At 42.7% G+C, this 60,948-nt stretch overlaps 1 protein-coding gene across 7 annotated transcripts; it reads left to right on the forward strand.

The window, feature by feature from the left end:
• Positions 1–8,314: 8,314 nt before the first annotated feature.
• On the forward strand, positions 8,315–60,385 carry TAB3 (TGF-beta activated kinase 1 (MAP3K7) binding protein 3). Of its 7 annotated transcripts, none has more exons than XM_087721805.1 (8): positions 8,315–8,610; positions 13,054–13,246; positions 15,343–16,780; positions 29,341–29,501; positions 53,166–53,259; positions 53,660–53,743; positions 55,627–55,765; positions 56,173–60,385. In XM_087721805.1, exons 2-8 carry the CDS (start codon positions 13,145–13,147, stop codon positions 56,303–56,305), a joined length of 2,151 nt encoding a protein of 716 aa, XP_087577931.1. In that variant the 5' UTR covers positions 8,315–8,610; positions 13,054–13,144; the 3' UTR covers positions 56,306–60,385. The 7 variants fall into 7 exon arrangements, with proteins under 7 accessions (XP_087577931.1, XP_087577929.1, XP_087577930.1 ...); XM_087721803.1 differs by having other exon boundaries at positions 8,315–8,531; XM_087721804.1 differs by having other exon boundaries at positions 8,315–8,484.
• Positions 60,386–60,948: the final 563 nt, after the last annotated feature.

Raw genomic sequence — 60,948 nt, forward strand, 5'->3', positions numbered from 1 at the left:
CTCCCTCTTCCTTTCCTCTACTTCTCACTATGGTGCATTTCTCTATTCCTTAATCTATTCAGTTACTAAAAATTACGCTAAAAAGAAAAAAGAAGGGAAAAAAATAAAAAGAAAAAAAAAGAGAAAAATAAAAAGAAAAGATAAGGATCAACAGTATACAAGTGTATTCTTCTTATTCTATATATTGAAACTATATCTCCACCCACCCACCCACCCCCAATGAACCCCCCTCCCTAATCCCCTCCGACTTCCCAGGTCCCACACCCGGCACAGTTCAGTACCATTCACCTTCTAAAATATCTTATTAACAATAATAATGAAAATAAAATAAAAAGAACACTCCGAAAAAGAAAAAAAAACGAAAAAGTAAATTAAAAAAAATTTAAAAATCTTTTGCATTATGCTCAGCCTCCCATCATTCTTAAAATTTAAACAGTATAAATCATTCCATTTATATTTTGTCCTCGTCCCTTACTTCTTTGATATTTACCCCCATCTTCCTGTAGACTCTCCAGATAGCCTTTCTTAACCTTATATTCAAATATTAGTTTATACAAAAATCAATTTATCTTCAAATACAGAGCAGTCTAATCATACTTTCGCTACTCATCTTCCTACCCTTCGTTTCTCATCTCCATTCCTCCCAAGCCCAAATTCCATAAGATTAGGATCTCGCTCTTCACTTTAAAATCCTGAGCTTTTTATGTTATACTTCAAGCATGTAAATCCGTAAAATGTGTGCCCAAAATCCATACCACTTCATTCAATCCCAAGATCCCTTCATCGATATCCCGCTCCACCTTCCCTTCTGCCCCACTCCTCCCGACTCCATTCATCCCAAACCGCAATTCAAATAAATCTTAGTCCCCGCTTTCCTCACAGAAAACAATTCATGCGCAGTTTGGATTGAGATTCAAATAAGTCTTATAAAAGTCCCGTATAATATCTGTCCAAAATAAGCAATGCTTCTTTCCATTCCTCATCGGTACACAGCTTTACCATTTCATACCAAACAGAAATCCTAAAATTTTAATCAGTCCAAGAGCTTAGAAAGTATTTTAAAGACATCGCTGGATCTATATTCTTTACTCTTCTGCCCTTCCGGAAAGAGAAGGCAACCCTCTGCCTTATAACCACGTGTCCCGCTGCTTTAAAAATATGACTAAATCCTCAGTTTCCGCTCTTCTGCCTCTCCAGTAGGGTGAGAACAACTCCCTCCTTCTTGTAACCAAGTGAATTGCTGCTTGTCTTTCCTTCACCTTGTCCTTCCGCATTTCCGAGTGAGTCAAGAAGCCCCGCCTTCAGAGTTTTATAATAAAAGTCCCGAGCTTCCGAAACAGAATTAATACGAAATCTTTGATTTTCGAGTGTAACTGTGATTCCAACTGGAGCTTCCCATTTATACTGTATTTGACGATTTCTAAGTTCTTGGGTTAAAAAAGTATAGCCTCTCCTTGCTTGCAGCATCTGGAGCGGGATTTCTTTAAAGACAAACAAATCATGGCCATCGATTCGGAGCCTGTTGTTGTAAAACTTTTGGATGATCGCATTTCTGGATTCTCTTGTGAAAAAGTATATAATTATGTCTCTTGGAAGCTGTCGTTGTTCTGCTACACACGAATTCTGGCGATAGATTTTTCGAATATTCCAATCAAAATTGAATCCCGGACCTCCCACCGCTTGGCTGAAAGCTTCTACAAACGTCTGTTTCAAGTTCTCTCCTTTCTTTTCGGGCAGTCCTCTGACTCTTATTGCAAACGCCTTTCTGTTATAATTTATCATTATAAGTTGTGTTTGAGTATCTCTAATCTCTTGTTGTAATGCTTGGATGTTGGAAGTCAAATTAGAATTAGCCTCCTCCAAAGTTTCCAGTTTAGTCTCCATTTCTTCGATATAATCTGTCAAAGTAGACGTAACTTCAAACATATCCACCTTTATTTGGGCAATTTTAGTCTGTATTTTATCACATAAATCCAGCACAAATTCTTTGATTTCTTGTTTAAAGTCATTGAGTATTTGAAAAAAAAGCTCCTGTGTCAAGGAATCTCCAGTAGGGGGTGTAGGAGGCAAAGGCAGCGATTTACTAACAAGTTCTTTAAGCACATGCGGGGGGGATTTTTTTGCCTGCTTAGACCTGGGAGGCATTATAGATAAAAGCTGAGAATAAACAGATAAACAGTGTCTTCACCTGGTCAGTTCTCAATAAATTATTTGTAGATTTTGCTTGTTAATGAGTAGCAGTCTCCGGGGAGATAAAGCCGGTTAATTACGTCATCAATCACCAACACAGTAAAAACGCCATTTTGTAGCCCGGTTGAACAAAGAAGTTTCAAAGGAAAAACAAGGCTGGTGTTTAGATAGTTATAAAAAAAAAACATCACAGGAGTAAGACCCGCTCGTGTTAGCCTTAAGTTGCTTTAAGCAATTTATCATTGTCCTGAGGGGGGGGGGGAATCGCCTGTCTAGGGCTGCAAAAAGGCAGCTGCGAGGAACTGGCTGGAGATAAGAGCTCAGTTACGCTGGATCTCTTCTCCGTTCGCAGCCCCCCAAAAAAGAAAGGGGGCTGTGAACTACGAATAAATCCTAGCACCTGAGCTTCTGCCTGCCCCTTTCTGCCAGAAAGGGGTGATATCTATTGATCTTAATTAGATATACAGACCAGAACTCTGAGAGGGGCTCCGTTGAGCTCCTTCGGTGACAGGCTCCTCCCCCAGGAAGTGCATTCATTTCTTTTCTGTAAGCTGCCCGGAGTCCTCTGTGATTGGGCAGCCTATAAATTCATTAAATACAATACAATACAATACAATACCCCGAAAATCAACACCTAATCTCAAAGACACATCTTTTCTCTTTGAAGAGCACCAGGTTTGCAATCTTAGATTTTGCTGATTGGATGAAGCCCCTAGCTACGTTTTTATCCACTAAATTCTTGAGCTCCTCTATCTATCTTGGGGTCATTGAGTACATTTTTGGCTTAGGCAATCTTACCCACAGCAGTAGCTCAATGGCACAGTGAATGGGGCAATGAGGAGTACATCTGATTCCTGCTCACTAAACACTCTGCTAGTTTTTGGTACTCCTTAGAAATGGTCAGCCCCCCTTGGCCACCCTCGGTTAATGAGGTGATGGGCTTTAATTTTCCCCTCACCACCAGCAGGGTGTTTTTTTTTGAGAATTTTTTTTATTGTTTTAGTTAAACAAAAAAAATAAGAAAAAAAATCTTTTGTTACATCTTGTTGAAAGCGTATCAATTGGTTACAAATATATTATATGTGTTTCTTCCACAGTCTTTACACATACTTCATTCAAATCACGTTGTACATTTTAAGTCAATAAAGAAAAGTTATGTATTTTACTATCCCTGAACCATAATTCTCATTTGGTTACCATTGTTTAAACATGTTTTTATCTAGAATCATTTATATTAGAAGACACAACCACCTACTGGCGTTCATTTGCAATTTCAATAGATCTCCAATAACATTGCACCTTTATAACATATACTAAAATTAATTCGGTTAAGTAAGATATCTAAGCATTCCCCCCTCCCGTAACACACCTGTATGTATCATTAAATATTGTCCATTAACATTTCATTGTTATTATTGTTATTTACTGTTTATCTCACCTCTCCTCTCCACAGGCCCACACAATATTATAACTTTATAGCCATCTTAAACAATGATTTATTAATAAGATTTATAGGACTTTTCCCTCAATCCCAAATTAGTTAATTACGTGCTAAGAAAATAAACATTAGACATCTAAGACAATCTAAGAGCTATTAACATTTCTACTTGACAATCACCCAGAATGTACATTAGCATTTCTATGGCCTGGTTATTTATCCTAACTAGAGTTATTATTTCTCTATTAGTTTCATAGTAAATTTATGTTAATGGATAAACAATGGTAATCTAAAACAGTCTATAAGGTACTAAAATCTTTACTTAATAATCATCAAAAATTAACTAGCTTTTTTCCATCAATTGGCATTATTAACCAGTATCTTTCCCGTAACAAAATGGTCTTTCATCTCTCACCAGTTGTTGTGTCAATTCTATATCCAGAACCTTTCCAGAGTTTAAGACTTCTCTCCGCACATTGAAGCTTAAATGATCTCTCATGCGGTTTTGTTGCCCTTGAGTTGTTATTAATGTAAGCTTAACTTTGGTTGTCAGGTTTATTTCTGAATAGATTTGTCTTATTACCTCCATCTTTTTTGCTCTTTCTTTTTCTCCTACATCTTGGAGTTTGGGGTGGAACACCAAATTATCAAAGTCACTTTTCCAGCTTCCCTTCTTTCCACTTTCACTCACATTTACTCCATTTGTAGGTTCATCTGAGTTCTTATCTTTGTTTTCTGTATTTTCATTCACTTCTTTAATTTCTGGGGCTATAACCCCATCATCTTTTTTTGTAACATCCCATAGTCGTCATTTCTTGTCAAATCTCTCAAGTCCTTCTGAGATGTTTTGAAGTCCAGCCAAAATGTTTTGAATTAACAAGTTTTCTTCATCTGAGTATTGCTCCATTTTTTAGAGTAAGAAAAAATATAGAGAAAGAGCAAGAAGAAGAATTTGGTACTATCTGCCACTCTATAGGGACAGTAAGACAGGCTGGTGCGCTTATGACACCCACTTTATGGACTTCTTAAGAATGGGGTGAGGTCCACAGTACACAGTTTGAGATTAAAGCTGTGAGGGTTTGAGCTGTAACAATGGAGTCAGGTAGAGCATTCCATGTGTTGACCACTCTGTTGCTGAAGTCATATTTTCTGCAATCGAGTATGAAGCAGTTTACCTTGAGATTGTATCAATTGTTTGCCCATGCAGAGGTGGGTTCCTACTGGTTCAGCCTGGTTTGGCCAAGTAGATAGTAACTCAGACTGCCATGCCCCCGAATCGGTTCAATTGTTGGCGGCGCCATCTTGAATTTCGGTTCTGCGCATGTGCAGAAGAATCTTTATTGCTAAAATGTATTTTTTTTCTTTTCTGACATTGTGCACATGCACAGACCTTTTTAGGTGCAAATGCGCACACACATGAAGAACAGGCAGTAATGCCAGCAGCAACCCATCCCTGTGCCCATGTATTATTGTGAATAATTATTCTCTCCTCATGGACCGGTGGCTGCTCTATCTTCCCGCTCTCACTTTGGATTGGATTACTTTAAAGAACAACGTTAAGTTGGTTGAAGAAAACATCATTTTCTTCTCCTTGGTCCTTAATGAATTTACCAAAATTTCTAATAATTTTTTTTTTGTTTATTGATTTATCTAGTTTTGAGGCCACTTTACTCAAAAGTGTGAGTAGTTTCAGATCAAAACAGATCACATATAAAAAGAAAATAATGACTGATTGGAAGAATAATACAACCTGCTATAAACCAAACCTAACTAAAGGAGGCTTCATGAGAACTCTGGGAGATCAGCTTTTAGTAATTTCCTGAACACCATAATGGTGAAAATTCCATATGCTTAAACTAACAGGAACAGGAATTTCATTAATCAAGATTTTTGCTAATCAGTGTCCTGGATTTAGGGAGAATATTTTCAACTTCCACAATTGCAGAACATGTATTGCTTTCGTATGAGCAAAATATTTCTGAATAAGATAATTGGCACAATTGGAGATTTTGATTTAAGAAAAGAATTTTGTATTAAAACACAATGTGCAGAATTTATTAACTGTGAACAGTGGGCTATATGGATGGTTATAAATTTTCTATATTTTATGAAACTGATTGTTCTGAGGGGAAAATAGTAACAGAAAATGCAATTAGCTCTTATTTAACTTGGTATCCAGATTTTAGACTCATGTCTTTTCATTTTCTCTAAAACATTTCATAGGTGATGCAGTACATCATAGAACATATATGATTAAAAGTACCCTTAGATTAGCAATGTTGAAACATAGGTGCATAGCTGATGTGATAAAGCAGTGATAATGAACCTTTTAGGCACCAAATGCCCAAACTGGAACATGTGTGCATGCATGCACCCCAGAACGCCGGAAACCCGAAAGACCAGCTGGCCAGTGCACATGCCAGTTGCTTTTCTGGTTTTGGCCCCCCAAACAGCCATAAACCGCCAAAAAACAGGCATGCATTCGATCTGGTCCTCGGGTTTCTGGCATGTGCATGCATGCTGGCCAGTTGGTTTTCACATGCGCCAGAGCACTGGAAACCTGAAGACCAGCCTGCCAGCGTGTACATGCCTTTGGGGGGGGGGGTATGGCTGTTTTGGGGGGCAAAACCAGAAGAGCAGCTGGCAATGGCACGCATACCATAGGTTTGCCATCATGGTGATAAAGTGACATCATTTGAAGGAAATACGGGAATTTAATCTCATTATATGACAGTTATAAAATCAGCTTAATTAAATCTTTGCAGCAAAATTAACATTGATCAAGTATGACCCATGACAGATTGGATACAGGATTTGAACTGTGACAGTAGTAGAAAAATTAATATGTAGGATACAAATTAATAGTTTTAATCAGTAAATAGATTAATACAAGTTAGTAAAGAAAATATATTAACACATTTTTCATACATTTTCCATGAGGATATTAAATATATTTTAGATAATTACTTTATTCATTTATTAGGTTTCTAATTATTGACAAGATTAACCAAAGGGGATATTAAATACGCTGTTGCTTGTCATATTTTGCAAATTTTATCTAAAAATAAAAGATGAATTTGCTAATACAAAAAGTTATAATATAAAAGGATCTTCTAGTAAGCAACATTTTCTTCAATTGGATAAATGCATGTTTAATTTTATATAGAAAAAATGTTAAAAATAAATCCAACAAAGACAGCTGATCAATTAAATTTCATTAGACCCAAATGACTCCTAAATGTCTAGTACAAGAGTTTGTCTTATACCAGACATGTCTTGAGAAGAGAAGCATTATTATAGATACAATTTGGAACATTAAGTAGAAGAAACCCTCTTATCAAATGCAGTACAAAACATCATAAACTGCATAAGACAAAATATTAATTTACAACAAATTTGATAATAATCCAGGCTGCAATATTCCAGGTGGCTATTATATTCTTGCCCTGAAGTGGTAGCCTTTCAGATAACTTATCAACTTCTCCCCTTTCCTGACTGTTCCTATTCGATCAGTACCATAGACCAGTGTGTGCTTTGACAGCAGCGCTTTTCAAGCTTGGTAACTTTAAAATGTGTGAACTTCCAAGTCCCAGAATTCCCGAGAATTGAAATTCACACATCTTAAAGATGCCAGGCTGAAAGATCTCGTTATATATTCGAAACTGCGACTACGATTCCCCCAGAAGCTACGTTTTTTTCCTTCCATACTGAATGTTTCGGAAAAAGAGACAGACTAAAATTAGGATTGAAAACAGTCATCCACCCTCCATCACACCAGTCTCACTGAACTATTTTGAACTGTAGTCACTCCCGCCTCGAATTTCATTCTCGCGATACTTTTTCATTGCGATTGTGAGAAATATAAGAGTCTACGTCGCATTGACTTTCGAGTTTCTTAGTGAATTTGTTTTAAGAATACTTGTTACAGCGCTGATCACGAACTCTTAAATACACGAAGAAACATGAATATTAGAGCAAAGCAGTTTAAACTACATCAAAATTAAAAAGGAAAACTTGCTTTGCTTGCTTCTTCCCCTGCAGAATTCGTACTTTGGGAGATGGAGTGACTTCTTACAGCTGTATGGAAAAAGAAAATTTTGCTATGTAGTTTTTAAATGCACAGGAACCTAGACAAAGATACATGTCTGCTTCGCAATGAGGGAGGATTTTATATTTTTAAAAGTATGAGCAATACTTTTAAAAATATTTTTTCTTGTCAGTCAGAATGCTGGATATTCAATACAAATGTCTAGAAATTCCAAAAAATTATCTTGTATTTGTTTAACCTGCAAAACATGTTTCAATTTGATGCTGCAGATTAACTTGCCTATCTATCCAAATTGCGCTTACAATTATTTAAAACACACACATACACAAGGAGGTTTTGCCAGAAAGGAAACAGAATTTTGGTAGAAGACTGGCTTCTTTTCTCGACCACCGTTAATTACAAGCAGGGACAAAGCCTGAACACAACCCTTCGTCTAGCATCGCTGAGTTCCACCACTCCTTCCCCACATACCGGCAACCGCTGACTACGGTGTCAGAAATGACGGCTGCGGGGAGTTCTTGAAGATTTTATTTTAAGTCTCTGAAAAGGAGGCCGAGAAATTCGGCTAGGCTCCTCCTTCTGATTCCTCTGCCTCGCGCGGACCGGGCTGGGCGGGGCAAAACTGGATCCCAGAAACGCTTCCCGACCGTGCCCAGCGCTCTGGCCCACCCCTTCCCTCCGCCCCCGCCGTTACCCCCCGGAGACGCCCCCTCGCCGCACGCAGACGGGAAAGGGGGGGGCCGTCCCACCCAAGCGAAGCCAGGGGGCTTGGCCGCCTCAGCTGCCCCCGCGCAAGGGGGCCGATTAGGTGGGAATCGTGAGATGTTTGTGCTGGAAGCGGGGCCCCCGCGAGCGGTGAGAGAGCGAAAGGCCCGGGGAGACCTCGGCGTAGGTCTCTCTGCTTGTGCGGCGCGCGAGCGCACGTAACGAGCGGGTAAAGCTGACAAGCGGAGGCGAAGGAAGAAGTGGGTGGGGTGGGACTGGCTTGCTTGGCGTCTATTAAGTGGGAAGTGTCCAGAAGAGGTCAAAGCAGCAAAGGGCTTGGGCTTGGGGTGGGGTCGTTGGGGTAAGAGTGAGGGCGGGGTTATATTATAAAGGGGGAAGTTGCACACCCCTATGCACAAAAGCGTAGGCGCAAGAAAAGGCAGCTGTAGCCCAAAAGTAACTACCCTGCATTAAAATCTTTCACGGAGAGGATATTAAAGGTAGCAGGAGGCTTGGAAGCAAATAGAATAAACGAAATGAAACGATCAATTTCATCTACTAGTTTTACAAATGATTCCAATGCTGGTATTTCTAGAGAGGCACTGGTTGTATAAGAAGGATCACCTTTAACCAAGCCAGATGATTGATAGATAATTACTCCTTGAGGCCTATAATTAAGAGTCATATGATTTAACCTGCTTTCTACCCTCACTTTAGATGATTTTCTTGGATTGGATCTTTTGGAATCTAGTTCTCAACCCATTACAGTATTTCAGTTGGATAGAAAGGCAAAACTTCTTTCTATATCTGTACACATTTCCAAACTTTTGGTCTATTTTGGAGTTTGTGATTGGGTTGCTTAGAATAGGGCACACCTATTCATGCATTTGTAAAATAGAGATGTGATAATGCCACTACTAAAGCCTTGAAACTGTTGTATTTGAAAGTTTAATTGTTGCTGCTTCCTTTGGAATATGCTCTCAGCATAGTCACTGCAGTATGATTTGGCAGCTTTGGAAATAGAGATCTCAAGTGAAAGAAAGGTTTGCTGTATAGATTTTTGCTGAATTCTAAATAATTTTGATTATTCCTTTATTGTTTGCTAGAGCAAGCCAATTCAGAGTAGATTAGACTGAAAACTAAACAATGCTTTTTGTAATGCCTTTATATTTGTGGTATTCTGGATCCTATTCCTAATTATGTATTCTGTTATCTCATAATTAAAACAGCAGAGTAACCTTATTGCATGAGGAACTGAGTGTATAGAGAATCTGTTCCATCATAGAGGGCAGTCTGTATAGTTTTGTGGGTCATTTTTCATCTTAAGCTTTGCAATATATAGATATGTAAACTTTATCTACCCCCTACATTTTTATGTTCTTTATATATGGTAAAAGTAGAAATTAAACATGTAATGCTAATTTGTTACTGCAGTAATGCACTGCTTTTTACGTAAAATGTTTAAATCGGAAAACAAGCAGTATTTTCAGTGTTTTCTTAATTGACTAGTTCTTGTCTTGAAAAATACTTATTTTTTCTTCTTTCCTTAAATAGTATTTTATAAAACAAGACAGTATTTTATATAACAAGACTATATTTTATATAACATCCTGTGTTTGCTTATTTGCTTATTATCATAAGATTAAAATGTGCACATTTTACATTTGAGAATTAGGTAGTGTATCAGTTAAGATATCTGGTTTTAAAACCAGGGAAATATGAGTTGCTTTAGGCATGAAGCTTGGTAACTTGGGGACAGTTACCCTTTTTCAGCTCCAATAAAACAACCGTGAACCATTTCCAAAATATTGCCAAGAAAACTGCATTTAGCCAACATTAGCAGGAATTATAACTGTATTTTATAGTGGAAATCTATTCATTGACAATAATGTTATTCCTTCAGCAGATGTAATGACATGGAACAATAGGCAGTTTTTAAAAAGAACTTTCAGTAAATACCATATGGTTATTATGTAAACTCAATAGATTTATCAATGACTATTAATATCAAGTCACGGACCCCTTATGTTCAGAAAGAGTATACCTCAAGTATTCAGATGCTGGGACAAACGGAGTGACTGCTATAAACTCAAAGTGCTTCTGTAATAACTTGGAGCTCTTTGTTGATTGAGACTATAGTGCTAGGTTTTATAATTAAACTCAACATTGGCATTAGTATACAGGCTCTCTAGCAAACTTCAGACGGGCCCAGACATGTACTGGCTTAAGCAGGGGGAGACGTTTGTCACTGCAGGATCTGAGTCCCTGGCGGCGTAATGTGTTACTGATGGTAGCCTTTGTTACGTGGTCCCAGCTCTCTGCAGGTCATTCACTACCCCCCCCCCCCCATGTGGTTCTGGGATTTTTGCTCACCGTTCTTGTGATCATTTTGACCCCACGGGGTGAGATCTTGCATGGAGCCCCAGATCAAGGGAGATTATCAGTGGTCTTGTATGTCTTCCATTATTGCTCCCACAGTTGATTTCTTCACACCAAGCTGCTTGCCTATTGCAGATTCAGTCTTTGCAGCCTGGTGCAGGTCTACAATTTTGTTTCTGGTGTCCTTCGACAGCTCTTTGGTCTTCACCATAGCGGAGTTTGGAGTATGACTGTTTGAGGTTGTGGACAGGTGTCTTTTATACTGATAACAAGTTCAAACAGGTGCCATCAATACAGGTAATGAGTGGAGGACAGAGGAGCCTCTTAAAGAAGAAGTTACAGGTCTGTGAGAGCCAGAAATCTTGCTTGTTTGTAGGTGACCAAATACTTATTTTCCACCATAATTTGTAAAAAGATTCTTTCCAAATCAGACAATGTGATTGTCTGGATTTGTTTTTTCATTTTGTCTCTCATAGTTGAGATCTACCTATGATGTCAATTACAGGCCTCTCTCATCTTTTTAAGTGGTAGAACTTGCACAATTGGTGGCTGACTAAATACTTTTTTGCCCCACTGTATGTCCCCAATGAACATTGGTAAAGTGTTACGTGTGCCGATGCAATACTTGCGGAGATATAGTCATTTGTTTGATCCCATACCGCAGCCTTCTACAGTATGATTCTGAGGTTCCAGCAACTTTGAGACATAATATCTCCGGCAATATTTTGTTGAGAGAAACAAAACTTGGCCATCTTGTACAACTTTTTGTGCTCTTAAACAAACTAATAAAAACATTCTCATGAGCGATCTCCATCTAGATAATTTGGAACAAAGTTGGCCGAAAATATTGTGGCTCGGAAAACAAGTTAAAGTTTGGCTTTTTATATCTCTGGATGGAAAGGTACGATAAACATGAAACTTTGTGCGTAATAACTTGGCAACACAAAGTTTTCTAATATAAAATTTCATTCTTCTATTGTTTTCAAAGAGTTTACAAATTTTGGGTAAAATTGACATTTTTTGTAAAAACACCAAAAATAGCATATTTTCACTTTTACACCTTCTGGAAATTCTGTTAAATCATTCTTATTAGAAAGGGCATATTACAAACCCTCTAAAAAAGTAAAGTTGGTTTTTCATTGGTGACTTATAAATCCCCCAAAACAGGGAGAAAGTTGAGGATGTTGCTATGGCAAAGTCACATGCATTCTATTATTTCTGGGAATTGATACTGTCGACCTGACAATGTATCTAAAAGCGCTGGAAGCACGCAAATAAGTTGTAGTTCTGGAACCCAACAAAGCATGTTACCAACGAATCATTTTGTTCAATCAAAATTTCCACGATGTTGCCTACCCACCATTTTTTGTTATAAATGCAGGCACCATAACTGGGAAATATGTCAACCAATTTTAAATTCAGATCAACGGTATTGGACATTTTGGCCACAAAATTAATCGTGTCATTTGAAACTTTGTTGACAAATCAAATTTGAATCAACTGGCACAAACTGGTGATGATCTCTTGTGCCAGCTATTGTGCTGCTAACTTTCTATCTTTCTTCTTGCAGCATCCTGCTTTCTTCGATTTTCTTCTTAATCAATTGAACATAATTTTATAATACTGGACTTGAAAACCAGATATATACTTGCAATAGTTTTCCTATAAGATAATTGTAATGTCATAAAATTCCACATTTGAACATTGATGAATTCAATAATTACCTATTGATGTTTATCTTTTTGATAGTCAAAAAATTGCACATTGATATAAGACATGGATAATGGTCTGGAAAGAATCGACAAACTATTACATAGTTGTGGACAGTGTTAGGCTTCAGGTTTTAGTGACCACGATCTAGAGAACAGATTTCCTAATGTTACACCAATGTTATTGGCATCTTAAAAAAACCAACCCTTTTATCCTTGTTAATTTTGGATCATGGACTTCGTAAAGAGAAGTCTGGTTCAAATGTTCATGCTAAAAGATGTATAATATGAGAAGCTGGTGTCCATCTAGATGTCCCGACTCTATCCTGAATTAAGTGTCATAGAAAGGGAGAGTCAGCCCGTTTTTGAGACGAAAAGGGGAAAAAAACTTTAGATGTAATTTTGCTGTGAGAATTGTAAATACCCACTTTAGATATGTTTTATTTGTGAGGATTCATTGTGGCATTAAAGGTGGATAAAATTTTGTAACCTAGGTTGAAATGCTCATATTAAAGTTTTAGTATGCTGTTCGGTATCATTTTTATTTATTATGTTAATTTTCTCATTTTATTATCTTTTTGTAGAAAATGTGTGAAGCATCCAAAGATCCTAATTGCTGGAAAGTTTGTTGACTGCTATTTCCTGAAAGTCCTGAAACTTAAACATCAATCTGGCATGGCACAGGGAAACCAGAAGTTAGATATGCAGGTACTCCTTGACCTCCGGCAACGTTTTCCTGAGATTCCTGAAAGTGTGGTGTCTCAATGCATGCGCCAGGTAGGTGTTGGTTGCCCCAACAGTAGTTTCTCTTTGAAGTAGTAGATAAGGGTAACCAAGCAAGATGCCAGGATAACTTTTCAGAAACAAAAAAAGAGTATGGAAAAAACTGAGACATTGCATTATATGAGATGAGAATAAAAATCGTAAATGTTGGTTATTTTAGTCAATTTTCATTTATCTTCTTGTACTTTTAGGAAACAGTTTGCTTCCTTCGCCTTTCCTTTCTTTTTTCTTTTATGAAATAAATAATTCTATTAGGCTCCATTTAATTAAAAATAAAAGTATAAATAAAAAGCATGGACATAGCTAGAAATTTATATCCTACTAAAATCAGTGGGGGATAAATTCATTCTTAAATTCTAAATCTTCAAGATTGGTAGAAGCACCTTGATACGTTCAGCTTTTGTTGTTGAAAATACTTCCCATCCTATATTTTCTTCCTATACAATTTATTTTCTTCCATTATTAGTTTCATTTATATTGATGTCACAGAATATTGTACGCAGAATACAAAATTCCTTGTGGGGAAAAAAAGAATTATTCTGTAGAAAACTTGAGCCTTAAAAAATAGGTATTTCAGTTTCTACATGTATCTCCCATATCTGTTTTAATACTTATCTCAAGCTGCAATAGAAGGAGTAGTTAAATATTCTGGTCCATTCATTGAATAACACAAATTAAATATTCTGGTTTGGGAAAACCTTTTCAACTAACAAGATTTGAACACCTGTTTTTACAAATCTTTAGGAAGAATTAATGAGATATTTTGTGACTGCACATATTTCCAAGCTGGTCTAGAAAGTTTGTCTAGACCAGACATGTCTGGTCTAGAAAGTTTGTCTAGACCAGACATGTGAAACTCAAAGCCCATGGGCCAGAGACGGATGGCGAGGCTCCTCTGGTGGACAAAGCTTTGGGACTCACCTTGCTCTCACCTTTGTCCCCTGAAGACCTCTGAGGCCTCCCCCCCATGCATGCATGGCCCCCCCACAGGAGGTGGAGGGCAGTGCTGCTGCATGTGGAAGTGCAGAGAAGAAAGTTTCCAGGAAGCTGTTTCCTTCAAGTCTAACTCCTGACTTAACAAATCTGTGGCGAAGAGGAAAGAGAGGTGAGGGAGCTGTGCGAGGGGAGTCTGCCCCAATAAACTAGCATCCTTACCACGTATGATTGGAAATGGGGATTCCCTTTTGAGAAGGGTCAGCCTCTCTTGTGTAGGACCAGAGAGCCCTGCTCTCTTGCCTCTTCCTCTTGCTCTCCAGAGATCTGTCAAGGCAGAAGTTGGACTCTGAGGAAACTGCTTCCTGCAAACTTTCTCCTCCATGCTTCCACACGTAGCAGTGTTGTCCTCTGCTTTGCTGCATGGGGGCACCAGACAAGGAAACATCAACGATGTCTGGGATTGGGAGAAGAATGTCTCCTTTGGTGTGCTGTGCATACACGCATGTGCGCACACACAGAGCATTCCAAGCTATAAGACTTTTATCCACATCTGAGCATGCCTGTGCTTGGGGAGAAGGCCATCTCCTTCCTCTCTGGATAAAAGTTCCCAAACTTAGAATACAGTTTGTTTTTTTGTGTCCGTGTGTGTGTGTGTGCGTGTGCTTGGCTGTCAGCTGTTTGAGGAGGCGAGGAGCTTATGGGGCACCAAATTGTCCCCATGTTGAGTTAGCCAGTGCAACTTGTTCCATCCCAACCTAGCTGTCCTGAATCAACTGCACCCAGTGAGTGGCATTGAGCCGGCCATGCCCACCTAGCCACGCCCACCTGGCCGCTGTGAGTCATCATAGTTTTACAATTGGCCCTTTGAGGGCAACCATAATGCTGATGCAGTCCTCAATGAAATTGAGATTGACACCCCTGATCTAGATGGTGATTGACAGATAATGCTTGTAATCTTTGTGGAGGGTTTCTTACATCTTTAAAGATTTGTTTATACATATATGACTCTTCATAAGCAAATTTAAGTTAGTTAAAATTATAAGTTTAAGTTATAACCTAACGTAACAATCTTAGCAAATATAATACTGAAGAGTAAAACAGATTGTTATACTATAGTTTCTAAAACTTGCTCCATAGAATGTTATTTCTTCTAGAATAACAACAATCTTGATGCTTGTTGTCGAATTCTTGCACAAGAGAGCAACAAATACCTATATATGGAGTATCACAGCCCAGATGACACCCGAGTAAACAGGAATCGTCTTCTGCATATTAACCTTGGCATCCATCCTCATACTAACTATGGAGGGGATGGACCTCAACTTAATGGTGGTCGTACACTGGTACATAGTTCAAGTGATGGACATATTGATCCACAGTGCACCCCAGGAAAGCAGCTGATCTGTTTAGTTCAAGAACCACATTCTGCTCCTGCTGTTGTAGCAGCTTCTCCAAACTATAATCCTTTTTTTATGAATGATCAGAATAGAAATGCAGCTACTCCTCCTCCACAGACACCTCAGCAGTCTTCTCCTATGCAGCCTGGAATGAATACATCTACTATGCAAAGCCCTCCTCCTCCATATATGCATATACCTCGGTACAGCACAAATCCCATAACTGTTACAGTTTCACAAAATCTCCCTTCTGGGCAGCCTTTACCCAGAGCTTTACAAATTCTTCCTCAAATTCAAAGTACTCCTTATGGAAGTCCTGGATCACTCTATATTAGGCAGACAACTTCAGGACGACAGACTCCTACTCAAAGTACACAGTGGCATTCGTCACCACCAGGTCCAAGTCCACATTATAATCCACATCCATTACCTGTCTATCCACACCAACAGAGCTATCAACCTTCTCAGTATTCTCCCAAGCAGCCTCAAATTCCTCAGTCTCCTTTTCAATCACCACCTGCTTCCCAGTGTCCTTCTCCTTTTGGATCACCTCAGCATCAAGTTCAGCCCAGCCAATTAGGACATCAAAGTTCCCATGTATTTATGCCTCCTAGTCCTTCAACTGTGTTACCCCATCCATATCAACAAACACCACAGACATATCAAAAACCAAGTGGACACTCAGTATCTTATCTCCCATATGGTGGATCTACTTTATCTAAAGGCTCCATGAACAAGATAGAAATTACTGTTGAACCACCACAAAGACCTGGGACTACACTTAATAGGAGCCCTTCACCTATAAGTAATCAGCCATCCCAACGGAATCAGCACCCATTATATACACCTGCAACTCCTTCAAGTTCCCCTTCCAAAAGTATAGCAGGTCAACCTAAACCTCCTTATAGTGTTAATCCTGTATATATAACATATACACAACCAGTTAGACCTTCAGGTGTTCTTACACAGTCCCCTCGTGTAATGGTATCTCAGCCAAATCCAGCAGTTTTTAAAATCACAGTAGGTCGAGTTCCTGCTGAGAATCTTCTAAATTTAGTGGACCAAGAAGAACATTCTGCAGCACCAGAACCTATTCAACCCATTTCAGTTGTACCAGGATCTGGAGGTGAAAGAGGAAGACATAAGTACCAGAGAAGTTCCAGCTCTGGATCAGATGACTATGCTTATACTCAAGGTAAGATTGATAAGTTTTTTTATTAATAATTCTCAAATGTTTCCTAAGAATCAAATCATTTGGACTGTGGCTCATCTTAAATAGCTGTCGCCCCAAATACAAATATCCCTCCAAATGTGTAAGTTAATAAGGATAGGTTAACAAAATAATCTGTAATTTTCTCTCAAGGTGAAAGAAACACGCTTATTCTCAATAGAGGTGGAGATAGCATCTATACATGGGCTGACATTTTCCGCCTTCTGATTGGACTGAGTCTGATAAAAGTTAGTTAAGACACGCCCCTTGTTGCTAGCCTTACCCAGCTTTTCGACTCAGTCCACTTCATGGACGGTTGTATCATCATGTATTTCCTGAGCACATTGCTGATTTAATGATTGGTTGAAGAATTAATTGCTATTGACTTTTTTCCTTATACTTTGAGTGGGACTGGAATAGTATTTTGAGCTGTCAACTTGGGCTGGAGCGTGAGGGCTTAGGTCCATAGCTCGCCCTGTGGGCCACCTGCCTCCCAGGCCCCTGACTAGGCGGGAGAAAGCGTAGCGCTCTTGAAAGGTCACTAATTGTACCTCGAATCCCTGCTTATCTCAGACGTCAAGGAAAGTTCGCAGTGCTATTGCGGATCCCTTCAAAAACATGTTTTGACAGCTCCGGAGGCCTTGGGGCATTTGAAATCGCAAGGAGCTGCTCCCCTCGCAGCGGCCTCACTGGAACTTCCCGATCGGCCTGTACGAGGTGAGACCCTGAATCGGTCCAGGGCTTTCTTCCTGCAGCGTTCTGCCCAGAGACTATAGCTTGTAGCAGGACAGTTAGAGAATGTTAAAAAGGGCGCAAACTGCCATTTTGGTTGCTAATTCTCTTTCAAAATGGTGGATGCTGCAATTGCTGTTCCAAATGCTGAGGGAACCGGGGCCCAAGGGCTTCTAATCATGGTGGAGGCTTCCACTTCCCAGGCTGCAGCAAATCCTAAGGGACAACCTGTCCACTTCAACATTACCCATGCCAAAAGGAATAAGTCCTCCAAGTCAGTCCCACCTGACAAGGGAGATGGTCTAATTCCTGAGGACAAAAGTTCCAAGGCTTCATCTCAAAGGCATTCCTCATCTTCCTCAAAGGGGAATACTGTGTCTCAATCTAGCAGCAATATTTCTGTCCAGCCTTCTCCAGTTACATTGGAACAGGCCCCTGGTCCTTCCAGCCCCTGTTCCCAATAAATACCTCTGGGCTGTGGCACTATGGCTCTGATCTACAGGGACATCTTTAGCAAAATGCCCAGTTTGGGACAGGGGGCACTAGGCGTGCAGAGGTTACGTTCACTCTGACAGCTGCGGGCCTCCGCCCAGAACTACCCGGTTCTTCCCTGACCGTGCCTGACATACAAGAAGCCATAGCTTCAGCCATTGCCCAAGGCATAGCTGCAGGTCTCCTGCAGAAGACTGGGACTGCTAATCAGCGGCTTCTGTGACTAATGCTGCTCCAGTGCCTCCTGTGACCCATTCTACATCACTGCCAGCTCCACCAGTGCAGAGCCCCTGGTCATTGGCTAGATCCCACATAGCAATCCCGTCTATGAAGACGGGAGATTAAGGATGCAGAGTTTTCTGGGAATGAGGAGGCAGCACCAAAAAACCCCACCATTTTCAGATTTGTTCCAATCTGCCCACTTCAAGACCTTGCTGACCAAGGCCAAAGCATCTGCTACCTTCACAGCAGGCCGACTTCATGATGTAACGTGTGCATCAAGTGGCGGCTTGGGCGGTCTGAGCTTCCACGTCCACATCGTTCTTCTCTCGTTCCTGCCTGTTTTGGCTACAGCAGTTTCAACAACGTCTGACTGCAACCGACCTGAGGGCCCATCAAAACCGCAATAAAATAGTGGCTGCCATCCAATTTATGGCTGACGCCACACTTAATTCCACTCACTTTGCCTCAAGGGCGATGGCCGCCTTGGTTGACTCCCGCCATCTGCTTTGGCTCCACCAGTGGCAGGCGTATATGAGACATAAGTGGCGGCTAGCCTCTGCCCCTTATAAAGGGGATCTCTATTTGGAGAGGCTCTAGAGCCGTTTCTTATTGAGGACAAGGACAAGCAGAAAATCTTGCCGTCCACTTCCAAATTCCAAGATGAAGGAGAAAAAGAAAGAGCGAAAAAGATGGAGTTAATAAGACAAATCTATTAAGAAATAAACCTGACAACCAAGTTAAGCTTACACTAATAACAACTCAAGGGCAAAAAAAACCACATGAGAGATCATTTAAGCTTCAAAGTGCGGCGAGAAGTCTTAAACCCTGGTAAGGTCCTGGACAGAGAATTGACACAACAGCTGGTGAGAGAGGAAAGACCATTTTGTTACTGGAAAGATACTGATTAATAATGCTAGTTGATAGAAAAAAGCTAGTTAATTTTTGATGATTATTAAGTAGAGATTTTAGTACCTTATAGACTGTTTTAGATTACCATTGAAAGTTTATCCATTAACATAAATTTACTATGATACTAATAGAGAAATAATAACCCTAGTTAGGATAAATAACCAGGCCATAGAAATGCTAATGTATATTTTGGGTGATTGTCAAGTAGAAATGTTAATATCTCTTAGATTGTCTTAGATGTCTAATGTTTATTTTCTTAGCACATAATTAACTAATTTGGGATTGAGGGAAAAGTCCTATAAATCTTATTAATAAATCATTGTTTAAGATGGCTATAAAGTTATAATATTGTGTGGGCCTGTGGAGAGGAGAGGTGAGATAAACAGTAAATAACAATAATAACAATGAAATGTTAATGGACAATTTTTAATGATACATACAGGTGTGTTACGGGAGGGGGGAATGCTTAGATATCTTACTTAACCGAATTAATTTTAGTATATGTTATAAAGGTGCAATGTTATTGGAGATCTATTGAAATTTCAAATGAATGCCAGTAGGTGGTTGTGTCTTCTAATATAAATGATTCTAGATAAAAACATGTTTAAACAATGGTAACTAAATGAGAATTATGGTACAGCGATAGTAAAATACATAACTTTTCTTTCTTGACTTAAAATGTACAACCTGATTTGAATGAAGCATATGTAAGGATTGTGGAAGAAGCGCACGGAATATATTTGTAACCAATCGATACGCTTTCCACAAGATGTAACGAAAGATGATTTTTTTTATTTAACTAAAACAATAAAAAAAATTCTCAAAAAAAGAGACTGCAATAAAATAGTGGCTGCCATCCAATTTATGGCTGACGCCACACTTAATTCCACTCATTTTGCCTCAAGTGGCGGCTAGCCTCTGCCCCTTATAAAGGAGGTCCCTATTTGGAGAGGCACTAGAGCCCCTTCTTATTGAGGACAAGGACAAGTGGAAAATCTTGCCGTCCACTTCCAGAAAGGGGTCTTCACATGCTACTCCATATTTTAGGAGGCAGCCCTTTCGGGTGCAGGACTATGGTACCTCCTTTCGAGGCCATGATTATGGCTCCTATAGCTTCAGGGCCCAGGGGGTGTACCGCCAGAGGCAGCGCTACCAGAGGGGCAGCCAGTCCAAGAAACCCTTTTGGGGGAGCGGAGGTCATAACTCCTGAAAACCATAGATCCCAAGGGGTCCTTTCTTATTGGGGTGGGCGGTTGCAGTACTTTGCAAACCAATGGGATGCTACTGCCAGGGACAACTGGGTACGAAGGACCATTAGGTTTGGTCTAGCTCTAGAATTCCTCTCCACTCCCCTGAGTTTCTTTATTTGTTGCCCGATGTCTCACAATCTGGACAGGCAAGCCCTCATGAATTCGACAATACAAGATCTTCTGGACATCAGGGTGGTTCAGTCGGTTCTAAACAACCAATTAACCCAGAGCTTTTATTCTATTCCTTTCCTTATCCCTAAGGCCTCAGGGGGCTGGAGAGCAATTCTAGACCTAAAACGCCTCAACCGGCATATAAAATACTGCTGGTTTAAGATGCACTCATTACAATCTATTCTGACAGGGGTGAGGGAAGGTGACCTTGGTGTCAATTGATCTGACGGAGGCCTCCTTCACATCCTGATTTTGCCCGATCTCCAGAAATTCCTAAGATTTTGTTACGGGGGGGGGGGAGGGGTGACATTACCAGTATATGGCCTTGCCATTCGGCCTCTCTTCTGTCCCCGGGCACTTACTAAAGTGCTTGCAGCGTTGGTCAAACATCTCAGACTCTGGTCGGTGTGTATCCAATGCTACCTTGATGACCTTCTATTATTATCCAGGTCCCTATCTGGAACAAGGCGTGACCTTGACCTCACAATAACTTCCTTGGAGGCTCATGGTTTTCCTATCAATACGGCCAAGAGCCATCTAGACCCCACTACCCAGATTTCTAGGGGCATGGATCGATTTAATGTCTGGTCAGGTCTTCCTGTTGGAGGATAGCATTGTTCAACTGGTTGGGGAAGTATTGGGCCAACGTAGGGTCTCCCTGGCCACCTTATCATATTTGCTGGGGAAACTAGTGTTGGCTATTAACATCGTGCCTTGGGCACGCCTCCACACTAGGGATCTTCAGTGGTTTCTCTTACCCTTCCAGAAGGCACACAGGAGTACATCACTGCTGAAGGTCACTGTTCCAGTGGATGTCCTCCAATCTGTACGTTGGTGGAAATTGGCAGCCATCATCAAGGGTTGCCACTTCAGGGTGGTTCACAAGGTGACGGTCACTACGGACGCCAGCCTCTACGGTTGGGGGGCTCATTTACAGACACAGATGCCCCAGGAACAATGGGACCAGGTGGACAGGAGTCACAACATAAACTGGTTAGAGCTCAGAACCATCCACCTGGCCCCCCAGGACTTCCTCACAAGCATTGTGGGTCAGCATGTACTGGTCTTGATGGACAACGTGGCCGCCAAGGCCCACGTCAACCGTCAGGGCGGCATGAAATCCAAGGACCTCATGAAAGAAGCCAGGGAACTGGGCCTCTGGGCAGAGGCATCTGGCTTCATTGACCGAGGAACGTATCTCGGGGGTGGCGAATGTTCAAACCAACTGGCTCAGCCGGGCCAAGGTGGTCAATGCGGAATGGTGCCTCCACCCTTGACTTTAGTCAAATCTCAGCCCATTTTGGACCGCCTTTTGCGGACCTTTTCGCCACCCCGGACAATACACAGCTCCCATGCTTTTATGCGAGGTTCAGGACACAAGGGGCAGAGGGGACAGACACTCTCAGGTGTCGGTGACCCCTTGGACTACTTTATGCATTCCCCCCGCTGCCCTTGATTCCTCAGATGTTGCACAAGGTGATCACCGAACAGGCAGAAGTCATCTGGGTGTCCCTGCATTGGCCACAACGGCCGTGGTTCGCGGACCTACAGACCCTGTCAGTAGCCAGCCTCTGGAGGATTCCTCAGACTGCAGGTGCCCTCAGCTAGGGGTCACTGAAGGATCCAGACCCTCAGTGGCTTCAGTTGAGCGCTTGGCACTTGAGCAGCACTCTCTGAGGGAGAACAGTCTTTCCTCCAGGGTCATTGGCACTATCCAGGCTTCCAGGAGGCCGTCCACGGTTCACGTATATGATGCCACTTGGCGTATATTCTGCAAGTGGTGCAATAACAAGACCATTTATGCCTCCACTGCATCTATTCCTCAGGTGTTGGAGTTTCTCCAAGATGGGCTGGAGAAAGGTGTATCACCCAACACATTGAGAAGACAGGTAGCAGCTCTGGTTATGATTCTGACTTGTGGGGGGGGGACACAACCCTTATGACACCACCCGGCCGTGAAAAGGTTTCTGAAAGGGGCTGTCAATCTGAGACCATCGGTGGTTCACCGCTACCCCACCTGGGACTTGCTCACGGTTTTGTCTGCCCTAACGGACACCCCCTTTGAGCCCATTCGGTCAGTGGAACTATAGTTCCTCTCTTGGAAGGTGGCCTTCCTGGTAGCCATCACCTCCGCCAGGAGGATCTCGGAGCTGTAGGCCCTGTCGGTAAGGGCGGATCTTTGCATCTTCCACACCGACAGGATAGTGCTTCGATCCTTTACGCCGAAGGTCTCATCGTGGTTCCATAGAGCGCAAGAGATAGTTTTGCCCAACTTCAGCCCCTCTCCTGCTCACCTCTTGGAGAGACGTTGGCACAAGCTGGATGTGCGAAGGGCACTACAGATTTATATCTCTCGCACTTCCAAATTTAGGAGATCCGAATCGTTGTTTGTCTCCTTTCAGGCTGAGACCCTAGGTAGGAAGGTGTCTGCCTCTACCATTGGCAGTTATATAGCCAAGGCATATGCTTCCCAACATCGGGCTGTACCTGAGGGAATAACAGCGCACTCCACCAGAAGTGCGGCTACGACAGCAGCCTGGGCCACCCAGACATCTCTCAAAGAAATCTGCAAGGCAGCAACCTGGGCTTCACCTTCTCCATTCATTTCAAATAATTGATAAATTTGCATCTGTGGACGCAGCGTTAGACCAGAAATGGCCTGGTCTTACAGGCCGTTCATTCTACTGCACCTGTTCTGGATAAGTCTGGTTCCCTTCCGTAGGGACATGTGGGCTTGGGTATGTCCCATGTATGGATGCTATCTCCACCTCTATTGAGAAAGGGCATTGGTATTTACCTGATACGCCTCTTCTAATAGGGTGGAGATAGCATCCATCTCCTCCCTCTCTGACTGATCTTGTTGCTATACCATTTAGTGCTATAAGAATGAGCTTACTTGCTATGCGTTACAAAGATCTCTATTCAAAAATTTTTTACTGTAAATATGTGGTTCATTTCTCTGGTTTGAGAGGTTTGTTTACTAAAATGTTTGTGCGATGACACGTTGAGTCTGTCTTAAGTTCTTCGCTGAAAAGCTGGGTAAGGCTAGCAACAAGAGGCGTGTTTTAACTAACTTTTATCAGACTCAGTCCAATCAGAAGGTGGACAATGTCAACTCATGTATGGATGCTATCTCCACCCTATTAGAAGAGGCGTATCAGGTAAGTACCAACACCCTTTTCATTTACCACTTTGTATTTGAATCGTGATGAGGTGGGCCTGCTGGATCAGTGTGATATGGTGATAAAAGTATGATAACCTAATCTAACTACCATAGCACGGCACAGCATGCATAATATATAATATTGCAAAAATAGTTGTTAATATATTGTGCATCACATAATAGCACAGAAATGAACTGTAAGGCCAGGCCTCTCCCCCTTAATCAAGGAAGTAAAGACTCTTGAAACTTTCATTTCAAAAGGATCCTTTTATTGAAAAAGAGGTGATAACTGGGTGAAAGCAAAGCAGGGTCTGGGATCCTTAAGGCAATACAATAAGAATAAAAGAAGTTAGAATCCCCTCCCAACCATCTGATGAGGATTTGGCCAATCCATAGGTGTGAAGATGTTTTTTGTATGGGGCGCTCTGGGAAAGTGATAAGACTTTCTCAGGCTTGCTTCCTGAGCGATGCAGTCCACATTGTCCTCCCTCCCCACCCATTCCCCAAAAGCTGAGAAAGTGCCAGGCCTCTAGGTGCCAGGCTAGAAGTTATAAAGCAATTAAATACATGGTACAGGAAAGAAGAATAGAAAAATCTAGAGGAAGTATAGGGCCCTCCATTCTTCAAGGGAAGACTTGCAGGGAAGACTTGAAGAATGGCAGATTCACGGATTCACGGATCTGACATGAACTGGAAATGGGGCTGTCTTGGAATATGTCTTAATTGAATGATACCCTAAAAAATTCTGACCATATAAAACTAATATACCATTACATATTTCAGATAAAGGAAGCATAAAAGTACAGAGTGTAGAGAGTACTTTTAAAAAAAATCAATAGAAAGTATTTGTTTTAATCTTGAATATAGCTTGAGTTTTATCAGTATAAATTGCAACAAATTGCAATATTTATTTATTTTGTTTTTTCATAATTTGAGGGACTAATCCAGGCCATTGCCAGGAGTCAACACTGATCTGAAGGTACAAAAAGAAGTGTGGCTATGGTAAAGCAGGCATTAATTCATTGAAGTAGATGGTGGAAGAATAGGACAGATTCTGCTATATACAGTGATAGCGAACCTTTTCCGGCTCAGGTGCCAAAAGCACACATGTGCACATGCCCTCACTTGCCAACCCCCATACTTTAATGCACCTCCGCACCATGTCTCCTGTGCATGCGCTTGTGACACACCCCCCCCACTGCCCCGTGCAAGCGCACAGCTTTCTTGGAGCCCAAGGAGGGTGAAAATGCCCCCCCCTTCCCGAACTTCTGGTTTGCGTGTTGGGCGGTTTTTCGGCCTTCGGAAGCTTCAGGGAAGCCTCCAGAGGGCGAAAAACAGCCGAAAATCAGCTGGCCAGCGTGTGCATGTGCACTGGAGCTGACAGGGCAACTCCTCATGTGCCCTCAGAAATGGCTCTGTGTGCCCCTGTGGCATGCATGCCATAGGTTCGCCATCACGGTAGTAGGCTACATAAATATAAGCCAAATTGGGGGGGAAAAACCAATAGGAATATCTCACAAATGTTTATGCTCCACTGAGCTTAATTTGTCCATTTCTCTAGGGTTCATTGAATAAATTTGGGGTTTAGGAAGTTTTACCCCAGGTAGAATATCAATGGTGCAATCGGTGGGCCTGTGAGAGGGCAATTTATCAGAAGATTTCTCACTGAAAACGTCTTTCAGGTTCCAGTATTCTTTTGGGATTTTCTCCTCCCCTTCAATTTTCTCTTGCCCTCTGGCCGCTAGTTTGGGGCCTGCCTTATCCGGTTCTGGAATCCCCTCTTATCCTTCAGGGTGCGCAATCAACCTTTCCTCCAATTTATCCGTGGGTTCCATTTACATAGCTAGGGTAATCCCAAGATAAGGGGTTGATCCATCCCTGGGGCTACAATGAAACTTATCATCTCTTGGTGGGGCCCGATCCACATTTCAATAGGTTCAGTAACAAAATGAGCATGGCTTCCCCCCGCAATAGAGCCATCGAATTGGCAAAATGCAATTGGGATTTTCAAAGTTTTTAGTCTTAATCCCAATTTCTCAACTATATCCGGGTTTATAATGCATCGTGAACAACCGGAATCCAAAAGAGCAAGAATTTTCTCTTGCGTGCCAGAAGAGGGCACTCTAAGCTCAACTGGGACAGTCATGGGCCCCGAACGGGAACTTACCCAGCGTTCAGTCTCATCGGAATCACTGTCACTGGGGGTTTTGTTCTCTCCTTCTTCCGGGTCGAAGCATCAAGAAGGCTCCTCCCCTGTTAAAACTGGTTCCTTCCTTCTGCTGGGAGGTTTCTCTAGCATTTTCTCTTTCCAGGGGGTGGGGCGGTTTGGCTGATCTTGACTTGGCAGTTTACAGCACGATGCCCCTCTTTCCCACAGCGGAGCACACGGGAGGCTTGGGTTTGCTTGTAAATCTACCCCTTCCCCCTTTTGGCATTCTTGGGAGGGGGGTTTTGGTGGGAGGGGGGATTCCTTGCCCTCCCGTTCTCCTTTGTAATAAAATGGCTAGGTCAATTTCCACATCAGCGGCTGCCTCATACCAGGGCTGCAATCTACGGGGGGGTCTCCTGTTCACACATTGCTGATAAACTTCTTTGTTTAAGACTTAGCAGTAGACTTATATACCGCTTCATAGGGCTTTCAGCCCTCTCTAAGCGGTTTACAGAGAGTCAGCATATTGCCCCCAACAATCTGGGTCCTCATTTTACCCACCTCGGAAGGATGGAAGGCTGAGTCAACCCTGAGCCGGTGAGATTTGAACCGCTGAACTGCTGATCTAGCAGTAGCCTGCAGTGCTGCATTTAACCACTGCGCCACCTTGGCTCTTTAACCCATCAGCGAAACAGCTTCTTCAGACCAACCCCTCATATAAGCTGACAGCTCCTGAAATTCTTGCTCATACTCAGCCACTGATCTTTTCCCCTGTCTAAGAGTTGTAAATTTAATTCTCGCTCTGCGCTTGGTGAGCGGGACATCAAAACGCTTTCTCAAAGTTGCCATTAATCCATTAAAGTCTCTTAAAAGAGGGAAATCATTATTATGTAGTCCGACCATCCAGTCAGCTGCTTTTTTTTCCAGAGCCATTAATACTATTCTCACTTTAGCTTCATCTGATCCCAGGTCTTGACCATACATTTGCATATAATTCCACACCTGAATTATAAATAGCCCGAGTTCTTTAGGGTCTCCAGCGTATTTCACACTTAAAGGAGGAACCTTAGCCATTTGGCGTTGGCGAGGCCCCCCCCCCCCCCGCTCTTGGAATGTCTCTAGCCACAGGGATTGGGTCAGCGCTGGGTCATCTTTTGCAATTCCCCCTTCGCACCCCCCCAGCCTTTCTCAAACTAGGCAAAATATACCTTCTCTCTGTTTCCTCCTCAGGTCCTCTGTCCACTCCACACTCTCGAGCCCGGCGCTTTTCCCAGGCTCCTTCAAGAGGTTTCATGGCTTGGGACATCATGAGAACTTCCTCTTCAGGGCCACGCCAGTCAGCTGCTGGTTTTCTGGGTCTCCCCACTGTAATCCCAGATAACAGTTCTTCAGCTTCCTCTTTCTGTCCCACTCCCCAAGTCCACCTCGGTTGAACAGATGGTTCCTCTACTTGCAGGTCGGCCAACATTTCTATCAATAAAGGAGCTGCAGCCGCTCCCATGTCTTCCTCTTGATCACTGCCATGGAGGGACATTTTTAAGCGTTGAGTGCACCCCCCTCGGAAGGTGTTCGCTCCGGGATGAGTGCGAAGTGAGATTCACCTTAGTGTCACTGCCCCTTCATTTAATAACCAAGAAAGAAACCACTCAACTCCATTTTTCAGAATTAAGTGTACTTTTACTGATTCTAAATGATGAGAAGCAAAGCAAACTGAATCTGAGTAAAAGAGCGTGAAAGCAATAGATATCAATACATGATTCATCCCCCTCCCCTTGGTACCCCAGTCTATAGTCCAATCATAGGTCACCCAACTGTCAGGTGGGGGACATCTTCAAAAATCATCATCAGTGTTTTATTTTGTTGTTTTTTGTTTTTTAAACCCTAGCTTATTGTGGTGCTTATTAAATATACAATAGAGAGATATGGGATGTATAAACTTAGTAGGGATGCACCTGTGATTAAACGACATATTGTATGTGAAGATGGGTTTTCCCTCCCCCCCTTTTTTTCTCTCCATCCTCTCCCTTTCCCATTGTTGTCTATGTAATAAAAAATAAAAATAATTTATAATTAAAAAAAAAATACATTCCAAATTATACCTTATACCCTTTTAAATGGAATAATAATAATAATATAAGAATAAAGAATAACTATGTGAATGTATACCTATAACTGCATGTAAGAGAATAGATGACAGTAAAAATATAAAGCACAATATAGGTAAATAATACTTGATCATAAGTAGCTAAGTATAAATAAATAAAGAAATGTATATAAAAATGGATAATGAGTAACGAGATTATGAACGCAAGATAGAAATGTATAGAAAGGAAAACACTAACTGCAAAGAAACCGATTCGGAACTGCTGTATGATATACGATGAAACTTCTTGTTCCTATGTTGTTTTTAAGTCATGTGGTTATTTTTGTTAATGTGTTTATGTGTTCCGTTGATGTGCTTATGTGTATAAAATAAAATAAAATAAAATAAATAAAAGAAATTTCGGACACGGAAAAAAAAAATCATCATCAGGTTGGAATGCTGGACAGTTGGCCTCGGCGGGAAATGCCCCTCCTTTCACATGCGCAAACAGATGGTGAGAACAACCCCCAATTAACAGTCCTCCTGCACAGAATGTTTCCCTCCCCAAATACCATGCCCTCCCTCCCCGTTTCAATGGCAGCCGAAAAGCAAGCAGCAAAGCAGAGGCTGACGAGTACTTCAGACTACATTGCAGTTCATCAACTAAGGTTTCTTCATGTACAGCTAGTTCTTTATTAGTGAAGGGCTAGTGAACAAAAATGAGTCAGGTCCCTGAACTGATAATACAGGTAGCTCTTGATTAACAACCATTCTTTCAGCAATCAAACTTACGATGGTTTTGAACAGTTAGTACTTATGACAAGTCCTCCAAGTTCTAGCTGTTGCCATGCTCCTGCGTTAATGTGGTTGTGATGTGAGTGCTTGGCAACCAGCTATATTTCTAACCATTGCAGCATCCTTCAATCATGTGATTGTGATTTGCAATTTTCCTTTATGGTTTTCCACAAGCAAAATCAATGAGAAAGCCAATAGGATATCTTAATTCACAGTCAGGGAAAGTCCTCCCTTAATAATTCATAGTGATTTGTTTAACTGGTGACTTTTGGAACTGCTATCAGTAAGCAAAAAGTCATGTGATGTCACACTTTACACTGCATTGCTTAGTGATCAAAATTCAGGTCCCAATTAGCATTAAGTGAAGATTACTTATCTTCATGATTATGTAAAGTAATGAACTTCCTAATGGAAGAATATAACGTCTATAGCTCTTGTTCCTTTTTTATGATTTGTACCTTAGCATTTGATTGCATATTTATATTTGCTTCTGTTTTTGAAAAGATCATTTGTTTATACTTCTGTAGTTAGAAGTTGGATTTCTTAATTTTATGCATATTATTCTCTATAATGCACTAGCTTTGCTGTTACATCAACGTGCAAGGATGGAGAGGTTAGCAAAGGAGCTGAACTTTGAGAATGAGGAACTTGAGAAACTTAAAGCTGACGTAAATAATATGGAACATGATCTTATGCAAAGGCGTCTGAGAAGAGTGAGCTGTACAACCTCAATCCCAACAGTAAGCAATTTTTCTATAATTATATTAAAATAAAATTGTTCTTTATTGACAGTATGAATTTCACTATATTTTAAATTCATCATTTTTCATCCAATATGTAAGTCTCAGTTGAGTTGTTTCAGCAGCTAGTTACATGTTTTCTTAGTTTCTTCGTATGCTTTAACACCTCTTCCAAATTCTGTAATACTATCTCAAGTGTTGTTGGTTTGGAGTTGTTCTGAAAAGGCATGTCAGCAGTATGTTGTTGCTTCAGATAAAAGTAGGAAACCCTAGTTACAAACAATATTCTAAAACTTAAGGCATATCTGTTGTGATCTTTGACAAAGCATTGATTGAGAATTGGCAGAGGTGGAGTGTTTTCTGGGTATTGTCTTTCAATAACTACATGCTTGCATGTGCTAATATATTAATTCTGTAATTCTTTTTATATTTCTTAAATTCCTTCTCCTAAAATAATATGTTAAGTTGAAGTTCTGATAGAAGATGATTATTTGCCCCAAAAGGGGACATAGTGGCATAAAGGCTTAATGATGCTGGATGTACTGAACAATTACCAGCACTCTGGCAGTTTGAGTCCAGCTCCACAGGACATGGTCTTTTGTCCCCAGCTCCTGCCCACCTAGCAGTTCAAAAGTATTGTTTGTGTATAGAGAGATAGGTTCTGCCATTTTGGTGGTGGGAAACTGCTTGCTGCGTTCTATGCCCAAATTGTTGTGATAATAACTATATATCATAAAAAATTATATACATAGTTTTATTAGCTTTAAAATATAGTATCTTTACATCATTGATATTTTGCCATGGTGTCTCTAATGGAGGTTTCGGGCCTGCAAGCCATCTTTTCATTTTGGACTTCAGGCCTGCCACACTTTCTACTATTCATTTTTTCCAGGGCACTGCTCAGGAGTGTCCAAGCAAGGGTTAAATACAGCCAAACTGCCCAGAACTGAATTGAAACTTTAAGCCACGCCTGGTGCTGCTTATCTTCAGTTTTTTTCAATTCAGCTAGCCCAGTGGACGCACTTAGAGTTTCTCTTCATTCTAACAGTTTTGCTTGGACTCTCTTTAAGCTTAAATTGTAAGTAGTTTGGATTTGAGATGTGAGCAGGCTTAGTGAGATATTATTTCTCCCAGTGATTTACCATCTGATTCTCATTCCTTGTCCCCCCGGCGTCCTGCTTGCTACCCAGGCGCCAGTAGGGACACAGGCAGCTGTTGGGGAAGCATGCGGGTCGGAGTTCCGATGCCAGCGCTGCCACAAACCCCACTGTGGGGGCAAATTTCCCCACTGAGGCTCCTTTGCTGCAGTCTGTGCCTCCTGGAGGCCGGCGTGCGATGCGGCCCCTCAGGGCTCTTGATAGACTTGGTGGCAAGCTTTAAATAGCATCAGAAAGTTCCGGCTGCCATTTTGAAGCCACTTGCAGTTTTGATTTTCACTTTCAACAGTGTGCCGCAGCTGCCTGCAGCCTGACTCATGGCAGGAGCTGCGCGGTGCCTTCTGGCTGGCAATTTGGCCTGTTTCTATATTACTAGAGCGGTAAGGATTGGGGCCTACCGGTCACAGACCTATTGATTCTGCAAGCGCTGGGAGCAGTTAACGCTCGTGCATATTACCAGGTGACTGGAATTTGGTGCTGCAACCTTCTACGTCTCTCTTCGAGCATTTTTTGGTCTGCGAAGGGCTTTTGCAAGGTGGTGAGTGGAGGTAGTCTCTATTTCATTAGCTAGGTCCAACGTTATCACATGGCTGATCAGGTACCAGAAGACCCCAACCAAATAGGGGGCTCATCCAGGGCTTTCTCCAGGCAGGCCGGCATGGCTGCCAGGGAGGCCATCAGGGGCTCTAAACTGTACTCCAGGCCCAGGCTTAAGCAGGGATCGGGCCCAGACAAGGACGCATTGCGTCGCCAGAAGGCCCTTGAAAAGCAGTTCTCCAAGGCCCAGCACCAGGCACAAACCTCTCATTCGGTGATTCCTGAGGAGCCCTCCATGGAGGTTCCACCAACTCAAGCACAGCCTATTTTGGATAGTGAGGAGGAGGGCCGGTACCTGAGGTTTACCTACGCTGGTCAGCACTACCAGTATCGGGCCCTGCCGTTTGGCCTGTCATCGGCTCCCAGGACGTTTACAAAGATCCTCGCAGCAGTGGTGACCTTCCTCAGATCCCATCCAGTGAGGCTGCACTGCTACCTGGACGATGTTCTCATCCAGTCATCATCCCCTCAGCAGGCGGTCCGGGACCTACAGTACACAATGCAGGTACTTCAAACTCATGGTTTTTCCATCAACTTGGAGAAGAGTCACCTTCATCCAACAGCCAGCTGCAACATCTAGGGGCTGTCATCGACACCGTCACCTGCCAGGTCTTCTTATCACCGGAGCGGATGGCGAGCCTCAGGGAGAGGGTCATGCAGGTGCAGCGGTCTCCCCAAGCAAAGGTCATTCAGCTGTCACAGCTCCTAGGCAAGATGATTTTGTGTCTGTCCATCATCCCCTGGGCATGACTTCATTCTCGCCCCCTCCAGTGGCTCCTGTTCCCTTACCAACGGGCCAACGAGAGCAGCTCGCCGAGGCTCATCCCGGTCTCCATGAAAGTGCATCATTCGCTCAGGTGGTGTTTGTCCCCAGCCTTGACGAAGGGATCCCCGTTCAAGAAGCTGACCCGGCTCACCATCATGACGGATGCCAGCCTGTACGGTTGGGGCAGCTTGCTCAGGGCAGGTGGTCCACAGCCGAAGCATCCCACAGCATCAACTGGCTGGAGCTGAGAGCGGTCCGATTGGCCCTGATTCGTTTTCAGGTTGGTATTCGGGGACATCACGTGAGGGTGTTGACGGACAATGTCGCGATGAAGGCGCACATCAACCACCAAGGGGGCACGCGCTCCAGGTCCCTGATGTCCGAGGCCAACGACCTAGGTCAGTGGGCGGAGGAGCGTCTTCTGTCCATACAGGCAGAGCACATCTCCGGCACAACCAACACCCAAGCGGACTGGCTGAGCAGAGCCACAGTCGACCACTTGGAGTGGTGCCTACATCTGCAGCTCTTCCAGTGCATAGTTCAGAGGTTCGGTTGCCCACAGGTAGACCTGTTCGCCACGATGGCCAACTCGCACCTTCCCAGGTTTTTCACAAGATTTCACAACCCAAGGGCCGAGGGAGTCAATGCCCTGCAATGCCCTTGGCCACAGGAGCTGCCTACGCCTTCCCACTGTTACCTCTTCTTCCCCTGGTCATCCGGAAGATCCTGGCGGAGGAAGCGGACATCCTGCTGGTGGCTCCCTTCTGGCCCAGGAGGACCTGGTTCACAGACCTGGTGAGTCTCTCTGTCGAAAATCCATGGCGGATTCCACCGCAAGAGATCTCTCTCAGTCAGGGGTGCCTTCAACATCCGGAGCCCCAGTGGCTACAACTAGCCATCTGGCACTTGAGAGGGATCTCCTGAGCAAGGACAACCTTTCCACCAAGGTGATCTGTACCATCCAGACGTCACGGCGCCCTTCCACGACTCAGATCTACGACGCTACCTGGAGGGCTTCTACTCATGGTGTTTTGGCTCCCTCAGCTTCAGTTCCGGTCATTCTGCACTTCCTGCAAGACGTCCTTGACAAGGGTTTGGCGCCTAACATTCTCCGCCATCAGTGGTGGTGCTTTCCACCACCCTGGCTCCCGACGGTAGGTTTCTCTGGGATGTCATCCCACCATCCGCAGTTTCCTCAGGGGGGCTGCTAGCCTGAGTCCCCTGGCGATTCACAGATATCCGACCTGGGACCTTACCGTGGTCTTACGTGCCCTTGTCGAGCCTCCGTTCAAGCCCCTTCGGACAGCCAGCATGAAGCATTTGACGTTTAAAACCGCCTTTCTCATTGCCATCACTTCTGCTAGGCGTATTTCTGAGCTGGCTGCCTTGTCTGTTTGTGAGGACTTGTGCCTGATTCAACAAGACAGAGTGATCCTCAGACTGGACCCATCCTTCATTCCTAAGATTAATTCCTGGTTCCACCGAGCTCAGGAGGTCATCCTTCCTGACTTCTGTCCGCATCCCAGACATCCCCGTGAGAAATGCTGGCACAAGCTGGATGTACACAGGGCGCTCCGCAGATACATCAAGCGTACTGCCAGTTTCCGGCGTTCTGAGTCACTCTTCATTTCCTTCCAGCTGTCATCTCAGGGCAGGAAGGTGTCTTTGTCTACCATTGGTGGGTGACTTAGGGCCTGCATTGCCCTCGCTCATGTCCTGCAGTCTAAACCGGTGCCCAATCGCATCATGGCACATTCTACTAGGAGCGCTGCCACCACGGCAGCCTGGGGGACTTGGGCTCCGATTGAGGAAATTTGAAGAGCGGCCACCTGGATTTCTTTGTCTCCGTTTGTGCGGAATTATAAGCTAGACAAGTTTGCTTCAGTGGAAGGGGCCTTTGGGAGGTGTGTGCTGCAGGGCATCCATTCCAGTGGAGAGACCCTGACTGCTTCTGCTTCCCGCCCTAGTGACATTTAGCTTGGGTATATCCCTTGCTTTGACTCTCCTGAGCAGCGCCCTGGAAAAGGACCATTGGACTTACCTGAAGGGTCGTTTTCAGGGCACTGCGAAGGAGAGTCCACCCCACCCTGGGGTCTAGCTCCGCTGTTATCTAGTTAAGTTTGGATTTTTTGGTTGGACTTGTTTATTGTTGTATTGTTGGATTCCATTGTTGGACTTCTCGGCGTGCAATGGTTCCATGTCTTTATTGAAAAAATCTGAAGATAATCAGCATCAGAGGCGTGGTTTAAAGTTTCAATTCAGTTCTGGGCAGTTTGGCTGTATTTAACCCTTACTTGGACTCTCCTTCACAGCGCCCTGAAAACGAGCCTTCAGGAAAGTCCAATGGTCCTTCTATTGTGGGAGGGGGGATTATACAGAGTTGGGTGATAAGTAGCCATTATAAGATTCTTTCTAGAAAGCCAAGGTCATCCTTTGCCTCTGTATCTGGCCGGAACTGGATGGATGGAAGCTGCCAGCATGGCAGTGGAAGATTGGACCATGTGATGGACTTGCAGGTGTGGGGGCAGGATACTGAACTTTCAACTGGGAAAGGGGGAACCTGGAAGCTTTCAGATTCAGGTTTTCCCAGATGTGCCAACATGGGTCTCTTAATAAATTGGAATTTTGAGGAATCCTTTGCCTCGGACTCTGATTTACTTTTGGATGCTATTTGGAACCCTGACATTAATCCGGATCTCCATTAAAATACTTCACCAGCTGCCCCGAACATTGGGGTGATGTCCGGAGTCCTGAGCCACAGCGTCGACCTCAACTTGGGCAGCGTAAAGAGTCAGGGAAGATGGAGGAAGAGAAGAAGGCCACGGGGGAAGCTTTAGATCAATGGTTCCTAAACCTTTTCAGTCCATCGCCCCCTTGGTGCTACAAACTGATCCTCAATGCCCCCCATCCAGTGGTGGAATTCAAACTTTTTTACTACCAGTTCTGTGGGCATGGCTTGGTGGGCGTGGCTGGGGGGGTCATGTGACTGGGCGGTTTGCACGACGGAAGGAAGATAGTAACAGTAAAATTCAAAACTATAACAATTAATTGCACATTTATTCAAAATCCAATTTAAAAACCTTTTTAGTTAATGTTAATTCAACAAAATTGTTGAACATGATCCAGTGATACCAGGTTTTCAAAGTCTGATAGTCATTTATCAATTACCTTAGTGACTAGTAACTTAGTAAACTCAGTAAAATTTAGTAACTACTTCACTGTTCAGTAAATTCTTAATGTGATGGATGGGCTTGATGAAGTGATACCAGTTTCCCAATGTTTGGTTTTAAGTCACTTAGCAGGAGTCTTAAATCACCACATTCAGTAATCTGGAGTCGATTTCTTTGCTTGGAGAGAAGTTGGATGACTACACTGAAGCCACCAAACATGATGTTGGAAATTAAACAAGGAGCTTCTTAACCACTGTCCATAGTGCAGGATAGCGATCAGAAATTTCTTTCTGTAACCAAAACTCTTGGTACGATTTCTTAAACTTTGGCTTTAGCTCAATGTCATTTTGCAGCTCTATGAGTTGTTCCTCCACTACCCCATCTTCCGCAGTATCTGAAAATGGATTTATCACCCAATCTGGAATTTTTATCAAAAGAAGATCTTGATATCGCTCAGACATATCTTTATGCAGCATGTCCAAATGGTCACAAAAAACGTGAAGATCATCATCTTGTATCCCACCTTTCTCTTCTAGCTAAGACAAGTTCGGAAATTGGTATAGCTCACGACGGCCTATATTGCACTTGAATAGAGTTGAATAGAGTTGAAATAAACATAGAGATGACAGATTTGGCCTTAATAAGATTGACCTCAATTCCTTGCAACTGCAAATTCACTTCATTGAACTTTGCAAATAGTTCTGGTAAATAAGCAATGTCATGCCTGATCTCTTTGAGTTCACCACTGAGCAAAGCATTCTTGTCTTCAAAAAACTCCACAACAGTGTCAAAAAGATTGTAAAAGCGTCTCACACAGTTACCTTTTGATAGCCAAAGAACTTCTGTATGAAGCAGCGAACGATCAAAATCTTCATCATTGAAAAGATATTGAAAAAGTGACATGACCATTTTTGACAGTTATGACCAGTGTAGCATACCCATGGTTGTAAGATCAAAATTTGGATGCTTGGCAACTGACTCATACTGTATTTACGATGGTTGGAGTGTCCCGTTGTCATATGATCATCTTTTGCAACCTTTTTATAAGGCAAAGTCAATGAAGGAGCCAGATTCACTTAACAACATTAGTAACAAGTGCAGTGATTCATTTAACAAGTGGCAAGAAAGATAATAAAATAGGGCAAAATTAACTTAACAACTTTTCACTTAACAACAGAAATTTTGGGTTCAATTATAGTCGTAATCTGAGGATTACCTGTAGTCTGCAGCAGGAGGAAAAAGGCTTTTCAGAAGGCAAAGAGATAGCAGAGTTTGGAATGTAGGCAGGAAGAAAGCAAGTTTGTATCTTCCCTAGCAATTTGTGAAATACAGGTGGTCCTTATCTTACAACTATTAGTTTAGTGACAGTATGAAGTTACAATGGCACTGAAAGAAATGAGTTATGACTGTTTTTCACAATTATAACTGTTGCACCATTCCCATGCCCATGTGATGAAAATTCAGACCCTTGGCAACTTACTCATATTTATGATGGTTGCAGTGTCCCGGGGTCATGTTGGTCACTTTTGTTACCTTCTGACAAACAAAGTCAATAGGAAAGGAGGAAAAATGCCACTTTATAGCTAGTACAACTAATGATTAAAGATATTTCACTCATTACTGGGAATGAGATCAGGGCAATGACAATTCATTTTGGGGGGAAAAACACAAGGATGTAGTCAGGACATGATGTTAAACTGCACTGTAAGCTACTTTTGATAGGTATGTCAATGCTTGAGAACCATTTGTCTCAATTCCACAAACTATTCTGAACAAAACGTGCCTCCCTCTTTCAGCAGATCAGCCAGCCAGCTAATGCTATAAAATTATTACTAATTTAAAACACATTTTCTGGAGTATTTCCAGCAGTGGGCAAGATTAAGATTGTTTATTAATCCAGATGATTTTAAAAAGAATCTTATTAACAATACTAATACTATAGAAAAAAACATCTGTATCTATGCATCTATGAAGTAGTTGCACAATCACGCCCCAGCATGAAAGGATTACAATCCACAACCTCTTTTGTACACTGTTCAATCCTTATTTATATAAGAAAGTAGCTCAAGCGAAGTAGACACTCTTCTCCTTAGAATCACATTCCAAAATTTCAGCATCCCTTGCAATTTTTTATGGGGAGCAGCTCAGTTTCTCACAGCATGAGACCGGCCGAGGGTCTCCGTGTGCTCATGTTGGGTGGGCAGGACTTTCGGCTCTTGTGAAGCTGTTCACCCACGCGCCCATTCGTTAAATAACAGCAGGCCGTGGAGAAGGAAGGTGGCAAAACTGACGAGAAGCGGGGAAGATAACTCCATTGCTACGGTTAGGGGTTCACGACCACCCCCTCCCCGCAGCTGGAGGAGCAGTTTTAACCGCCAGTCTCGTGCGATGAAGAACCCAGCCCTTCCACCCGTTGAAAGCACGTGCAAGACCTGAGCCTTCCCAAAGGCATGCCATTGCCGGTTCCTGGTGAGGCGAGACTGAGCCGCCACCTCCGCGGGGAAGGACTCTTGCTTTCGGTCCCATTGCATTCCTTTCCACGCCTGCATGCTAGGCTAGACAAGTCGGGAGACAGTACAGCAGAACACCTGCAGCACTCCTCTGCCATCTCCCTTGCCTCTTAGCACCCCCCTGCTGTCCCCCCATGCCTCTTAGCACCCCCCTGCTGCCCCCCTTGCCTCTTAATGCCCCTAAGTCATCCCACTGCGGTACCACCCACTTTGGGAACCACTGCTGTAGATGATGGATCAGCGATTTATATCGAGACCATCTACTCGCCTTCCAAGCTGTGGTGGAAACTGTGGAAGCCGTGGAGAGGGAATGCCAGCTGGGAGCCAGGCGCAAACAGGCAGCTCCTGGGTGACCCTCACAACCAGACCTGATTGCAAGACAAAGCTGAGGGATTCACCTTTCCTAAGGAGATGCTGTTGGAACTACAGATGGGTGCAGGATCGGCCTCGACCCAGAGTGGAGGATGCCAAAGCAGATGCCAACCAGGCACTCCACCGCTTGGGGATTCCTGTCACCATCACACAGCCAGTTGTTGGCCGGCCTTCAGACCAATTTGCACAGCTTAACGTGAGTGGGATGACTCCTTGCCTTAGCACTGAGCCCCCCAGGTGGACCCTGGCCCAGCCAATGTTCACCTTCCCGGGATAAGACTCCATAGCGCCCTGAAGTGGAGATTCAGGCTCCTTCCATACAGCAAAGAGTGGGTCAGCCCACAACCTTGCCGCTGAAATGAGACCTACAGCAGCCCCCCTTCACCCTGGGGTGCAGACGGCCCAACACATGAGCTGGGGGGTCAACCTAGCCAGCCAATGAGCAGCCAGCAGCAGAGCTTTTGGGGAATTCTTACCCCCAGCCTGCTACTGGCAATTGGGTTTCCGCCAGCAAGTCAAATCCCACTAGAGTGGGCTTTCTACCCAGGCCAAAGATGGGTCCAGTATCAGTGGACACCTGCCCCCCTTCCATAGACTGCACCAATGCAGGCATCTGGGACATTCCAACCCCAAGCAGTCACCTCACAAGTGATACCGGTCCAACTGCAACCACAAGTGCCTACCAGAAGACCTCTAGGGCACCAAACCCAAACAAAGCAAGGTGGTCAACATGGGCACAGAGCATCAGAATGCTTGGCCCTGGCTCCAGTTCCACAAGTGCTCCCCCCAGCTATAAGTGGGACTAAGAGGACCCTGCGGAAACCACACAAAAAGAGTCATCTTGGCTACCAAACTGACGAGGTTCCTCTCCAGTCTGAGGAGGCAGACAGTGAAACCCCTCTAGGCTCAGAGGAGGAAAGTAACAGTGAAGATGACCCGATGGTAAGTGCAGCTATCCGTCCCTTTGCCATCAAAGTCAAGCTCACTGTGAGAAAGAAGCTTATGCAGTCTGTTGGGCACTACTCACCTGGAGACATTTCCTGGAGGGGAGGGGGGATGCCATTCGAGGTATGGACTGACCATAAAAACCTCGAAGCTCTAAAGATCTCCGGGATACTGTCTCTGAACCAAGTCCAATTGGCGCAATATTTCAGAACATTTAAATTTGAATTGAAACATCCCTGCAGGGAAAAACTTGCTGGTAGATGCCTTATCCAGAAAACTGCAGTTCAACAGTTGGAGGGAGGAGGTGTTCATGCCATAATTCCCCCCAACCAAATGGCATCACAAGTCACCACCTGTGGCCAGACCAGACGGCCGCCTAATCCCAGTCAGGACAAACTGACTGCCGCATTGAAAGCAGTGCTACCAATCGACCTCTGGCTCAATGACAACAAAGATGACTTGACGAGAGATGGGCAAGCCTGGAAAGGTTCCAAGCTATACGTTCCTGCCAGCTTGAAGCTAGACGTGCTATAGCGGAGCCATGATTCAAAGTTAGGGGGGCATTTTGGGTTCCTAAAAACGCTCCACCTCTCCAGACGTCAATTTTGGTGGTCTAAGATGAAAGCAGAAGTGGAAGACTACGTAAAAAGTTGTGCCACTTGCGCAGCCATGAAAATACGGCTAGCAAGCCCCCAGGACTACTGCAAACAGGTGGTCAGCCCCAGCCAACTATGGGAAGAGATTGCAATGGACTTCATAGCTCCCAGACAGCGGCGGGAATACAGTAATTTGGACAGTCATCAACTTACTTTCCAAGCAAGCACACTTTATTGCTTGCTGAGGCTTACCATCAGCGAAAAAGCTAGCAAAGATGTTTATCAAGCACTTTTACCGCCTACATGATGTGCCCCAGAGAATCATCTCTAACTGCAGAATCCAATTCACTGCCAAGGTCTGGAGGGAGTTCCTGAGGTCCATTGGATCCACGCAGGGACTCAGCTCAGATGGAGCAGTGGAACGGCGCAGTGGAACGTACAAGTGCAATGGTAGAACAATACATCCATGTGGATTACCAACAGGACAATTGATCGGACTTACTACCATTTGCTGAGGTGGCGTATAGCAACGCTGTCTGCAGTAGCAGTGGATTAACTCCTTTTCAAGTTACTAGTGGCAGGGAATTTGTTCCCATGCCTGAGCTGCCCAGATAGCCTCCCCCCTTGATATCTTTGAATGAATGGATGGAAACTTTTAAAACGGGGTGGAAGAATACAAAAAAAGCTCTGGCACATGCAGTAGAAGAATACAATAAATAAGCTGATAAGCACCGCTCACTCCAACCCCCCTTCCGTGTGGGAGATAAAGTTTTCCTGTCTACCAAATATATACGGTTAAGGATGCCTAGCAAGAAATTAGGGCCAAAGTTTCTAGGTCCCTTTCCAATAGTCAAATTAATTAACTCAGTAATGGTTTGGTTCAGTCTGCCTAGAATCCTAGGGAAAATACACCCAGTTTTTCATTGTAGCTTGCTGAAACCTGTTATTGGGTCTAATTTAAGACCAGAGACCCAACCACCCCCTCCTGTAGCAATACAGGGAGAACCTCACTATGAAGTGAAAAAAATTCTAGACTTGCATAGAGGTCATTTGCAATATTTAGTGCTTTGTCTGAAGTTACATGGGTTAAAAGTTAGAATGTAAAAGCTGACAAGTTAGTGGGAGGAGCCAACATCGCAACGTTACATCGTGCGGACTCGACAGTCCGAGTCCACCGATGACACTTTTGCCCCTGGATGGTTTGGAAGGACCTAAACCGTCCCGAAGAGACGGTGACTGGGAAGACAAGACCTTGCTGGTCGCAGGGACACCGCAAAATTCCTGATCGACCCAAGGGAAGTGCTTCCAACTGGCAGCAAACAAGCAGCCCCCAGGCTGACATAGTCAGAGACTGCTTCGGAAAGAAAGAAGTGAAAGTGTTCCATCTGGTGAGGTTCTTTTTTTCTTTTACTTTTAGAAGATTGCCCTAAGAAACTTTTTTTTAAGCTAAATTAGTCCTTTAAGTAAGAACAAAGCAGTGAATTTAATCCCTATTGGACTGCCTTAGAAAGTTTTTTGCTTTTGCTTGTAACAATGTTTTGTGGATTGAAGTGATTGTAACGTTTCCTGTTTCTCCGCTTGAGATGAATGGACTGATCTTTTTTCCTCCATTTCTTTTTACTACTTTAATTTTTTTGGCTTAAACTAAAACTTTTTTTATTTTAATAAACTTTTCCTTTTACTTGTTATAAAATTATATTAAAGATACTTAAGGAAAAAGTATTAAAAATAGTTGAATCTGCCACTTGGAAGCCTAAGTCTGAAGGATTTTTTGTTGAAACAATGTATCCTTTGTTCATTCCTATTTGACTACACTGACTTTGCAACAGAAGGGTTTGGAACTTATTTTTTAAACCTGATAAAAATTCAAGGACACAAACAGTGTACTGCTGGTGCTTGTGGAAAATATTTTGGCAAAAATATTTTGGCTGGACTTCAAAACATCTTAGAAGGACTTGAGAGATTTGATAAGAAAATGGACAGACTGCGGGGTATCACAGAAAAAGATGATGGGGTTGGAGCCCCAGAAATTAAAGAAGCGAATGAAAATACAGAAAACAAAGATAAGGCATTAGATGAACTTATTAATGGAGTAAATGTGAATGAAGGCGGAAAGAAGGGAAGCTGGAAAAGTGAGTTTGATAATTTGGTGCTTCATTCCAAATTCCAAGATGCAGGAGAAAAAGAAAGAGCGAAAAAGATGGAATTAATAAGACAAATTTATCCAGAAATAAGTTTGACAACCAAAGTTAAGCTTACGTTAATAACAATTCAAGGGCAATGAAACTACATGAGATATCTTTTAAGCTGCAAAGTGCGGAGAGAAGCCTTAACCCTGGAAAGGTCCTGAAAAGAGAATTGACACAACAGCTGACGAGAGAGAAAAGACCATTTTGTTACTGGAAAGACACTGGTTCATAATGCTAGTTGATGAAAAAAAGTTAGCTAATTATTGATGATTAATAAGCAGAGATTTTAATACTTTGTTGTCTGTTCTAGATTATCATTGAATGTTTATTCGTTAACATATAATTTACTATGATACCAATAGTGATACGATAACCATAATTAGGATAAATAACTGGGCCATAAATTGTAATTTGGGATCTGGCGAAAAAAATGTGCAAATCTTACAAATTTTTGTTTAGATCTTGTTATGAAGATATAAATAATTTGAGTCAGAAGAGAGGAAATGTGATACAAATAAGGAAGTGCTAATGTCATGGCCCCTTCACGTAATAAATAAGAAAGAAACCACTCGACTCCATTTTGCAGAATTAAGTGTACTTTTACTGGTTATAAATAATGAGAAGCTAAGCGAAGCTGGATCTGAGCAAAAGAGCGCAAAAGCAATAGATATCAATAAATGATTCATTCCCTCCCCATTGGTACCCCAGTCCATAGTCCAATCGTATATCACCACAGCCATCAGGTGAGAGACATCTTCAAAAATCATCATCAGGTTGGAATGCTGGACAGTTGGCCCTGGCGGGAAACTCCTCTCCATCCACATGCGCAAATGAATGGTGTGAACAATCCCCATTTAACAGTCCTCCTGTACAGATTACTTCCCCACCCAATTACCATGCCCTCCCTCCCTGTTTCATGGCAGCCAAAAACAAGCAGCAAAGCAGAGGCTGACATCCGGCCCTTCTCCAGAAAAAGGACGATCAGTCATGCAGAAACGAAAGAACACAGACAAACAGACAAACAACATAACACAGAAGAAAAGGGGCCGGGGGAAAGATAAGAGAAATCATTCGAGGTCAAGGCTTGTCTGGGTAGGTAGAGTAGAATTTACGTATACGACGAGGAGCCCGCACATGGGACTTATCGACCCATTCAGCATGAGACGGAGGAAAATGCTTCCAAGCCACAAGATATTGAACACGGTTTCTAATCTTCCTGGAGTCTAAAATTTCCTTAATCTCAAAATGCTGTTCACCCTCAATCAGGAGCAGGGCGGGAGGAGCTGCCAAAGGACCCCGCAACGGAGAAGTGCGTTCTGGCTTCAAGAGATTGACATGAAATACCGGGTAAACACGGTTGAGATATTTAGGTAGTTCTAGACGAACGGACACAGGGTTGATAACCTTGACAACCGGGAATGGACCCACATACTTCGGGCCTAATTTCTTAGACTTTTGAGAAGTTTGGAGAAATTTGGTGGATAAATATGCATGATCACCAACTTTATATTTCCATGCCTTCGCCCTCTTCTTATCCACCTGCTACTTATGTGCCTGATGTGCCACATCCAGTGCTCGGTAAGCCAAGGGCCACATTTCTCGGAGCTGGTCACTCCATTCGGAAAGGGACTGCACCTGCGGTTTTTCCCGAGGTATTTCGGGGATAGGCACAAAATCATGTCCGTACACCAGTTTGAAAGGTGTAAACCCCCTGCTGTTCTTCTGTGTTATGTTGTGTACCGAGTTATTATACGCCACCTCAGCATGAGGCAATAATTCCACCCAATTATCCTGCTGGTAGTTGATGAAACAACGGAGATACTGCTCCAGTACAGAATTAGTCCTCTCACAAGCCCCATTAGTTTGGTAGTAGACGGAGTCGACGGGTGGTAGACGGAGCTTAAGCCCTGAGCGGAGCCAATCAACTTTAGAAACTCCTTCCGAAACAAGGAGGTAAATTGGACCCCCCAATCTGAGATGATGCAGTCAGGTACCCCATGCAGACGATAGATATGGGTGATGAAAAACTTAGCTAAGGATTTAGCGGAAGGGATTTTGGAACAAGGAACAAAATGAACCTGCTTGGAGAACAAGTCGGTAACCACCCAAATCACCATAATTCCTTGACTTTCAGGTAAATCAACAATGAAATCCATAGAGATCTCCTTCCATGGGGCTTCAGGACGGGCCACCGCCTGGAGCAATCTCTGAGACTTCCCTGGTGGACGTTTTGCCGCAGCACAAGTGGGGCAACTAACCACATAAGACTCAATGTCTTTTTTCAATGAGGGCCACCCAAATTGCCTCTTGACGAGATGCAGGGTTTTCACAAAACCAAAATGTCCGGCCATGTGAGAGTCATGAGCACGTTGAAGGAGCATGGCTCTAATAGTTGCAGGAACATATAATTTAGCACCAATCCAAGCCAGGCCATCCTTCACGGTGCATTCATCTGTATGTTGGCAGAACCACTCATCAATTTCAAGAGCTTCCTTGAGCTTTGCAACGAGGTCCTGTGTGACTTCCAAATTGGAAGTGGTCTGGCTTCTTGTGACAACAGGAACGGCAAGACTTCTTGTTGGCATGACAGGTTGGACAACACTCAGCTTTGAACTGTTATATTGTGGAAGTCTGGACAAAGCATCAGCCATAAAATTCTTCCCTCCTGGGATATATTTCAAAGTGAAATTGAATCTATTGAAATGTTGTGCCCATCTCATTTGTTTAGGGGATAGTTTCTTGTTTTTTTTAATGCATCTAAGTTTTTGTGATCAGTCTCGACCTCAAAAGGGTGTCAGGTCCTCAAGGCCCACCAGACAGCAAAAGCTTCCTTTTCCCAAATAGCCCATCGTCTCTCAGTCTCTGTTAGCTTTCGAGAGGCGTAAGCACAGGGTTGCAACTTTACGTCTGCATTCGCCTGAAGTAGCACTGCCCCTACTGCCACATCACTAGCATCTGCTTGGACCACAAAAGATAAATCCATATCCGGGTGTTTTAGGACTGGTTCAGCTGCAAACAGGCGTTTTAATTTCTCGAACGCAGCCTGGCATTCCATAGTCCAGTTCAAGGGCTTACCTGGTTTGGGTTTCGCCCCCACCCTTAGATTTCAGGAGGTTTGTAATTGGCAAAGCGATCTTGTCAAAAGAAGGAATAAATTGATGATAGAAATTAGCAAAATCTAAGAATATTTGCAATTGCTTACGTGTGCAGGGGGCCGCCCATTCGGTGACTGCTTTGACCTTTGCTGGGTCCATTTCTGTCCCTTCGTGGGAGATGCGATACCCCAGATAGTCCACCTTCTCCTGATGAAATTCACATTTGGATAATTTAGCATACAGTTCTGCTGCACGAAGCTTTTCGAATACTGTGCGAACAAGTTTCACGTGTTCTTCATGTGTTTCTGTGTAAATAAGGATATCGTCTCGATAGACCATCACACCTTTGTAAATGTGGTCATGTAAAACCTCAATCAATTGCATGAAAACAGCTGGCGCCCCCTGTAGTCCAAACGGCATAACTTGAAATTGGAAACAACCAAGAGAGCAATTAAACACAGTTTTCCACTCATCCCCTTCCTTAATTCTGGCCCAGTAGTATGCCTCTTATAGATCTAATTTTGTGGAAATGTTCCCTTTATCTAGTTCGGCTAGCATGTCCTTCATCAGTGGTAAATGGTAGACATTTTGGACACAAACTCCATTCAGGTTTTTAAAGTTTACACAGAGCCTGAAGGAACCATCTTTCTTTTCTCCGAACAAGACCAGAGCAGCCACTCGGGGTCTAGCTGGTTGAATGAACCTCCTTTCCAAATTTTTGTCAATGAATTTTCTCAATTTGTCCATTTTCCTAGGGGTCATTGAGTAAATTTGGGGCTTAGGAAGTTTTACTCCAGGTAGAATGTCAATGCTGCAATCGGTGGGTCTGTGTGATGGCAACTTATCTGAAGATCTTTCACTGAAAACATCTTTCAGGTCCCAGTATTCTTTTGGGATTTTTTCCTCCCCCTCAATTTTTTCCTGCCCTCTGGCTGCTAGGTTGGGGTGTGACTTATTTGGTATTGGGACCCCTTCTTCCCTCTCAGGGGGTGTAGCAGACCAGATGCGCAACCAACTTTCCTCCAATTTATACATGGGTGCCATTTACGCAGCCAGGGCAATCCCAATATAAGGGGTCAGTCCATCCCTGGAGCTACAATAAAACTTATTGCTTCTTGGTGGGTTCCCATCCACATCTCAATAGGTTCAGTAACAAAATGAGCAGGGCTCCCTCCCGCAATAGAGCCATCCAATTGGCAAAATGCAATTGGGATTTTCAAAGTTTTTAGTTTCAATCCCAATTTCTCTATTATTTCCAGGCTTATAATGCAGTGTCTACACCGGAATCTAAAAGAGCTAGAATTTTCTCCCGTGCGCCAGAAGAGGGCACTCTAAGCTCAACTGGGATAGTCATGGGCCCGAATGGGAACTTACCCAGCATTCTGCATCATCAGAATCACTTTCTTCCGAAGAGCTGGGGGTTTCGTCTCCTCATTCTACAAAGTTGAACCACTGAGAAGGATCCTCCCCTTTTAAGGCCGTTTCTTTCTTTCTGCTGGGAGGTTTCTCCAGTCTCTTCTCTTCCCAAGGGGGTGGGGTATTTTGGCTCATCTTGACCCGGCAATTCATGGCACGATGCCCCTCCTTCCCACAGCAGAAGCACACCGGAGGTTTGGGTTTGCTTGCAAATCCACCCTTCCCCCCTTTCAGAACTCTTGGGGGGGTTGGCAGCGGGGGGTTCTTCGCCCTCATCTTCCCCTTTGTAATTCAGCCTGGCTAGATCAATTTCTACATCAGCGGCTGCTTCATACCAGGGTTGTAATCTATGGGGGGCTCTTCTGTTCACACAATGCTGGTAAATCTCTTTGTTTAACCCATCAGCGAAATGGTCTAGAAATGCTTCTTCAGACCACCCCCTCATGTAAGATGACAGCTCCTGAAATTCTTGTACATACTCAGCTACTGGCCGTTTCTCCTGCTTAAGAGTTGTAAATTTAATCCTGGCTCTTCTGTCTGTGAGGGGATCATCAAAATGTTTCCTCAAAATGGCCATAAACCCATTAAAGTCTCTCAAAAGTGAGGAGTCGGCATTGTGCAATCCCACCATCCAATCTGCTGCTTTTTTCTCCAAAGCCATCAATATAATTCTTACTTTAGCTTCATCAGAACCCAGTTCATGGCCATACATCTGCATATAATTCCACACTTGAATAAGAAATAGGCCAAGCTCTTGGTTCTCCCCCATATTTTACACTTAAAGGACGAACTTTAGCCATCTGGCGTCTGCGAGGGCCCCGCCTCTTGGAATGTCTCGAGCCGCGGTGATTGGGGTTGGCGCTGGGTCATCTTGTACAACTCCCCCTTTGGCCCCCCCAGCCTCTCTCAAATCAGGCAAGGTATACCTTCTCTCTGTCTCTGCCTCAATTCCTCTCTCTCCCGAGTCCGGCGTCTCTCCCACGCCCCTTTGAGAAGTTTCATGGCTTGGGACATCATAAGATTTTCCTCCTTAGGATCTCGCCAATCAGATGTTGGTTTTCTGGGTCTCCTCACAGTAATCCTAGTCAACGGTTCTTCAGGGTCCTCTTTCTGTCCCACTCCCCAAATCCATCTGGGTTGAAGAGATTGTTATCTCTACCTGCAGGTCAGCCAACAGCTCCATCACCGAAGGGCCTGCGGCCGCTCCCATATCTTCCTCTTGATCACTGCCCTGGTGGGACATTTTTAAGCATTGGATGCACCCCTCCTCGGAAGGTGTCAGCTCCGGGATGGGAGCGAGGTGAGATCCAGCTTAATGTCATGGCCCATTCACTTAATAACCAAGAAAAAAACCACTCGACTCCATTTTGCAGAATTAAGTGTACTTTTACTGGTTATAAATGATGAGAAGCTTAGCGAAGCTGGATCTGAGCAAAAGAGCGTGAAAGCAATAGATATCAATACATGATTCATTCCCCTTCACTTGGTACCCCAGTCCATAGTCCAGTCGTATATCACCACAGCTGTCAGGTGGGAGACATCTTCAAAAATCATCATCAGTTGGAATGCTGGACAGTTGGCCTTGGCGGGAAACTCCCCTCCATCCACATGCGCAAATGAATGGTGTGAACAATCCCCATTTAACAGTCCTCCTGTACAGATTACTTCCCCACCCAATTACCATGCCCTCCCTCCCCGTTTCATGGCAGCCGAAAACAAGCAGCAAAGCAGAGGCTGACAGCTAATGTATACTTTTGGTGATTATTAAGTAGAAATGTTAACATCTCCTAAATTGTTTTAGATTTTTAATGTTTATTTTGTTAACACGTAATTAACTAATTTGGGACTGAGGGAAAAGACCTATAAATCTTATTAATAAATCTTTGTTTAAAGATGGTTATAAAGGTATAATCTTGTGTGGGCCTGTGGAGAGGAGAGGTGAGATAAACAGTAAATAATCTTTAGTCAACTACAATAATAACAAAGAAATGTTAATGGATAATATTTAATGATACGTACAGGTCTGTTATGGTGGGGGGGAAATGCTTAGATATCTTACTTAACTGAATTGGTTTCAGAATATGTCATAAAGGTGTAATGTTATTGGAGGTTTATTGAAACTGCAAATGGATGCCAGTAGGTGGTTGTGTCTTTAAATACAAATGATTCTAGATTAAAACATATTTAAATAATTGTAATTAAATAGCAATAGCAATAGCAGTAGACTTATATACCGCTTCATAGGCCTTTCAGGCCTCTCTAAGCGGTTTACAGAGAGTCAGCATATTGCCCCCAACAATCTGGGTCCTCATTTTACCCACCTCGGAAGGATGGAAGGCTGAGTCAACCCTGAGCCGGTGAGATTTGAACCGCTGACCTGCTGATCTAGCAGTAGCCTCCAGTGCTGCATTTAACCACTGCGCCACCTTGGCTCTTAAATGAGAATTGTGGTACAGGGATAGTAAAATACATTTTTTTTTTAATTTAAAATGTACAATTCAATTTGAATGAAGTATATGTAAGGATTGTGGAAGAAACGCACGAAATGTATTTGTAACCAATCAATACGCTTTCTACAAGATGTAACAAAAGATGATTCTTTTTTTGTGTTTTTGTTTAATTAAAACAATAACAAATTTTCAAAAAAAAAAGCTGACAAGTTAGTGAAACAATTCCATAATACATTTCCCCATAAGCAAAAGGGTCCCCCTGGGGCGGGGGAGTTAGTAAGTAAATGTTAACCCCCTGCATTATTCTCTTTTCTTCTGAGGAGAGGCTGCCTATTAGGCCTGCAAGACATCTTTTCTTTTTGGACTTCAGGCCTGCCCCACTTTCTATTCATTTTCTATTGTGGGAAAATGGGAGGAGGGATTATATAGAGTTGGGTGATATGTAGCTATGTAGCCATAATAACATTCTTTCTAGAAAGCAAAAGGTCATCCTTTATCTCTGTACCTAGCCAGAACTGGATGGGAGGAAGCTGCCAGTATGGCAGTGGAAGATTGGACCATGTGATGAACTTGTGGGTGTAAGGGCAGGATCTTGAACTTTCAACTGGGGTGGAAAACCTGGAAGCTTTCAGATTCGGGTTTTCCCAGATGTGCCAACATGGCTCTCTTAATAAATTGGAATTTTGAGGAATCCTTTGCCTCAGACTCTGATTTACGTTTGGATGCTATTTGGAACCCTGACAGCAGACTGGATTTCCTCAAGGGCCAGATCAGCATTGTAGTTCTCTGCAGACTGGCCCGGGTGTGGGGGTAGAAGGAGAGGCTGAGACACACACTTCCTGCAATACCCTGCTGGCCAAAATGTAGCATAGGGCCCCTGTGCCCTGTTTTTAGCTTGGACTGCCTCCTATATCACTTTACCAGCCCAACTGGGGCACACAGGCCTACCATTTCTGAGGGCACATGAGGAGATTTGAGCACCCTGTGGGCCAGATACGGCCCGCGGGCCTTCAGTTTGACACCCATTCTCTAATGACACTGATTCCCATTCATGATATCATTGGCATGGATTGTTATAAAATCAGGATAATTTGATCTAGCAGTTTAAATCTTAGTTTAAAATACTGAGGGAATACAGGTACTATGTTTTCCCAAAAATATGACCTACCCTGAAAACAAGCCCTAGCCTGAATTTTTTTGGGTGGATCTAATTTAAGACCTCAAAAATAAGCCCTAGTGAAGTGGGTAGATTTGTAGATTTGTAGATTTATTGAACATTTATAGGCCGCCCTTTTCCCTGGGGGGACTCAGGGCGGCTTACAACAATGGGGGAAGGGAGTGCAAGACAAGACATAAAAGAAAAACGTGAGTAAAAAAAATTAACCATAAAACACAACATTCACTCAACATTCGGGCGGGGTGAGAGTAAATCCTATCCCCAGGCCTGACGGGATAGCCAGATCTTGAGCGTGGCCAGCACAGGAGGCAGCCCTTCAGGGTGAGCGTGGCCAGCACAGGAGGCAGCCCTTCCCTTCCCTAGTCACCTCATGGAGGCTCGGTTTCTTAATCGTGGCCCTGTGAATCAGCTGACCCAGGGAGGGCCGGGAGCTGCCTCTCATTCTGTCTCTCTGGGTGCCTGGAGGTGTTTTCAATGCACTCTTTCTAGCCCAGCCCTGCCTGCAGCACCGGGCAACCTTGCAGCCAAGGGCCCCTCTCTTCTGCTGCTCATCTTGTGGCTCTGGAGAAGGTGGTGACCATAATTTGCGCTCTGCTGGGCCTAGAGCTCAGGTTTTGCTCATGCTATGACATGGCAGAAAGCCATGTGGCACATCAGAATAGGCTGCCCCCACTGCTGGGTCTGTTGCACCTGCCTCACCCTCCTGGCTCCACTGCTCTCAGTAGCCCTGCTGGGCTGCTTCTTCCTGTGTGGCAACTCGGTCCAGATCTCTAGAGCACCACCCCTGTCACTGGCCTGCCAGGGCCCCCTTCAGCAGCAGTTGCGCTGCCCTGTGTGAGCTCTGCGGTGGGACAGAGGAGGGAGGATGAGTTCGCCCCTTCCTCCTTTGCATCCCACAACCCCATCTTCTCTGACCGCTGAGTCCCCAGTCTGCCCCCCTCTTGCTGGAACAAGATATGGAACTCGATGTTACCTGCTGAGGCCCCTGAGTGCAATGCTCTGCTGCAGCTTCAGAGCAAACTTCCACCTTCCCTCTGCAGGATTGCAAGGCTAGAGGCTTCAGAGGGAGCATTTTTGGGATGTGTATCTGTACAGGGTTCCCCAAGGAAAGGACGATCGGCAGGAAAATGGAGGGGTGGAATTTTCCTGCTGATCATCCTTTCCTTGGGAAGCCCTGTACAGACGCACATCCCAAAAATGCTCCCTCCACGCATCTTTGACACAAGGAAAGGACGATCAGCAGGAAATTGGGGAGGAAGGGTGGCCTGTGGGGAGTTCTGGGAGTTGAAATCCACAAGTCTTAAAGTGGCCAAATGGCTGCCCATGCTGCTGCTGGCCTCATATGGGCTCTTTGCACTCCTGGCAGCGCTGCTCTCAGCCATCCTGCTGGGCTGCTCCTGCCGGGTGCAGGATGAGTTGTCCCAGATCGAAAACCTCTGGAGTGCTACTGACCTGCCAGGGCCCCTTCATGAGCCGGCACCAGTGGAGTCATGCCATTTGTACTACCTTTGGGCTGCTGAGCACTGACCTGCATGCCTACTAAGCTACACTGAGCCTGTCGCTCTTTGGGTCCTGGTGGGCGCTGAAACTCTCTTGCCAGCTCTGTGTGGTGTAGCTCCAGCAGGAGGTAGTGGGAGTGCTGGGAAGCAGCTGTGGCTTGGTGGGGGCTAGGCAGAAGGTGAGGTGGCTGCACAGCCACCACAGGCGAGCCAGACGCCGAAGGCAGCTAGGAGCAGCCCCAGGTCTGCCTCCCACAGCCAGCAAGAGAGCTGCACCACCCGCCAGGGCCCAAAGAGGCCCTACAGCAACAAATAGGTGTGTAGGCTGGCGCTCAGCAGCCCAAAGGTGGCAGCAAGTGTGGTGGCATAGGCAGCATGGTTCCATCGGTGGCTGCTTATGAAGAGGCCCTGGTAGGCTGGTGGTATTCTAAAGGCTTTCAATCTGGGATGGCTCACCCCATGCCAGGCAGGAGCAGCCCAGCAGGCTGGCCAAGAGCAGCGCTGCCGGGAGGGCAAAGAGCCCCACGAGGTCAGCAGCAGCATGGGCAGCTGCAGACAATCCACCATGGCCAAGAAATGTCCCAGCAGTAGCTCGGCCAGCAGGCAGGGCAGGTGGGGGTTGGGGTATACCAAGAGCTTGGCCAATTGCAGCCTGGGGCCAGCAGACAGTGTGATGGAGTGGGTGGGGCCAGCAGTAGCTGCTCTCCCACTCCCGTCGGCCCCCTGCTCGCCACCTCCTGCACATCAAAAAAATAAGACCTCCTCAAAAATAATCTGTTCAAAGTTATGGTGGCACTGAATGAGTAATACTTATGACTGGTCCTCAAAATTCTGGCCATTGCAGAATCCACACAGCCACATCATGTTTGGGTTCACACTTTAGGACCATTGCAGCCTCCCCTGATTGTCATTTGCACCATTCCCTGTCAGCCTCTCACAAGCAAAGTGAATGGGCAAGCTGGAAGGGAAAGTTGCAAGTTACTCCAATAAGTTATTCCCATTGCTTTTTCTCCCAAGGAGCCTCCTAGAGAGCACCTCCCCCAAATCATTCTGCTTGAACTGTGTAGCAATCATCCACAATCCTGCTGACCTGCCTACAGTCCCCCATTATCCATAGCACTTCCCCATGATCCCCAATGGACCTCTGCCAATCTGCTCATGCTCCAAAGAGCCTGCCACTAACAACCTATTTGCACCACCCATAGCCCAGGCTGGCTTCCCTGCCCATGTGGACTTGGGGTTGTACCACATTGCTTAGCAAAGGAAATTCAAGACCCAGTTGCTATTTTAACCTGAGGACTGTCTATAGGTATTAATAAGATGGAAAGAATGCATACAGTTTAACATATAAATTGATAGACAAAATGTTGAAAATAGTGATTTTCAATTTGATAAAGAGACTATTAATTAATCTGTCCTTTCCAGTTTCTGGCTCTTGGAATTCTTTACTTCTACATTGAGCATTGATTTTTGTTTTTTGATGTGGAGACAAAAGCTGTATTTCCAAAGGACATACATTCTTTTATTAGGTAAGGAGGAACTGTAGACTATACTTTTAACTCATCTTTTTTGTAATTTATGAATGCACCTCTAATAAAGGTAAGGGATGGAAAGGTGGGGAGAATTTTAAAAAATTATGAATGGGCTTCTGGTTGGCTGAAGTTATGTGTTAGTTAAATGAATGTGCCACCTTTCTTACTTTCTATTCTTGATTCTCTCTGCTAGCCCGAGGAGATGACAAGATTGAGAAGCATGAATAGGCAGCTCCAGATAAATGTAGACTGTACTCTGAAAGAAATTGACCTCCTTCAGTCTAGAGGTAGCTGTTTTCAATGATTTTCTGTATCTGAAATGCATTGATTTGGAGCTTTATGTAAAAATATAAGAGGTTTGATTAATATTATTGTCTTTTCCTGTCATAGTCATAGAAAGAAAAATCATCTGATCTATTTTCTTTTTACTAGATGTGTAGTTTTGATACTTTAGTTAAAACGTATTTGGAAATACTGATTCTGTATCATTTAAGTGACAAAATTTGCAAGCATTCTTTATTATATATGGGCAGTTTCCAAAATAATAAGGCTATGTGACTTTAAGACACTGTGGTTTGCTTCATTTCAGTATCGTTTCATGTCAAAAGCACACTTCACCAGTAACTTCTTTTATCTTTTAACATATGTCCTGTTCAAAATACATTATTTTCTGCTTTTTATTAATAGGAAACTTTGACCTGAAAGCCATGAATAATTTTTATGATAATATAGAGCCTGGTCCTGTTGTGCCGCCAAAGCCATATAAAAAAGGTGAGTCACTACACAAATCTTTAAGATGTACCATATTTTTTGGAGTATAAAACTCACTCACTCCCCCCAAAAAAGGGGGTGAAAATCTGAGTGCGTCTTATACTCTGAATGTAGCTCCACTTCCCCCCCTGTCCCCCACCCTTCGGACATTTTTGGCCTCTGTGCATTGCATTTTCGGGCCGTTCCAGGTGGCGGAAATCCTCATTTCCACTCGGATTTTGATTATGAGCAGCACAGATCTTTTTATCCATTTAAAACAAACCCTACGAGCATTTAACTGGAGTGGGTGGGATGGGTGGGGGATGATTTTCATGGGGGCAGAAGAGAGACTTGGCACCAAAGTTATAGAAATAGTAATTTACGGAAGTATAAATATTATTGCCATGTGGCAATATTGTACAAATTTGATTTTCCATGCATTATTTTGTGTAGTATTTTCAAAATCTTTAATTAGGGTACAATATAGTACCGGGATGGTGAACCTATGGCACACGTGCCACAGCTTTCCCTGCCTCCCCCCAGAGGCCCTCCGGAGGCTTCAGGAACTGAATTCCGATTTGCTCATAGGGTTGGTTTAAGCCCTCCGGAGGCTTCAGGGATCTTCAGGAGGCTTCCCTGAAGCCTCTGGAGGACTAAAAAGGACCCTACAAGCAAACTGGGGGGGGGAGGGTGGGGGAGGCTGTTTTCGCCCTCCCCAGGGTCCTATAAAGCCTCTGGAGACTGGGGAGGATTAAAAAAGCATGCAAAAATGGGGGGAGCGCCTCTCATGCGCGCATGTTACATTATGGGTGTGGCATGCCCACGCATAACCCCTCTGAGCTCCCTTCCCTTATGGCAGTGTTTTTCAACCTTTTTTGTGCAAAGGCACACTTTTTTCATGAAAAAAATCACGAGGCACACCACCATTAGAAAATGTTAAAAAAATTTAACTCTGTGCCTATATTGACTATATATAAAGTGACGTCCCTGCGTGCGCTACCTCCCGGTGGTCCCCGCATTTTTAAAGTAAACGCGGGGCCGCAGGGACTTAATAGAGGCATCTCTCTGTCCCGAAAGCAACTTTCAGGACACAGAGATATCCCGAGGCAAAAACACCCGGCGGGTGTTTTTCCCACGGCACACCTTACACTATGTCACGGCACACTAGTGTGCCGCGGCACAGTGGTTGAAAAACACTGCCTTATGGCACGTGAGCCAAAAATGTTTCACCATCGCTGATACAGGAAATACTTTGTTAGACTGTAAAAATAAATGTTTAATCAAAATTAGCGTAAAGACATGGTAATTAATATAATTCAGTAACATTTCAGAGTAATGTTCTGGATCATTCTTGATAGGTAAATAACTATGCTCCCAATAGTATTAGTGGCTAAAGTAAGAATGTGTCATACCCACGTTAATAAAGTGCTCGAACGCAACACATTATTACTTAGAAATAATTCTAGTATGGGATATTAAAATACATCTTAGTAATTTTCTTTTGTTAAGAATGAGTTAGAAATTCAGTCTAGTAGATCTCATATTATCTACCTCAAAATGACAAAATTTGGCAGAAAAGAATATACATAATTCACATAACTTACTATATTTTTACTGGGGACCAAAATCATGTGGACAACATAATTTATTTTCAGAATATTGCACTTGGTATGTGGTTAAGTGTTATATTGGAGTCCCATATTCTAGTTCACCTTCTGGTATAGAAAATTCGGACCAGTCACTCCCTCTCTATCAACAACAATTATTGTAGAGAAAACAAACAGACCTTACAGTGTGCTTATGCATGAATACCAAATAAAATATTAATACTAATGTTATTATTGACCTATAATGCTTATATATTTAAAAGTATTGTGTTTTATAAGAAAAATGATTCTTTGTAGACCATCAAAATAGTTCCAAGCCAGTTCTGCGATCACAGCCAAGAGATGAGGACTTTGAAGGAGCTCCATGGAATTGTGACAGCTGTACTTTCTTGAATCACCCAGCGCTGAATCGTTGTGAGCAATGTGAAATGCCGCGGTATGCCTGAATTTATCAAAGTCTACTTTGCATTAAGATGGGCTTTGAGATCTCAGCCATAGATGAAATTTTGAGGGATCTTTTAGTTCTCCACCAGGTCAATTTTTGAGAGAAAAATCTCCTTTTCATTTATGCTGCACTAAAGATTAGTTTATGGAAACATACTCTTATCCCATGGTGGTAAGAAAGTCGGAAATGATATTCTGAATCCAAGATGGATTTTCTTTGAAGTATGTATGCAGGGAAACAAGTGATTATTGTTGTTCTAGCCCCCATAATTACATTTGCTTGTTAGTAGTGTGTGCGTGTATGTATGTGTGTATGTGTGTGTGTGTGTATATACATACATACATACACATACATACATACATGCATACACATATACGTTGAACGATTACTTTGTGAAGTGTTACAGATATGCAGACAAACTGTGAAGAACCAGAGCTGATCTGGCCAGAGCAAGCTGGAAAACAAGAGCTCCCTATGTTTCCAGATTGTAAACTACTGAAAAAGGGAGAATCAAAGAACAGAAAAGGATAATCTGAAATGCTGCTTTTTTCAGGGTAAATTAAGTCTACACAATTCTGTTTTTATATTGTGAATCATGGTGAAGAGGGAAAAGTACTGTACAATCTTATTTATAGGGTACAACCAGAAGTGATTTTACAGTCCCTTTTGCTTGTACAGCACTCACCAAATCATGCAAACACTGGTAGTTAAATAATTATACCATATTACACAGGAAAAATAGTGCTGCATGCTTTCATTAGACCCTTGTGTTTTAAAGCTAAAAATTAAAAGTATACGTTTATTAATTACTGGTATTTTCCCTTGAAACTGATTGACAGTGGATCGGACATGTACCAAATGCAGAACTGTTCCAAATTCTTTTTGGAAAACTTGAGTTCAGCCATTGATAGTATAAGAAATGTTTGCACACTCTTTCTTAGGCCTTTCAGCTTCCACTTATGTGAAGAATTCATGATGTTTACAGCACAGAAGGTACTTTGTACCCCCATTCTGATTTCGCTGTAAACCACTCATCAATATGAACTCTCCAATAAAGTTTATTTGCACATTGTCAGTCAACTAACTTGTATTAATTAGTATGAGTGGTGGTTTTTGAAATGTTGCACATTGCATTTTGGTGTGATCCTTAGTCAGTTAAAGGGTATTGAAAATCCAGAAATTGAATTGTACTAGTACCTGTATGAATATGCTAATCATGAATAGGATGTGAATGCTTCAGGATACTGAAATAAAGCAGTCTTCTGAGTTTGAAGTTGAGTCAAAAATAAAATTGCTTATGAATAAACAGAATTCCTTTTCACACTGATGAATCACTAGGGCAGTGAATTTTACTTCTTACACATTCATTACTCTAGATTTTGCAGGGATTGCAAAATGGAGAATCATATTTTACTTGTGCATATCATGCTCTTATCTTGGTATTATATATGATATAATTTCTGTTCAAATTGAAATGTATTGAATGCAATAGATGTTCGTCCATAAAATTCTTACAGAAGCTATATGGAATCAAGCTTGATTCAATCAGTCAGTCAAATAGAACAATTACATTAGTGGTCATACTTAAGATTTTTTTAGTTGACTTTTACACTATAACAAATATGATTCTTGAGAGGTTAAAAGGGAACTTTTAAGAATTCTGTATCCCTACTTAAGAGTAAAATTATGAAATTCTTTTCTTTTACCTAGAGAAAAAAATTAAGATGTGAAGATGCAAAGACTTTCATGTAAAGTATTCTTTTTTAAATTATCTATTAAATCACATTAGTATTGCTCCTTAGTATTGGTCATAACTTCATGATTTTTTAAAACAACCATCTGTTTGGCACTTAGTCAACTACTATAGGGAAGGGAATTGTACTCATTAAGTATGGAACATAAATAGCATTTTGGAGATAAACAGGATTTTAGTTGGCAAGGAGATACTGTACTTACAGGTATTGTATGAAAGTTAGGCTGGGTTTATCTTAAGGGATTTTGTTTTCTGGATTTGGAAAGCATCATTAAAATACGTAGGAATGTAAGGTTTATGTCATAAGGAGGGAGTTCTTTGGAATGCCATTCTGGGTGAATTCAGTACATCTGCATAATGCCCAGGCTAGATTGTAGAACTAATATTAGTTCCACTATTAAATATTAGTTCATTGATTTATTCATACTTTCACTACTGAAGTAGAAGTCAAAACACAGTTTGTAGTCTGGAAGGTAATAGTGTAGTTTCAGTGTACAAGGAATCCTTTTACTGGCTTACTTGTAAATGTCCTTTCACACTGTAATATAGATGATAGCAATGAAATTAATTTTAATATGTAAGTTCATGTAAATTTATTCATGTCTATGTGGAAAGCGGAATGGGACTGTTTGTCTCCTACTCTTTCTTCTCCTTGGCTGTTTCTCCTCAGACGATTTTCCCCTGACTTATTTCCTCGGCTGACAGGCCTCTACCCATACTCCACCGCCCTGTGTCCTAGTCTGACACCCCTGCTGTCAGGGTTCCAAAGCATTCAAAATTAAATCAGAGTCCAAGGCAAAGGATTCCTCAAAGTTCCAATTTATTAAGAGACATGTTGGCACATCTGGGAAAACCCGAATCTGAAAGCTTCGCAGTTTTCCCCGCCCAGTTGAAAGTTCATGATCTTGCCCCCACACCCACAGGTCCATCACATGGTCCAATCTTCCACTGCCATGCTGGCAGTTCCACCCATCCAGTTCCGGTCAGGTGCAGAGGTGCAGAGACAAAGGATGACCTTGGCTTTCTAGAAAGGAATTTTATTTTGGCTACATAGCATTTAACTCTGTACAATCCCTCCTCCCAATTTCCCACAATAGAAAAGGCATATTAGAATAATAGAAAGTGTGGCAGGCCAAAGATCCAAAAGGCATATGGCTGCAGGCCTGACAGAGGGAAGGAGAGGAGTGGGGGGGGGGGGGAAGAGAGAAAGAGGGAGGAAGACATTGTGGCAGATTCTTTTACTCCTCTCTCCTTCTCTCCTTTTGCTGGATTTCTATTAATAGTCCTAAAGAATTCCTTCCTCCACCCCCTCTAGCCAATTGGTTGGGGGCTAACTGTCTCGGGGGTGGAACACCCAGGATGAACCCTCTTTCTGCAAATGCATCCTGTTGAACATGGTAGGACGCATGGACCAGTGGAGTATGGATGGTGGAGTATGGGTAGAGGCCTGTCAACCAAAGAAGTAGGTCAGGGGAAAATCACCTGAGGAGAAACAGCCGAGGAGAAGAAAGAAGGGGACGAAAAGTCCTAGACCCATGGAAGTTACCAAGAAATAAGTGAATTCAATCAAAATGGATTTAGGTTATGCCAAAATAATTGCTGATTGTCTAAAAGGTTTCATTAATGTCTGGACTCCTTATTTTTAATACACAAAAGCACTGTAATGCATATAAATTCAGAATGTGTGTGTCTGAGTGGTGGGATTCTAAGGCCATCATGAATTTTTAAAATGCACTACTTTTTAATAATAACTTATTTGCCCTTGCCAATAGGTCTTGGATGAATCTGTTTACTAGAAAATTCAAGAATCCTTCTAATTCTCCAAAACCTTTTCTTTATACATGCCTCTTTTGTATTTAATATTATTATATATCCTTTCACATATGCAAAGATGTCCCAATTTTAATTGATAAAATAGTTTAGAGCAAGCCAAAATTAAATCCTGTACTTGATTATTTGATGATACTATCAAGCTAGCATGTTTGTGTAGGAAGAGAGGAAAGAAAAGAGATACTGTTTTGTAAAATCTGATGGAGATGTGTTTTTCTCTGTGATATGTATTTTTCCTTATGGCAGATGTGTGAAGCAAATATATTTTTTAAAGAGCTGGTCTCAGTCATATTATTAAGCCATGCTTTCTCTCAGTTATTGAATGTTTCAGTTCTGTACACTTCTTATTTCCCATCCTTTTTTATTGTAAATTTCTTTAAAAACTCTCGGATTTTACAGACTTGGAAATTAGGACAAAATATTTTAGTTTTCTTAAAGAGTACATGAAAAAAATTAAATATTCGGTTATGACTTTGTATTATTGAATTTACAAGCGTCTCTTGAGAAAACGTGTAGTGTGGTCTAAACATAAAATAAATTCACAATATAGCCTGGAATAGAAAGATAGGCTGTCAGTCAACCGAAGTTTGAAAACATGCAGAGAAATAAATGCTTATTATAGTTAACATTGTGTCCATGTGTTATATTTGTTTTTACAAGTAACCTTTAAAGCTTATCACCTGTGCAAGAAAGGGAATCCTTAATTGGTTGATTAGTTGAATTAATCTAATAGCTTAATTTTTTTTTAAGTTTTTTAAAAATATGTTCTTTAAAGCCTGTATATTTCACCTATATCTTCTGCTCTGTTGATATCCTGTTAACTTTGTTCAGTATAAAACAAAACCATGCTCTTTCTAATTGTAAATAGGGTGTTTTTCCTATCATACGGATTTGTGTATGCTGTGAATGAAAACTATTATTGCAAGATAAAATGTATAAGGCATTAAGAGGCTGTGCATGCATGATTTTCCAAATAACATATACTGAGCGTTGCAATTGCCTAAACCCAATAAACTAAGAAAATGTAACATTCTGTTTTGGTTTTATATGTAGCAAGAACTTGCAGTTTCTTTTAAATCTTTCATCTTAAAATAGAATATCCTTATAGGTGTATTGCATGTTTTTTTCAAATATAGATTGTTTTCTTTGATCTCTTTATTGAACTTATTGTCAGCCTTTCTTGCATGTTAAGCCACAAATGGTGGTGCTGTGCAATATAAAATTAGAATTTTCTACTTTATTATCTTCATTTTTTATACATCTCATCAGACCTGCTTTGATTTTCAGTTGTTCAAAAGATATCTATAATATTTTTACATTTTTTTCCAGCAAGAATTTATATGGTTAGACAAAGGACAGTTTGCTTTTATGTAGTCACTTAAACAGGTATGGAACTTTATTTGGCCAAGACAATCCATTCAATATTACTTCAAAAAGGTAGGTGATTTTAAGGGGAATTAATGATATCACTTTAATTTAACAATCCCTGATTAAGCCTCATTGCTGTTTTCCCCTGCCTGCAGATAGGAAGCCACTATTTACAGAAAGAATTTTTTTTTATAGAAGACAGGAACAAATCAACTGGAAAGAA

Source organism: Thamnophis sirtalis, unplaced genomic scaffold (genome assembly GCF_051295495.1).
Source record: "Thamnophis sirtalis isolate CommonGarterSnake01/CBP01778 unplaced genomic scaffold, rThaSir2_p1.2 scaffold_8, whole genome shotgun sequence".
Taxonomy (NCBI): domain Eukaryota; kingdom Metazoa; phylum Chordata; class Lepidosauria; order Squamata; family Natricidae; genus Thamnophis; species Thamnophis sirtalis.

Bases quoted from the DNA above. Each gene is read 5' to 3' on its own strand.
- TAB3 (XM_087721805.1), top strand. From the start codon at position 13,145: ATGGCACAGGGAAACCAGAAGTTAGATATGCAGGTACTCCTTGACCTC. The intron at 13,247-15,342 runs GTAGGTGTTGGT...TATTTCTTCTAG, and splicing joins TGTCTCAATGCATGCGCCAG to AATAACAACAATCTTGATGC. The intron at 16,781-29,340 runs GTAAGATTGATA...ATAATGCACTAG, and splicing joins TGACTATGCTTATACTCAAG to CTTTGCTGTTACATCAACGT.